This window comes from Onychomys torridus, chromosome 13 (assembly GCF_903995425.1).
Source record: "Onychomys torridus chromosome 13, mOncTor1.1, whole genome shotgun sequence".
Taxonomy (NCBI): domain Eukaryota; kingdom Metazoa; phylum Chordata; class Mammalia; order Rodentia; family Cricetidae; genus Onychomys; species Onychomys torridus.
The window spans coordinates 63290179-63362267 of NC_050455.1; the positions used below are offsets into that span (position 1 = coordinate 63290179).

General features: G+C 45.2%; 1 protein-coding gene across 1 annotated transcript; it reads right to left on the bottom strand.

Annotated features, from left to right (window-relative positions):
• Positions 1-26929: 26929 nt before the first annotated feature.
• Positions 26930-48529, bottom strand: Lipg (lipase G, endothelial type). The gene is made up of 10 exons (XM_036205080.1): positions 48177-48529; positions 44321-44499; positions 42543-42722; positions 41018-41129; positions 35580-35801; positions 34342-34584; positions 33605-33725; positions 32283-32501; positions 29551-29655; positions 26930-27796 (listed from the first exon to the last, which is right to left on the bottom strand). Exons 1-10 carry the CDS (start codon positions 48271-48273, stop codon positions 27775-27777), a joined length of 1500 nt encoding a protein of 499 aa, XP_036060973.1. The 5' UTR covers positions 48274-48529; the 3' UTR covers positions 26930-27774.
• Positions 48530-72089: the final 23560 nt, after the last annotated feature.

The following is a 72089-nucleotide window of genomic DNA, read 5'->3' on the forward strand; positions in this document are numbered from 1 at the left end:
TCGATGGGCAGTGTTTGCTGATTCCTGTTATTTTATTGTGGTGGTGTGGGTTTTCTCCTCTTCTTTTGATTTGTTGGTCTGATATTATTTGTTCCTTGTTTATTCCTTGGGTGTTGCTATCCTCTTCAGGCTCGAGTTTTCCTCCTAGTATCTTCTATGGGGCTGGATTTGTAGATAGATATTGCTTAAACTTGGTTTTATCACAGAATGTCTTTTTTTCTCCATCTTTTGTGTTTGAAAGTTTTTCTGGGTATAGTGGTTTGGTCTGGTATCTGTGGTCTCTTAGAGTTTATAGAATGTCTATCTAAGCCCTATGGCTTTTAAAGTCATCATTGAAAAGTCAGGTGTTATTCTAATAGGTCTGCCTTTATGTTTTTTGGTCCTTTTCTCTAGCAACTTTTAATATTCTTCCTTTGTTCTGTAGGTTTAGTGTTTTGATTATTATGTGCTGTGGGGAATTGCTTTTCTGGTCCAGTCTATTTGGTATTCAATATGCTTCTTATACTTTGATAGGCACCTCCTTCTTTAGGTTGGGAAAATTTTCTTCTATGATTTTTTTTGAAAATAGTTTCTGGGCTTTGACTTGGCTTTCTTCTCCTTCCTCTACTTCTATTTTTTGTAGATTTGATCTTTTCATAGTGTCCCAGGTTTCCTGGATGTTTTATGCCTGGATTTTTTTTTATATATATTTAACAGGGATTTTTTTTTTGACAGTTTCTTCTATCTTGTCTTCAATGCCTGAGATTCTCTCTTTCATCTCTTATATTTTGTTGGTGAAAATTGCCTCTAAGCTTCCTGTATGAATTCCTAAAATTTTCATTTCCAGATGCTGTTCTTAAAGTTAATATTTCTATTTGGGGACTAATACAGAATCTGCACCAGATACACTGAGCTCCTGGTCTAAAGATCTACCTACTTTCTGAAGTGCATACTTCAACTCTACCACATCCAAGTCCCATTTGAACACTGCAAATCCTTCAGCTGAAAGAAAATAACTAATAATAAAGATATGAAGCAACAAAATAGCCCCAAATGTATAAATTCCAAAGCAGTAACTTAAAAACAAAAACCAAGGCAACATAACTACTCCAAAATCTGTTAATCCTATGGTGAGGTTATGGAGAGAGTGAATTCCATGAAATCCCAGACAGAGAACTCAAAAGAATGGTTACAAGTGTGTGCAAAGAAGTGAAAGAGGGGGGCTAGAGAGATGGCTCAGAGGTTAAGAGCACTGGCTGTTCTTCCAGAGGTCCTGAGTTCAATTCCCAGCCACCATGTGGTGGCTCACAACCATCAATAATGAGATCTGGTGCCCTCTTCTGGCCTGCAGGCATACACGCAGGCAAAACATTGTATACATAATAAATAAATAAATCTTTAAAATAAAAGTGAAAGAGGATGGACTTCTGAATGAGAACAAAAACAAACAGCTGAATGGATAATGAAAACGTGGTGTATATACACAACAGAATTTTATCCAGCCATAAAGAACACCAAAGTCATGAGATTTTCAGGTCAATAAATGGAACTGAAAACATTATACTGACTGAGGTAACCAGACTCCGAAAGACAAGTGCCATGTGTTCTCTTGTATCTATGAACCCTAGTTCTGAATCCTTGGATTTGAGTACAAAACCTGGACTAACTGAAGAAGCTAGGAAAGTAGAAAGGAAAATGATGCTCTCTAGAGAGAAGGATAGTAGGACACAGGTGTGACAAGGGGTGGGGGAGGAGAAATGGGGCGTGGTTTAACTGCACATGAGAAAGGGAGGGTGGGACACAGGGAGGGGGAAGGAGAGATAAATAACACTAAGGATGTTTGGAAAGCTGTATGGAAATACAATGTTATGAGCTTCCTTTAAAACACATACATAGGGTTGGGGATTTAGCTCAGTGGTAGAGTGCTTGCCTAGCAAGCACAAGGCCCTGGGTTCGATCCTCAGCTCAAAAAAAAAACCATATATAATATATGTGCTTATATATGTGTAGATTTTAGATGTAATTATTCCATAAGGGGTGATAATGGTCCCCACATACACACTGAACACAGATGCCCACATACTACTATATATAAAGTCAAATTAACCCTATCACAATAATAATGGTTCACTGCTGTGGATATCGCTCTGTATAAATAAAATGCTGTTTGGCCAGTGGCCAGGCAGGAAGTATAGGTAGGACAAGAGAGAAGAGAACTCTGGGAGGTGGGAGGCTGGGTCAGGGAGACACTGCCAGCTGCCGCCATGACAAGCAATATGTAAGGTAATGGTAAGCCACAAGCCACGTGGCAAAGTATAGAACAGAAATGGGCTAAATATAAGAGTAAGAGCTAGACAATGGTAGGCCTGAGCTAATGGCCAAGCAGTTTAAATAATATAAATGTCCGTGTGTTCATTTTATAAGTGGGTTATTGGACTAACAGGGCTTGGTGGGGGCTGGAGAGAAGGTCTCCAGCTACAGTTCACTTCAATATCCCACTTGTGACAATATACAGTCATCCTGACAAAAATAAGTAATCAGAGTAACATCAGTGTTAAACAACAACATAGAACCAATGGGCTTAACAGACGCCTACAGTCCATTCCATTCAAACACTATAGAATACATATTCTCCTCGGTGACTTATAGGACTTTCTCCAAAGTAGATCCTATGTTAGGGTGCAAAGCAAGCCTCAAGAAACACAAGACATTTCGATAATTCCTTGTATTCTACTGACCATAATGGAATAAGACTATATGTCAACAGGAAGAGAAGCCCTAGAGTGCAGACAGACTCGTAGACATCAAACAGCACACTACTGCACCGTGAATGGGTCCTTGAAGAAAGTAAGAAGAAAACATTTTAAATTCCTAGAATCAAATAAAATGAAAACACAACATACCAAAACCTAAGGGATACAATGAAAGCAACCCTAAGAGAGATGTTTACAACTTAGGTGCCCACATTAAGATATTGGAGAGATCTCAAAAAAATGACTTAATGATAAACCTTAGGCCCTGGAAAATAACAACAATCAAAATCCCAGATCTGTAAACAAAAAGAAATCATTAGGATGGATTAAAAATCATGAAATGGGAACAGAAAGGAAAAGAAGGAAGGAAGATAGGAAGGAAGCAAGGAAGCAAGGAAGCAAGGAAAGAAGGAAGGAAGGAAGGAGGGAAGGAAGGAGGGAGGGAGGGAGGGAGGGAGGAAGGGAAGGAGGAAGGAGGAAACAGAGCTGGTTCTTTGAAAAGACAGGGAAGACTAACGAACTCTCAGCCAAATCAACCAAAAGGAAGAGAAAAAATACTCAATAAAATTAGAAATAAAAAGGGAAATACAAGAGACACCAGTATGTCAGATCACAGTCCAAGCATGGAGTCCTGTGAAAATCCTGAGTACTTGTGAGAAAACTCCAAGAAAACAAGAGAAGAGTATTGTAACCTCAGTTTCGTCAAGAACACAGGCTTGTTCTTGGAATGTTCTTACACACACACACACACACACACACACACCCCGGGGTAGTGGATAGGAGTGAGTCACTTCAGATTAATCATTACAGCCGGCTATTGCTATTTGTGTATATGCCTCTATAGAAAAACATGTTATTGCCACTTGCAGCTTCTCCTTGTGATTGTACATTTTATTCTTCTTAACTGTCGTAGTATAAATTGTCTGATGCTCTGAATAAAGCTGGCTATTGCATGAGACTTTAGTCTGCTTCATTTATCCACTCCATTCTCCCAGGTCCCACCATCTCCAGAGAGGTTAACACCAGCAAAATTTAATAGCTTTAAAACACTAAATTGGAAAACACAAGAGGAATAGATGAATTTCTATACACATATAAGCAGCCAAAATTAAACAGAGATTGGATATGCAATTTCCACTGGTCTATAAAAATCAGTAATATTGAAGCAGTAATTTAAAATCTCCAAACTAAAGTAAGTCCAGGCCCTGGAGGACACACAGGTGAATTCCACCAGGCCTATAAAGAAGACCTAAGCCCAATGTTTCTCAAACTATTCCATAAAATAGAACAGGAAGGAGCATTAGGTAACTCTCTTTACAAAGTTAATATCATTCAGATACCAAAAGCAAATGGAAATGGAATGAAAAAAGTTAAAAACCAATTCCTTGATGAACATACATGCAAAACCCTCAACAACAAAAACAAAACAAATTTTAAAATGCATCAAAATGAACATTAGTATATGATCAAACTGGCTTTATTCTAGAGATGCAAGAATAACCAGTAAGTGTAATTAATACACCACATAAATGGGCTTGTTTTTGTTAGGATTTTTACTGCTGTGAAGAGACACCATGACCACCGCAACTCTTATAAATGAAACATTCAATTGAGGTGGCTCACTCACATTTTCAGAGGTTCAGTCCATTATCATCATGACAGGGAGCATGGTGGCATGCAGGCAGATGTGGTGCTGAAGCAGTAGCTGGGAGTCCTACATCTTATAGGCAACAGGAAGTCAACTGAGACACTGAGCGGTATCCTGAGCATGGGAGACCTCAAAGCCCGCCCCCACAGTGACACACTTCCTCCAACAAGGCCATACCCACTCCAAAAAGGCCACAGCTCCTAATAGTAATGCTCTCTATGAGATTATGGGGCCCATTTACATTCAAACTACCACAGGCTCAAGGGCAGAAATCATATGATTGCCTTAATAGATACAGACAAGGCCTTTAACAAACATTCCACATTCCTCTGTGATTAAAGCTTCAAAGAAACTAGAGAGGAGGGGAACATACGTTAACTTAGTAAAGGCTATGTCTGACAAACCTATAGTAAATATCATGTTAAGTAGAGAAAAATTCCAAGTATTTCCCCCTATCAGAAACAAGACAAGATTGTCCACTTTCCCTATTCCTACTCGCTATAGTGCTTGAAGTCCTAGCTACAACAATAAGACAAGAAAAGTAAATAGAAAAAATACAATCAGGAAATCAAAACGTGAAAGTATGTATATTTGCAGATACTTTAATACAATTCTATACATAAAAGACCATCAAGACTCCACTAGAAAACTCTTAGTGGTGATGAATACTTTAAGGAAACAGCAAGATACATAATATACAAAATCAGTAGCCTTCCTGTATACCAATGACAAAAATACTGAGAAAGAACTCAGGGAAACAATTCCATTCATAATAGCCTAAACCAATATCTTGGAATAAGCCAAGGATGTGAAAGAACTCTCCAGTGAAAAATTTTGAAACAGTGAAGAAAGAAATTGAGGAAGACACCAGAAGATGGGAAGACCTTCCATGCTCATGGATTAGAAAAATTAGTATTATGAAAATGGACATTTTATAAGAAGAGAATCTACAAATGTAATGTAATCTCCATCAAAATCTGAGTAACATTCTTCATGGAAGTAGGAAAACAACTATTTTAAAGTTCATATGGAGACACAAAAGATCCCAGATAATCAAGAAATTTTGAACAAAAAGAATACTACTAGAGATATTTACACCCTTGATTTCAACTTACACTACAGAGACATAGCAATAAAAACAGACACATAGATCAACAGGATAGAGTATCATTATTCAAGGCCACACAAGTCACAGCCACGTGCTTTTGACGAAACACAAATTGGGGAAAAGACATCGCGTTTAACAAACGGTGCTGGGGAAACTGGTTCTCTACACATAAAAGAACAGAACCAAACTCTGATCTCTCACCCTGTGAAAAAAACCAGTGCCTAGTAGATCGAGAATCTCAACCTAAGACCAGAAACTCAGAAACTGTTAGAGACGAAAGCACAGGTGAGGATTTCTGAATAAGACCCTGATCACTCAGGAAATAAGACCAATAATCAACAAGTGGGATCTCATGGAATTAAAAGGTTTCTATATAGCAAAAGAAACTGTCATCAAAAGAAACTGCCGTCAAGTGAAGGGGCAGCCTATGTAATGACACAGATACCTTTGCTAGCAACACATCTGACAGAAGATCAGTATCTAGAATGCACAAAGAACTTAAGAAACTAAGCATTGAGAAAACAGACAACCCAGTCAAAACCTGGGCTGTAGAACTAAACATAGAATTCTTGGGATAAAAACAATATATAAATGCCTAATAAATGCTTTTTTTTTTAAAATGTTCGACATTGTTAGCCAAATTAAAACTACCTTGAGAATCTGTCTCACCCCCAGTTAGAATGGCTTTCCTCAAGATAACAAATTCTGGCAAGGATGTGGGGAAAAGAGCACCTTTATTAACTGCTGGTGGGAGTGTAAATTGATGTAGCCACTGTGAAAAGCAATATGGAAGTTCCTCAAAAAGCTTAAAAATAGAACTACCATATGGCCCAACCAGACCATCTCTGGAATGTTCCCTAAGACTCTATGTCCTACCAGAGACACCTTAAGAACATGTTCACTACTGCTCTATTCACAATAGTTGGAAAGTGAATGGATGATGAAAATGTGGTGCTGACACACAGTGGAATTTTATTCAGCAATAAGAAAAAGTACAGAATATGCGGAAAAATGAATGGAACCAGACACGTTATGTTGTCTCTCATGTGGATCCTTGTTCTGAATTTTTATATTTGTATGTTCTATTTAGAGAACCTATAGTTTCAGGAAGCTAGAAAATGTTCATGGAAGGGAGAAGAGAAGGGACCTTAGGTGGGGAAGTGAGAGTAGACCACATGTGGGATCAGAGTAGAGAGGAGAATACTGGAAGTGAGAGGGATTAGTAGTGATGGAGGAAGAAGTGGGCGGCAGGTGGCTTAATCAAAACCAAGTGTGTAATTTAAAGCCTTATAGAAACCCACTGCATAGTCATCTAATTTTGAAACTAGTCTTAAAGGAATCTCAGTGCCAGGCATGGGACACCCCATCACCACCACCAAACAACACAGAATATTGTCATGACCCTTGCTTGTCCATCATAGCTAAGTGGTAAGTCCCTATTGCTGAAAGCACAACACATTTTAGTTGCAAGGCATAGAGAAATCAAGCTATAACTGACCTGGAAACTTCATCTCTCTTAGCTAGTTTCCATACTGCTACAAGGAACCATGCAAGCCACTGGCAGAGAAAGATCATCAATGGATTTACCCAGTAGTGTACCCTGCATGCCACGATACCAACCTGCCAAGTGAGATGTGCCTACTGGTACAGTAGTGCCAAGACTGTTATGGGTGTAACCAACAACTTTCTGATTGAATCTGAGGCCTGCTCCTCAGAAGGAAACTCAAAGCTGATACTGTGGCTGATACTATGGCTGGAGAGATGATAGGCCCTAGAAGGGAAGCGGGGAAGCTACCACTGTTGTTTTGCTAAGGGCTTGCCTTGTCAAACCGTCTTCTAAATATTTACATCTATACTCATAGGTTAGTACCGCTCTCAGCTTTGGTCAGAGAAGCTTCTTTTTTGCAGTGGGTAATGATTAATACAGAAACTCATAACTAATCTAGCTACTAGCAATAAGTGATGATTGAGTGCTCGTCACTAAATTGAACAACTATATCAATGCCCTAAGCCTCAGGGAACACCACAGAAGTGAGGAAAGAAAGAATGTAAGAGCCAGAGGATGAGGAGACCCATGAAATACTATATTTTGGATATGACCTCTACTCTAGTTTGGTTTTCTGTTGCTATTTAAAAAAAAAAACAAAACAAAACAAAAACAAAAAAAAAAAAAACACTGACCAAAAGCAACCTGGAGAAGGAAAGAGTTTATTTGATGTACAGATTACAGTTCATCATTGAGGAAGCCAGGGCAGGAACCTGGAGGCAGAAACAGAAGCAAGGACCATGGAAGAAGGATACTTACCTACCATCTTGCTAAGCTTTACTTTCATATCATGCTCATGGATAGCACCATTCACCATGGGTTGGACTCTTCTATATCAACCATTAATCAAGAAAATGTTGCTGCAGCGCCCATGCTACCACCACCCATCACCATGTCTGAGCAAGGGGCTGTGGATTGAAAAACAGAGACAAGAGACAGCAGTCATTCGTGCCAGCAGGATGCCAAATGCCATTTATTGAAGGAGGGAAGAAACCTTAAATACAGGCTCACAGCACAATGGGAGAACCCCTGGAGGGCAGATGTTCGCTACTGATGTTTCTTATATCTAAGCTGTTAAAGCCCAAATGCAGGACACACAAACAAGGAACTTCCCTTAAGCATTCAGGAGGGTGGAGACTGGCAGGGAATCAGCATAGGGAGGACATCAAGGTCAAGGTCGACCAGCAGGGTGGCAGTTACCCAACTTGGGAGTTCCAGGGCCCTACAAGAAAATATCCCACAGGTGTGTCCACAGCCAATACGGTGGAGGCAATTCATCAGCTGAGGTTCCCTCCCCTCCTGCCAGGTGAATCAAGTTGACAACCAAGAACAACTATCAGAACATGGCTGTTGTACTCATGGACTCACATCAACTGTGGTTATCTCTGCAGGATCAAGCCAGTCATCATTCCATCATGGACTGAGGAAGGGCTCATGAGGCTCTACACCTAGGTGGGTAGCCATTGCCAACTGACGGCTTCTATAGAGAAGGTGATATTTTTCTCTTAAGATGTGGTCACTGGTAGGTTTCCCATGCTCTAGGAGACCACCCAACACTCTGTACCCATGCACATGTGGGCAGCACTCTGGTACTCGGTGGAGAAACAGAGATAGACATGATCAAGATACATTGTATACCTATATGAAACTGTCAAAGAATAAATATGTTCTTTTTAAAATAAAAATAAATTGGATAACCGGTTGAAGACTATGTCTTCCTCTCTCAGCATGCCTTCGTTGACGGTAGTTCTTTGTGTAGGGTTGGTTGCGGCCTCCTGGGTCTTCTCCATCCACTTTAGCATGTCTCTGGTTCTTGTTCAGCTCATGTTTAGGCAGTCATGTTGGTGAGACTTTAGGGGTGTAGCTGCTGACATTCCTAGGAGACACATTCTCACAGCAAACTCCCTGATCCTCTGGTGCTAACAATCTTCCACTTCCTCTTCCACAATGTTCCCTGAGCCTTAGGTGCCGGTGTTGTTTTGTAGATGTATCTATCCACTGGGACTGGGCTCCACAACTCTGCATCTTAATTGGCTGTGGTTTTGTATAATGGCTTACATCTGTTGCAACAAGGTGAGGGCTACACCTATCTGTAGGTATAAGAATAAATATTGCCAGGCGGTGGTGGCACAAGCCTTTAATCCCAGCACTCGGGAGGTAGAGGCAAATGGATCTCTGTGAGTTCGAGGCCAGCCTGGTCTACAGAACAAGATCCAGGAAAGGCGCAAAGATACACAGAGAAACCATGTCTTGAAAAACAAAAACAAAAACAAAAAAAAGAATAAATATTTAGAACATTGTTAGGGATTATCTTGGTTCAAGAAAGTGGAGATTATATATTCTCTTTCAAGATTCATGACTTCACTAACACTGAGTAGTTTGCTAGGTTTCCAGTGCCAGGTATAATTTCCCCCTTGTAAAGCAGGTAGGTCTCAAGCACAATTAGAGAATTGTTGGTTGCCACAAAGTAAGCGTAACACTATTGCACCTCTAGGGTTACTATGCCATGCTGATCATCGTTGTGGTTTATAGGCATTATACCTGGATAGGGCTCTTGCTTGCTTCTTTCCTTTGGAAGTTTGCATGGAGCCTTCTAGTACCCTGCAATCTAATCCTCAGGGAGAAGGCTTTCAGGTCAGTTCCAGCTTAGGGGCCTCTGGGCCCTGAGTCTGAAGTCTTTGATGTCATTATCAATAGGGACTTACCTCCATCTCTGAGGGACAACCAAGGTTAGTAACGAAGTCTGTAATATCTGGGGAATCTCTTGGACAAGCCTGACCAACAACTCAAAGGAGAGTTAAGCATTTATCAGATGGTCTTTGGCCTTTGGAATAAGCATTATCTCTTCACTTTTGTTATTTCAATTAATTATCCTTTACCTTTCCCTGACCATTTACCTGTTATAAGATTTATTCTAGGTGCTGGAGAGATGGCTCAGCAGTTAAGTGCACCCATTACTCTTCCAGAGGACTCCAGTTCCATTCCCAGCACCTACACGGCAGCTCACAAACATCTGTAAATCCACTCCTAAGGGATCCAACACCCTCTTCTGGCCTCTGCAGGCACTGCATGCAAGTGGTACAGAATAACATGCAGGCAAAACACCCACACACATGAGATAAAAATAAAGGTTAAAAAAGGAGAAAGATGCCGGGCAGTGGTGGTGCACGCCTTTAATCCCAGCACTCAGGAGTCAGAGGCAGGCAAATTTCTGTGAGTTTAAGGCCAGCCTGGTCTCCAAAGCAAGTTCCAGGAAAGGCACACAGAAAGACCAAAATAAACAAACTGGTATCACATGGAGAAGAGTATCATTCATATACCACCAGATGTTCACCTTTGCCCTGCTTCCTTGGAGTGGATAGACTCACTGCATCAACAACTTCCCTTGTATTGTCTCAACCAATTCTGTTTTGACAGAATTAGGGCCACGCCATCAAGCCACTGGAACAATATGTATATATACTTTAGGATTAGGATGATCGAGGCCTAGAACAGTCAACAAAAAATTCAAGCTCAATGTGGTGTCAATACTCTGTGTCAAATAAGGCTTGCCTGAGGATCAGAGGACAAAACAAGCCACTAGATTGAACACAGAGGCCAGGCAGTGGTGGCACACACCTTTAATCCTAGCATTGGGGAGGCAGAGATCCATCTGGACCTCTGTGAGTTCAAAGCCACCCTGGACTACATGAGACTGACTCAGTCTAGGAGAGAAACAGAATCAGGCAGTGATGGCACACACCTTTAGTCCCAGCACTTAGGAGTCACATGCATGTAATCCCAGCCCTTGAGATCTCATGCCTTTGCTACCAGTATTTGGGGAGCACACACACCATTAATCCCAGCACTAGGAAGGAAGTGATGGCTGGGCAGAGAAAGGCATATAAGGCGTGAGGAGACAGGAACTAAAGGCTTGCAGCTGAAGTGCCCTTTCGGCTGAGGACTCAGAGGTGTTCTCTCAGGATTCGTGGAGATAGTCTCACCTTCGATTCAGACTGAGGATTCAATAGTGGTGAGAAGTTCCTCTTGTGCCTTTGTCTCTCTGATCTTTCAACATTTACCCCAATATCTGGCCCTGGGGTAAATACCATTTAACATTCGAGCAACATCTCATTCTCCAAGCACCAGTGGGACATTCTTCCATAGTCTTTTACTTGTGAGTAATCTGCACATCTTTTGAGCTTAGAAAAATGTTGGGAATTCCAGGAGACAGCCCTTTCTTGTTCTACTGGTTAGGGCAGCTCCCTGGGGCCTCTAGGCTGCTTAGTCTCAGCTCAACGGGGCATCCATCTTTTATCTTTCTTCTCATAGTAATCAGGGTTCTCACTAGCACATTCCCAGAGGGACCAGCCTTTGAAAAGTGACAGTTCTTTGCCTGTTGCTTCTGCTCCTTGTTACTCATTTCTCTCCCTCCCCTCTGTGACCTGCCCCCCAACACTAATGTGTGCACAAGCTGTTAGCTTATCTTATCTCCTAAATGTTAAAGCCATTTTGTCATAATAAGATCTGTACCATGATGAATGTTTGTAGAGTATCAACTCCTTGATGGGGAAAACATCTGAATTACTGTTTAAAAATTATCATTTAAAATAGATTCTGTTAAAAGGCCTAAGGAGATGGCTCAGTCAGTAGAGCACTTGGTATGCAAGCATGAGGACCTGCATTCAGACCCCCAACAACTTTGTAAAACAAACAAACAAAAAACGAGGCTTGAGCACTGTGGAGGTTGAGATAGGACAATTCCTGGGCCTCACTGGCCAACCAGTCTAGCCAATGGTTCAGTGAGAGACCCTGCCTCAAAAATGATGTGGAAAGTGAGAGAAGAAGATACCCAACATTGACCTCTGGCCTTCACATGCAAGTACACACATGTGCATGGGTATGTGCACATACAAGAGGATGTTTACACATGAATATCTATATACACATACAAAAGAAAGAGAGAGAAAGGAAAGAAGGGAGGGAGAGAGGCCTGGTACTTCAAGTCTGTAATCCCAGATCAGAGGCTGAGGCCGGAGGATCACAGGTTTAAGGCCTGCCTGAACTACAGAACTAACTCAAGTCTAGTTTGGGTAACTTCATTAGATTCTGTCTCAAAATAAAAAGTAAAGAGAGAGCTAAGGATAAGGATAAAGCCAGGCATTATAACACACACACACACACACCCCACCCCACAACACACACACACACGCACACACACACACACACACACACACACACACACACACACACACACTGTAATCCCAACCCTTGGGAAATAAAAGCAAGAAGATCAGAAAGTCAAGACCAATCTTGGATAGCAAGTTTAAGACCAGCCTTGGCTACATACGACTTTATCTCCAAAAAGAAAGGAGAGAAGTTTAGGGTACAGCTCAGTAGTAGAGCACTTGTCTGGCATGCAGGAGGCCCAAGGTTCAATCCCAGTATGGTGGGAAAAATAACAATAATGCACACATACACATATACCTATGTATGTACATACATATACATATATTCACAATGACACACAGTAGAAAAAAGAAAGTCGGCAGCCTCTGGTTATCTTGATGTGATAAATAACCATGTTCTTAGATGTGTAGCTGTAAATACCATCTGATTTCCTGGGTTGCTGGCATTCTGTAGGAAAGCAGGGGCTATGGTCTGGAAGGAAGCCACACAGAGCAGGTAGCAATTAACTGAGGGAAAAGTTTGTGAATCCCTAACCACCTACTAACATCCACTGCAGAGAGAGGCTCTGGCAGATGGAGCCTTTTAACCAGAGGAGCTAACGTTTTCCAGCCAAGCTTCATTGCCCTGGGCAAAGCAGGTCGTAAATAAGAAGCCAGGAGGCTGGACGTGGGAGCTCCAGAGAACCTACTAGCCTTTCATAATACCCAAGGTCAAGGAAGAAAATGGCCGCAAGCAGAACAGCCAGCGCCGTTATCTATGAGGTAGCTCTCAGAGACTGAACCGCTGTACTGCGAGGAACTCTGGTGGGCTGGTTAAGATGGGGAGAAAGATGTCTCCCAAGAGCAAACTCAAGTGAGCACAGAGCAGCATCACCCAGACCCACACCTCCCAAGGAGGAAGCAGGAACCCCAACTGAAGTTTGTCTTTTGAGTGATCAAAAGTATCAAGCTAAGTGCTCCCGTCCCCTGCTCCTACTTAGCTCCTCACCACCAGCCTTTCCCCTAACTCGGTGTTGAAGAAATATTTTAAATACGGGTCCGAAGGAATGCAGCAGACACCATCCTGCCAAGCTGTCTGTTCAGTACAGCACACTGATAAAAATGAAAGATCAGCATTCTGAAAGACCTGACTGGACTCGGGGTTTCCACTTCTTAGGCAAATCAGCTGCCCCACCCCTGTTTCCACATTTGGAGCACAGACAGGGAAATGTCCTCATCTACCAGTATAGTGAGACCTATGTGGGACAGGCCTGTGAGGACCTAGTTTCATACTCATTCCTTCTAGAACCTTCTGGGCCTGTGTAACTGATAGCTGGAATGCATCCAGGCCTCACCTCACAGAGTCCTCCTCCCCACACCTCTCCTTGAGTAACACATCCTCCTGCAACATAAAGTGGTTCTGCTGGTAAACCCTCTCTAGGCTGTCATCAGGGATGTGTGTGATTCTGGGCATCCCACAGTAAGCCAGTCCGGCAAGTCTGGGAATCATAGTGACTGCCAATTTCCCACTCACTTGATGCAATGGGAAGATCACTTCTTCATTACACTTTATTAGAAAGTCTTGAGATGGGTGTTTCCCAGAGACAGTAGGTGGCCTGCACATCACAGGTAAACTTCCAGATTTACACAGAGGAGAGACTCTCTGCGTGAGGCCTCCGAAAAGTAAACCCGTTTGTGTTCATTGTACAAAATAGTGGGTTCCATACATTGATAGCTCGAGCAGGCCTGAGCTCACCAGGTAACCCAGGCTGGCTTCAAACTTGGAATGATCTGCCTCAGTGCTAGGATTACAGGCGTGAGCTACCACAGTCGGATGTATTTCTATATGGGTACATGAAAGGCAAGCTCTGCTCATGTTATAAGAATTGTAGTTATAGAAACACTACCAATGGGTGTGTGTGTGTGTGTGTGTGTGTGTGTGTGTGTGTATTTATATATTTGTGTGTCTATGTATGTATATACCTGCTTTAGTAGATAAACCCAAATTTAAATCCAAATTTATCTGTATACTAAAAGACTTATCCCAGTGTTACCTGTGAGACCAAGAGCTGTGAAGCCACTTGCTTCTCCGGACTTGGGTTTTCTCCTCTGCTAAATCCTTCTGCATAAATTAATAGAAAGGTCAAGTGAGAGTATTTAAACAGAAGGACTTCATATTATAATTACCATATTAATACTATTTTATAATTACATTTGTAACTTGTGTGAGTTTCTCTTTACCTGGTATAATAATTAATGATTAGTAAATAATCTTGCCAGTGATGTAGCCCTGCACCTGAAATCCTAACACCTGATAGGCAGAGACGGGAGAGCATACGTTGAGGCGGACCTGGTCTTCAGAGTGAGTTCCATGATCACCAGACAGAACTATACAATGAAATCCCGTTTCAATAGTAACAGTAATAATCTTGATAATAATAACAAATATTATTCTAAGTTAAAGAAATATTTGGGGGGGGGGGGATCCATGCAGCACATGTTTTACAGACATGATAGGTCAGGATCCATGTCAAGACTGAACCTGAACGTTAGCGAATGCTTTTGGGAAGAGCAGTTAGGAAATGCATTCCTGAGACCGAACTGGCCCATCTGTCCATTCCCACCACTCAGGTTTCCTCAGCATCAACAGATAACATACTTGATTACTTGGGTAGCTGTTTGGGTCCCATTTGTTCTTCCTTCCCAGATTGCATTCCACCACCCTGGAATTGAGGTTGGAATTGAGGGGTTGAGTGAGAGAAGGTAGCTTGCTAGTTTCTCCACCTCTCACCAGGGTTCCCCGGCAGCCCTGGAACACCCTGTTTCCATCCACCCTTTCCTTCTCTCCCCACTCTGCCACACAGAAGAGGTGGAAGGTCGCCAAGAACTTCCCGCTCCACCTGAGGTGAGGTGAGAGTACGTTCACGATTTCACATGCAGAAGGAACTCACCTCTATGAGGTCATCTCCTTTGACTGTGAGCAGCAGTCACGTGGCTGCTTTCCCCGCCTCTCATCCCTGAGCCTCCTGGGTTGACCTGGCACTATTTGCAGGCTGAGTAAGAATCAAGCATCTCTCTCAGGCTTGATTCCAAGCACATGGCCTAGGACTAACTCTCAGAACCACACCTGCAGGGGTGACCACAGCGGGACTGCGTGGGAGAGGGGTGAACTATACAACAGATACCCTGTCGATATCACCAGGAGCTCTACAAGCCGTTTGCTCCTGCAAAGGGCCAGGCCTCACCAACCAGCCTGTATATGTACATTGCTCCTATGGGGGGAATGTGAGCGTAAGCCGACTTGTAAAACAAGGGCAATCCTTGGAAAGAGACTCAGCAGAGAGCCCTCAACTGCCAACATCTGGTGCTTCAGACCTGAAGGGGTATCTGATAGTTCCCACTACATCAGCATACCAGCCGAAGTGCATCTTAACATTCGAGAATGTTCATAGTTTTTATTTTTAAAATGACACATTGCAAGTAAGTAATTGTGTATTTGCTTAAAAGTGTTTGTATTAGTCAGTAGCGCTGGCTGCTCTTCCAAAAGATCCAGGTTCACTTCCCAGCACCCCTATGGCAGCTCACAACTGTCTATAACTCCAGGGGATCTAATGTTCTCTTCTGGTGTCCATGGACACTGCATGAATAAGACTTACAGGCAAGCAAAACACCCAGACACATAAAATTAAAAAAGAAAGAAACTTAAATTAGTCTAAAGCCTTAAAAAAAACTTAAATAAATAAAAATAAACTAAATTTGGTGGACTACTGATCAATACAAGGTTCCAAATAGTATCATAATCAAGAGAGTTACCAACATTAGAATAGACACATATAACAACAAAGCATAGTCCACAGACATAACATATGCAGAAAACTGGATTTCAGAGAAGAGGAGGGGCTGGGGACTGAATCCATGCCCTCACACATCCCACAACTAACACCATCGACCACTTTTCGAATATTACCAAGAAAAGTATGTTGAGTGAAAGAAAGGAGAGAGAGAGAGAGAGAGAGAGAGAGAGAGAGAGAGAGAGAGAGAGAGAGATCACTCTGGCAAAATTATAGTTATAAAGTAACAATGAAACATTTTTATGGTTGGGCATCACCCCAACATGAGGAACTGTATTAAAGGGTCATAATTAGAAAGGTTGAGAACTACTGTACTATATACATATTTCCATTATATAAAACTTCACTGCTGAGTATGGTGACTCACATCTGTAATCTTGGCACTAGACGGGCTGAGGTAGGAGGAAGTTAGAAGCCAATCTGAGCTACATAGGAAGAAAGAGTCTGTCTCGAAACTACAAAAAAAAAAAATCCAGAAAATGTAAATTAATTATAGGGCTAGAAGCAGATTAGGGTTGTCTGGGAAGAAGGCATTAGGAAGAACTTAGGGATGTTCACAGACTCGATGGTTTTGTAGTTCATGATGGTGTCACATACCAAAGTGTCAAACTGCCAGCACGCCTCAATAAAACTGTTAGGCGAAGGAGCTGGGTGTGGTGGCTCAGACCTATAATCAGCACTCTGGAGCCAAAGGATCACAAACCTGAGGCTAGCCTGGGCTACAGAGCAAGTCCTTACTTCAAGAAAGAAAAAGCAGAGACTAGAGGAAGGCGAGGAGAAGAGAGAGAAGGGGAAGAGGAGGAAAGGATGGAGTTGAGGGCTTCATAGGTAAGAGTGCATGCTCTGACAGGCAGTAGTTGAGGCTAGACTTCAAAATAGCCCCAGTCAAGTTCTCTTGAGCTAGTCACAGAGCAAAGGAAAACTTTGCTTTGAAAATATCAGGAGGGCATGGTGCTACACACCTGTAACCGCAGCACTTGGCTGAACTAGAAAAATGGCCTCACGCATGAGAACAGCCTGGGCTCCATGATCTTTGTGAGTACAATGCAGTAAAGTGCAACGCATGTAACATAATGCCTTCTCAGCCTCCGTTTTGAAGAGAGAATCCCCACCTCTGCTTCTGGCCTCAACGTTTCCAAGGTGCACGTGTAACTAGCTGTCGCTCTGTCTGTTGCTTTCTGACGATTCTTACCAGTCCCATGTCACATATGTGCCTTTGACATCACTTGCTTGCCTTCAGTGAAAGTCCTAACTGAAGTAGAGTAAGATTTTGTTCTGGGGCTGGGGACATGGATCAGTGGTTAGGAGCACTGGCTGCTCTTCCAGAGGACCCCGGTTCAATTCCCAGTACCCACATGGCAGCTTACAGCTGTCTGTGACTCCAGTTTCAGGGGATCTGACACCCTCATACCAATGCACATAAAATAAAAGTTAAATAAATTATTTTTTAAAAAAAGATTTTGTTCTGGCTGAATGAATTAGCATTGATCTCATAATGCCTGTGTTCGCTGCTGCCCCAGACCTGTCCTGACTTCCAGACTCTCCCATCAGCCCCTTTGCACTGAACACATACGTGCAGGGCTATGGTCTAGGAAAGCCCAGGCTAAAGACATTGACAATCAAGGAGCTTCAGGAAAACACCCGGCTTGAGCCCTGCTTTGTGATTCTTTCTCTCTTACTCCTTTTGTTTTCTTGTTAAACTGTTTTGAGAAACCATCCCCAATTTAGAGACAACCTCTCCATGGCAACAGTAGCTGCCATGGCGACCACAGGGAAAGAAAAGGAAGAGACAAACAAATACCAACACTTGGTTCAAGAATCGCTCAGCTCCAGACTGGAGGAATAAAACCAACTGTGAAAATCAGGAATATTTTAGGGGACTCAGTGGGAGGAAAGAGCCCAGCAGAAGCAGCCTGTGGGGGGCCCTGCGCAAGACTTTCCTCTGCCTAACAGGAGATTCCTTTTAGTTTAGTTTTTTTTGTTTGTTTGGTTGGTTTGTTTTTTGTTTTGTCTGCTGTCTCATTGCAAATCAAAGACTATTTCGGACCACTCCATGTGCTGTTGGGGGGAGGGGCAGGGAGTGTTGTCATCTTGGATTTTTGTCATCATGACACAAGCTAGGGTCATCCGAGAAAAGGGAACCTCCGTTGAGATAACGGATTTGCCCGTAGGCAACCCTGTGGAGCATTTTCTTGACTGATGATGGATGTGGGAGGCCCTGCCCATGGTTGGCAGTGTCACCCCTGGGCAAGTGGTCCTGAGTGGTCTAATAAAGGTAGCTGAATAAGCCATGAGGAGCAAACCAGCTAGCAATGTTCCTCAAGAGACCCTGCGTCAGCTCCTGCCTCCAGGTTCCTGCCTTGAGTTCCTGCCCTGGCTCCTCTTAATGATGAACTGTAAGCTGTAAGCCGAAAGAAACCTTCTTTTCCCCAAGTTGCTTTTGGTAGTGCTTTTTATCACAGCAACAGAAATCTAACTAAAACACTAAACTAAGATGTTTCTTCTTTAAACATCAAAAACCCTTCTGGGGCTGGCGAAATGGCTCCATGGGGGAAAGAGATTGCAGTGTTAACCTGAGGACCTGAGTTCAAGCCCCAGAACCTCTGGAAAGGTGGAAGAAGAGAACGGACTCTATGAAGTTGTCCTCTTACCTTCACACATGTAGCAGGGTACACACACACACACACACACACACACACACACACACACACACATGCACACATATGCACACACACGCCATGCAATACACACAATAATATTAATTAGTTCTGCATCACTTATGCATATATAAGACATGGACACATGAAAATGATTTAGTTTATTTAAACAACTTCCAAAAAGTTCCTTGTGTAAACCATTCCAGTGAATAAGAGAGAGCTTGGATTAGCATGTTTGGAAAGTGGAATAACTGAGGATTCTAAGGGAACATTTCAGGATAAGGACAGAAAAGGAAGCAACAGAGGGGCAGAGTGACCAGAAACAGAATGCCGTCAGCGACAGAGGACCCCTGTGTAAAGGAGGACTGTGCATCTACTGTAGGAAGGTTCCGTGGCCACTCAAAACTCTGCGGCAGCCAATACTTACATTCAACGTTAAATACAGAAATAAGCAAGAGGCATTCAAAAAAAAAAAAAAAATGTCAGCTATTGACCAACATAAACTTCACCCAAATGAAAATAAATCTAAAATTTTCACACCGATGTGTGTCTGTGTGTCTGTGTGTCTGTGTGTGTGTGTGTGTGTGTGTGTGTGTGTGTGTGCACAGCATGCGTGTGCATGAAGTCAGAGGACAACTTTCACGAGTTGGTTCTCTCCCACCATGTGAGGTCTGGGGATGGCACCCCAGGTGTCAAGCTTGACATAAGAGCTTTTTCCTGCTCAGCCATCTCATCCCCCCACAATTAGATATTTTACCCGAAACTGCCTTTTTTCCTTCCCTTTCTCCTCCTGTCTTAGAATCTGATCCCCAACAGAGTTTAAGTGAGGTCCATCCCTACACTTCGTGGGGACAGACTGCTGAGCTCTAGCTGCTGATGATTACCCTGTTAAAAAGTGTTGTGTGACCACAAGTAGGGAGGAAGACAGGCTGGGGGCCTGGTGGGAGCTGAAGAGAGATTGGGCGCGGGTGGGAGCTGATAAAATCAGAATACATTGTATACACGTATGAAATTTTCAAAGAATAAATAAAAATATTATTTTTGAATTAATAAGAAAGGAATTTAAAACACTTAAAAATGTTTTGGTAACCAAGTGAGGTGGCACAACACCTCTAATCCAGCACTCGGGAGGCAGAGGCAGGTGGATCTCTGTGAGTTTGAGGCCACCCTGGTCTACATAGTGAGTTTCAGACTAGCCAGGGCTACATAGTGAGAACCTGCCTAAAAAAAAAATAAGAAATAAAAAGTTCTGTCCTTCTAACAGTATAAAGGAGCATCTTGTTGCTGAAAATTGTATTTCTCTGCGTTTGTACCTTTTGCATATACCTAGACCCATATACCCCTTCTCCAGGTACCTGCCTTGAGCTGCCTCCCACGTGGCTTCCTTTAATAATGAACCTGTAAGCTAAAATAACCCTTTCCTCCTCTAACCACTTTTGGTTATGGTATTTACCATAGCAACAGAAAGCTTTTAGGATAAGTCCATTTTATTTCTTAAGTTTTCTCTGTAGATGATTATATGAACTGCAAATAATCTGAGTTCTGTTGTTTTCCTTTCAAACCCGCCCTCCTTTTGATTTTGTAACTGTGTGAGTCAGGTTGTCCAGGGTGATGATAAACAGTGTAAATGACATCAAGAGGCCTTGTCCTCTCACTAGCTCTAAAAAACCGAAGTTTAGTACAGATATGTCATGACATTCCACAAGTTCTAAAATTGTTGGGAAATATTTTTCCTACATGTAGCAAAATAATTATGTGATATTTGCATTTCAGTAGATTAATTGAATGAATTACAGTGGTAGATTTTCTAAGGATAACTCACTCTTGTATTATTTGCATTAACAAAGCCATCATTCCTTGCTTTACTGTACTTGTTAGGCTTAGTAGCTGGATAAATTTACTAAGCCTGCCATAATAAAACACCACAGACTGGTCAATTTAAACAACATAAATTTGTTTTCTCCAGTTTTGGGAAGTATAATCCCAAGATCCAAGTATCTGCAAGATTGATCTGAGTCCTTTGCTCTGGTTTACAGATGGCCGCTGGGTCTTCACATGACCTTTTCTCTGTGCATACACATTCCCACTACCCCTCAAGTGTATCTGAATTTCCCCTTCTTATAAGGACACCAGTGATATTGGATTAGAACCTACCATACAACCTCACTTCCCTTCGGTCAGCTCTTTAAAAACCCCATTTCTAAATACAGCCACATCCTGAGATACTGGAACTTAAGGCTTCACTACACGGATTCGGAAGGATGCGATCCAGTCCCTAAGAGGTCATGATGTTCTGGACTTTCACACATACATTCACAAGTGAATCTAATCTACAAGTTTCTCCGCAAAGGAGTTGAGATTTGAAATGGCTTTTCTATTATTGGAGCTACCTATGTAAATCAGGGATTATATGGTATGTTTTGTTTTGTTTTATTTTGTTTTGTTTCGTTTTGTTTTTCGAGACAGGATTTCTCTGTGTAACAGTCCTAGCTGTCCTAGAACTCGCTTTATAGACCAGGCTGGCCTTGAACTCACAGAGATCCGCCTGCCTCTGCCTCCCAAGTGCTGGGATTAAAGGCCTGTGCCACCACCACCCAGCTCAGGTACTCGTAATTTTGATAGAATTTCCCTGTTAAACTTCCATGACTGAACTTTTCTTTTTCAATGTATGGGACAAAAGAGTTCTCACTTACATTTAGATTTCTTTAGTGTTTATTTATTTCTTATTTCTTTATTTATTTTGGATTTTTCAAGACAGCCTTTCTCTCTGTGTAGCCATGGCTGTCCTTGAACTTGCACTGTAGACCAAGCTGGACTCGAACTCACAGAGATCTGCCTGCCTCTGCCTCCCAAGTTCTGGGATTAAAGGCATTCACTACCACTGCCCAGCTTCCTTTTTTTTAAGCTTTAGAGATTGGACCCAGGGTCTCATATGTTAGGCAAGTTCTCTACCATTGAGCTACATCCTCAACCCTCAAATTCTCTGGTTCTTACCATCCTAACTGTGACATTTTATACTTTTTCAGATTTTATGCAGATTTCAACTGTCTTCACATTTATACTTTGTGTTGATATGGAATTCATCTGTGAATATGGTGTTAAGATTGGGATTTAATTTTATGTTCCCCCTTAATGAGACCTCTTTCCTACCATTATCTAAGTAACTTCCCATTTCTTTTAGTAATTAATAAAGTTCCTAATATATAAATTTCTAAATAGAAACCAAAAGATGCTTATTTTAATTTTGCCTAAATTTTATTGTCTTTTTCCCAAGTCAAACCTATAAAGAACTAAAAATTAATTTTACCGTATACATTTGCTATTCAAAACATCCCAAATGGTTTTCTTCATTTTGTGTTGGTTAGGTTGAGTTGGGTTGGTTAAGACAGGGTCTTGCTCTACAGCCCAAGCTGGCTTTGAACTCATGATCCCACCTCAGCCTTTTGTGTCTGTTTCTTAAGAGAACAAGCAGAGACTAGAAAAGGTTATTTGTAAACCAACAGTCGTATCATTCCGAACAGCACGCTGAGACTTCTGACACAATACTCTGTGCTTCCACTCAACCCCTCTACAGCCTAAGCAGCAGGAATCCTGGTACCTAATTTCATCTCATAGTGAGTGATCATGTAACACCCACTCTGTTCCAGACAGTATCATAGGCTCTGTGTTTGGAGAGCCCCTGAGAGGCCCATGAAATTCTCCAAACTCTACTGAGAGTGAATCAAAATGGCCAAGTCAAACAAGAAACCTGGCGTCATGGAGACTGTGCCTCCACCTTGGAGCAATTCCACCTTTTCCTCTACTCTGCCAGAAACACTACGTCTGCCCTCTTCTCTGACATGGGACACCTGTGCCTGACATGAGACACCTCTGTTGACCTTTGAACTAAGTTAACAACATCCCCAATACTGTCTAATCTAAATCCCGGCTGCGATAATAAGCCTGATTCAGGATGTCCTTTGTGAAATGGAGAGCAGGTGTTTCCCATCACTAAAGCGCTTTACAGAGAGCTTTATTCTGGTTCTCGTCTTAAATGTTTTAAGCATTTCTCCGCCCTGTTTCAGGGTGCAAACCCTGTGACGAGAGTGTTTCTGACCATCTGAATCACAATGACAATGACATTGTCAAATTTCCTAAGGATTAAAAGCACTCGGTTTGATATCCAAGATTTCAATGGTGGTTAAATAAGAAATGAAAGGGGCTTTTCTGGAACTGTGCCAACACCTGGACTTGACAGGTGGACTGTTTTCACGAACACTGGGAGGTGATTCCTTTCGCTGTTGGGACTCAACTGATATGGGACTGCCTTCTTCTAGGATAAAGTGGGATTGTTTCACTCCTCAAGGATGGGAGAACCTCTCAAAGTATTGTTGCTCATGTGCCAAGAGGCTCTCGTGAAGACCATTTAAAAAACAGTTTTGTGTCCAAATCAGACACAGACGAGCCTGTGACTTCTCCCACCATCCTGGCTGTTGGGCAGCAGTTCCCAGCTGACAGCCTTGGCTTTCTGAGCCAATGGCTGGTGCTGCAGTTGGCATGGGACTGGATCCTCCTGAAGCTGCTTCTGAAACTGCTTTGATGTTTCAGATCAAAGGTAGTAAGGTCAGCCTATTCTCTGAACCCGAGATTAGGATAAATATGGCATTGGACCAGATGAACACTCTGTACAAATAAGAGTGCCAATCTACAGCATGCACTGTGTGTACCACAGGAGCTCACGCTATGGGACGCTCAGATTTATGACCAAGATGATGCTGATATGGTGGTGGCTAGGGTTTTGGAATTTTGCGTTAGTCCTTCGTCTTTTGTGTGATTCTCCAGCCTGGGCACTAAGCATACTCAGATCATAATTGACTTGTCCATTTCCTCTAAAGATGGCTTTGTAACGGGGAGACATGCCACTGTGCTCTTGCTGAAAGAATGTGAATGTGCAGTTCAAGGAAAGGCCTGGATCAATGGAAGTTTGGGGCTATGTGTAGCATGAATCTTAAAAGCCTTATTAATAAAATCAAACCTGAGGCCAGTTATTGGGGTGAATGCTGGAAGATCAGAGAGACAGAACAAGCCACAGCTACCTCACCTTGCCAGTTCCTCAGGTGATCCTGTTTCCTCAGACTGGATGTCTCTGAGTCCTCATCCACATGAATCTCAGCTGAACTGTGTTGCTCCAAAGCCTGAACGCTTAACCAGTCAAATGCTGCTAGTTTCTGGTCTTCACGCCTTATATATCTTTCTACTTTCTGCCATCATTCCTTGGGATTAAAGCCTGGATTTCTGGGATTAAAGGCATGTGTCACCATGCCTGGCTGTTTCTAATGTGGCCTTGAACTCAGAGATCCAGAGATATTTCTGTCTCTAGAATGCTAGGATTAAAGGCGTGTGCTACCACTGTGTATCCTCATGTTATAATATTGTGGCCGTCCTGTTCTCTGACCCCAGATAAGTTTATTTCGGGGAACACACAATAGTTTAGGGAACACAATACCACCACAGCTATGTATGGACTGCCCCTGATCCTGAAGGGCAAGGTACCTTGACATGCCTCGATGCTACTGTGGAAGACACGGAAGTACAATGTGAAGAGCTGTCCTAAACCACCATATACACTATGTCCATTCCCCTGGGAGATGTTGCAGCAAGTAAGTCATCAAGCATCTTTTTAGAGACCACTCACACGTATCCTTGCTATTCCTTCAAAGAAAGAACCTCAAGGCATTGGCCAGCAGCTTATAGGGGTATTCATGGCTGCTTTTACTGCACAAATGGGTTTTTGAAAACTACTGCCAACTTCAAACCTGGATTGAACAGACTCAGGATTTGATATAAGTTATGGTTGTGCTTTTAAGTATGAAGATACATGCCTGTAATCGTAGCACTTGGAGACTGGGAGAGAGGATCTCTTGATCGAAGGCAATGTGTGTCACAGAATGAGTTCTAAGTCAGCCTGGGCTATACAGGCAGACAAACAACAAAAATCAAGCAACAGGAGTGTAAACTGAGGAATGATCTATTGGTCTCAACAATCACCTTGGGTTTTGGTGGTATTAATGCAGCACTGTATTGCTGGCATGTAAAGTAAGTCAACTGTAACTATCTTGTTAATGTTTTTAAAAAATGTTTTTAAAGTGTTTTAACATTTAAAACTAGAAATTAAGTCAAATTTATATAATCTACCTAAACTTAAAGTCCTGGGATACATACTGAGCAGTGAGTTCAAGACCAACTTAGGAGACACACCAAGACCCTATCTTTAACTTAAAAAAAAAGAAAAGAAAAGAAAGAAAATGACTAAACAATTTGTATACTAAAATTTGACTACAAGACTGAATAATTTAAATGGCACCTTGGTTTATCCCCGGCCTCCAGGGCAGAACAATTAATTTCTGGTAAACAGATGGCAATATGCAATTTCCTTTTTCTATCCAACCACTAGGCTTTCCGCTGGGCCCGAGGGAATCCTGAACAGCGGCAGGACCCCAGCCTCTCCTGTTGCTGTGTGACTCACATAACTGTCAGTCTGCCCCAGAGGAGGGCTCCTCCTTCTCTCCCTTCCCATTGCTGGACGGGGACCTGAAGGGGCACACCGTGGCCTGTGGGGACAAACAGGTCACACTGTGGGTAGCTCAGTGAAAAACCACCTGCCTGATCCTCTCTTGTCCCAGCAGAGACTTCAGTGCAATAGAGAAATCAGCTCCGCCCAGTTTATGACACTGTCATCTGAGCCAATACAACCAAATTTATGTGCTCACAACTGTCCTCTGATGTCCCACCGCCTCCCTGTTCTCAAAAACGTCCACCTTCAGCTGGGTGGTGCTGGCACTCGCCTTTAATCCCAGCACTCGGGAGGCGGAGCCAAGTGGATCTCTGTGAGTTCGAGGCCAGCCTGGGCTACAGAGTGAGTTCCAAGGTAGCCAAGGCTGTTATACCAAGAAACCCTGTTTTGAAAAGGAGAAGAAAAAAAAAAAAAAAAAAAGTCCACCCCAGGTCTTTTTGCTGCAATTTCAGATAACGTTTCTCCCCATCCATTCCTGAAAGAAGTTGTCCATTTCCTGCTAACAATGACTATCAAATTGAGAATATATCTTACACTAAAGTAATTATGTATCAAGTCCAAGATCTGGGCAGCCATATTGTTTCCAATTTTAAGAAATGAGTTACCAGACAATTAAGAGTTGTATAGTTTTTATTATTTTACTATTAAACTTCTTTTAAATCTTGAAATGGGTTAATCTTAAAGTAAAAACTAGTCATATATTTGTCTTTATACATTATATACACTTAAGAAATAAATAGTGGTCTAAGCATTTTTAAAAAGCATCAGATATACAAACAAGGCTTCAAGTCAAGTAGATAAATACACAACTCACAGAGGATTCAGTTCTCCACACTTCCATTACTAAACACAGAAGCTGGAAGCCACCAGGATACTTGGCCAGTAACAAGCTCCACTTTGGCAAGAAAGCAATTGCAGCTGGAGAGAGCACTCCGAGTTAAGGTTCTACTGGTTACGTCTTGTCTTCGGAGGTTTGGCATTAAACAGCGATACAAATTTGGTAGAGTACAGATACAAAGAATGTGCATTAAATACAGAGAGTGATTGCTGTCTCACCCCAACTGACAGCTCACCCATAAAAACTCAACCCTTTCCTCGGGTGTTCTGATTGTAGATCAATGAAAGGGTTTGAATTTTATGGATAGCTATTCACTGCTTATCACATCAGGAACAGACTGATAGGAAATAGTTGCAAACATCTTCACGGAGTTGCAGAAAGGATTTCCTGAACTTTGCCTCCAGGAAACCTCACTGGGTCCTCAGCATGGCTCCCCCACCACCTTGATACATCTATGTCTAAGCAGGTGGCTGAATTTCCCTAAGCTTTGATTTCATAAGACAAGAATAATAATAGCTGTCCTGCTCCTTGCACTCTGATTAGGTGCATGTGCAAGCTGTCTAGAAACTGCAGAAGGGTGTCTCGGGTGTCACATTTATTAGTTCACATTAAGATCTAGAACAGGAGGCTTCTTTCCAGGAGCTTAACGCAGAGACGGCACTGATATAGAAGCAAGCTATTTCATAGAAGACACATCAAACCTTAATGCCAGCTCTGTCTGTGGCGGCTGGTTTCTGGACAGCAGATAGGTAGAACACACACAAAACTGTCAAGCTCCCTAAACAGCAGAAACTGCTCCACCACTGAGGCCACCATGCATGATTTTCTGCTTACTGCTCTAATAGTGATCAAGCACGGCCCTTAGAGAAAATGACACATGAAAACCTCAGAGCCCCAGCCAGCTCTTTTAGCCTGTAGCTCTCCCCTCAGCCCTGCCTGTCTTTAAGCACACACATACTCATGAGCCAGTGAACCTGAGGGAGAGATCCTAATCCCATTGGCTCCAAATGCAAAGGCTGAGTCGTGTGTCTACTTCCCTGTGCTAAATAGTGGAAGTGCCCAATAAACGTTTGCTTCATCACAGCATGAATGATGTAAAAAGAGAAAGGCCAACAGTGTGAGCTTCAGAAGATGAGCTAGGAAGATGATGGAACACCCAAGATAGAACCAGGATCCATCAGTCTGGCATGGGAGAACAGTAGGACATTAGCATCGGCCTCATCTATTGTCCCTTCTCTAGGTAACAGGTCTGTCACTGTGGTATATGAGTCAGCTCTTAAGGGAAAGACTTGTCACTAAGGTTCCAGGAGGCCAAGCATCCGCCAACCTTCCACACAGAGCCACTTCAGAGCCTGTGTTCCCTGTGGTTGGTCAAAGCCAGGGCTCACCCAGCAACAGTGAGAGTGGCCCAGAGTGCACCGGGGCTCTGGACATTCCAGTGCTCACACAGCTTCCTGAGGGGTCAAGAAAAGTTTGGAGTTAGAATCATCAGCTGGAACTTCAGCAGGGCACAGCCTGTCTGGGAGAAGTCACAGTTGTCAGTGGAAACAAGCTGAGCCCAGCGAGTGAATCCTCCCGGGGCTCCAGCGTCAAGGCTGAGGTCTTCCATCGAGTGAGTCTTCACCGGTAACTTTCCTCCATGTGCATGGACAGTGGGGTGTGGGTGGATTCGGGCTTCGGGACTTCCTGGGCCCTCAGGCCAGCTCCACAAAAGGACTGGAAGGAACCATGTGAATATGGTGTTAGCTCACTCACCAGCCAATGGACAAAGTTGTACCAAGATATATCTATGGAGACGTGAAGTAAGACTGGGTGTTCTGCACATGGACAAGCCATGTTACTGATTTGCCTCTAGGAACAATGGAAAGATCCCCTGTGAGAAGCACTGGTGGGAGCCTGTCTGGGCTGCTAGGTGAAATTATCACACTCAGTGCCTTCGTGTGCTTCACCCAACATGATCACACAAGTGTGAGGAAGACTATCAAACTTCTTTGCCTTTATCTAGAAGCATACAAGATTCTCCTGTGGCAGGAAGGGGACAAGTGAGTCAAGAGACCTGAATCCTGTTCTCAACTACAGGAGCTCTCTAAACTCCAATGTCTTTATTGGTGAACTGGTTCATGCCAGAAGAGAGAAGCCTGATGGCACTGCCTGGAGCTAAGGATGCCATGACTTCCCAGTGTCCCTTTATTACTTAGAGTTCTATTCTTTTCTATGCCTTAGAGAGGAAATAAAGGGCTCACTCATTTCCCAAAAAGAAAAAGTATGAGCCAAGTTATATAATTAGAGCATCCTAGAACAGAAAAAGAAGCACCTCATCCCTTATGTAATTCCTTCCAGGGTATGCAATCTATCAATGAAATTAGTGTATACAGGAGCACTTTGGAAGAGGTAAACTTAAATACGAACAAAAAGAATTAAGAAAATGATAGAGGAAGATCAATGAGCCTGCACTTAATGAGGGGGGCAGCCTTCAGACCCCACAAGTCTGTGATTACTAAGCTTAGAGTCTGCTGATGTTCCTTAACAGAAGCCAGGTCAGCTGGGGGGTGCAGTCAGGCCCGCTGGGTGGGCAGACGGTTAATCACAGGGGATCCCTGCAAACGGCTCGCTCAATAATTAGTACCTAAACAGAGGCGGGGTGCTTCATCTGAGCAGGTGCAACGTCTCTACTGCAATGAGCAGGCTTTAATGCAAAATGACCCATCACCCACTAGGGATCACTGTCCCATGCCTCAATTTTCTCCGTGTCCACAGGGACAGTAATCTCTGCCTCCTGAGATTGTCGATAACGTTAAATGACTCTGTAAGCCACCGCGTGGGCGCATGCCACACACCCAGCATTCCCCAGCAGGATTATCAGCCAGTCCTCTGCTGAAGACAAGGGGCAGGAGGAGAGAGCGGCTAAAGAGACAGCCACCCTCATCCTTAGAAGGTACTTTGGCTTAGATGGCATAAGACGGACCCCACCAAGGATCCCATTGCCACACACCATGACCTGGGCCTTCCTCCACCTGAAACCATGTAGTTCCACACATAGCGATGTGATACTACACAAGACAGCCAGCCTCTCTGCCATCTCACTTGGCTCTACACACAAGCCATCCTGTACCTCACAGTGGGGACAATTAGGGGCACTAACCTTTGCTCACACCAACCTGGTTTCCAGAAAATCTAATAAAAATCTAGCCATCTTGCCTCCCACCCTACTGCCTACTGCAGCCTGGCAGAAGGAAGCTGGGAAAGGAGACTTCTCCCAGCCCTGCTCACTACAGAGGAAACACGAGTCTAAGATGAGGGGAAAGGGACAGCGATGCTGGGGGCTATGAACACACACAGTGAGCACCTCTAGGTGAGACAGAGCACGGGACAGAGGGAGATTCACATCTCCTATTATTTTCACATAGGTGCTTGTCTCCCACCCTCCACCAGGTGGGTTTTGCAAATGTCAGTGGCCATTTGTGAGTTACCTGGTTTCATTTTTCATTCTCCAGCCATCCCGACACTTGTGAAACCACAGCTCTTGGCCAGGAGAGATGCTAGTCTTCTTAGGGTCTTGGGCACAAAAAGTCATTCTAAGAGAAAAAGAAACCACTGTTGTATCCAAAACTCTAGACAGTGCTTTCTGGACTCAACATAAATGGGAAAGGGAAAGATAAATGTTCAGCATGTTGTATCCACTCCAGAGCCTTCAGGACTGCCCATCCCTGATGCAGGACTGCCCATCTCTGATGCAGGACTGCAGCATGTATCTTGCTTTATGATTCAATCTTATGCAGCCTCGATCACACATTTCCTGTTTTTCTTCTCTGTCTTCCCAAAAGGCTGTCTGCCATTTGGGGCCATGACCTCTTGGAAGCTCCCATCCCTGCCAAAGCCCCCATGAATCTGACCACCCTGGACCTTAGTACAAAGGCGTATCTTTACATGAATGTTGCTTCAGTAATTGTCGTTGCTTACAACATGAACTTTAAAATTAAGGTTTTGTTCTACTCTACAATAGGCTATGCTGCTGGAAACTGTTTTGGGGTTTTGAGATCAAGGGTCAGCCTCACCACCATGCTCAAGGTCCCTATAAGACACTGCTATGAACTATCCATTAACAACAGTTCTTGGAACTCAGCTACGTGTCAAAATCAAAGGTTTGGGTTGGAGAGGCATCTCAACAGTTAACAGCACAAACTGCACATGCAGAGGCCCAGAACTCTGTTCTCAGCACCCAGGTCAAATGGCTCACCACCACCTATAACTCCAGCTCCAGAGAACCAGATATCTCTTCTGTGGGTACCTGCACTCAGGTATACCTACCTACCTACCTACCTACCTACCTACCTACACACACACACACACACACACACACACACACACACACACACACTTACTTTAAAGTTTTTAAATTAAATCCTTAAAAAAAAAAAAAAAGGTTCAGTTCATGGACAACCAAAAGCATAGGAAGAATCAAAGGCCTACTAATCACCATTTCACAATAGTTTGTGGGAGACAATAGCTTGTGGCTGTACCACACAGCCTTGGTGATGTGATTGCCACACTGATGACCAACACTGTGGAGGACACTTCACCCCGGTGCTGAGGCAGGAAAAAAAAAGCCATATTCTAGACTTTTCCTGGGGAGTTTAAGCACCTTCGGACCTACATGTTTATAAACCTGCAAAAAGAAAGCTTACCTCACTCACAATCAGAAAACACAAATTCATACAATGCCAGAAGGCCTGCCACCACCTGAATGGCAACAGTGTCCCTCCGTGGGACAGGAAGCAAAAGGGGGAAGCCATGATGGTAGGGCCAAGAAGGAAAACTAGTCCAACCACTCCGGAGAGTTAACCCCCAACAGACTACATCTAAAGTTAGCGGATACATTTCACAGACATCTGGACGTTTAAAACCAACTGATAAAGCAGTGTGCCCAATCATGGGAAATCTAGATGCATCTAAAACAATCCTGCATACTGCTAATAGATATAAACAAAGGTGCCAATGGGCATAGAACATGAAGGAAGGAAGCACATTCCCATTAGTTAATTATTGCAAAGTTTTCGTTCTATCTGATTTGGAAGAGGGGAGCTATGGGCAGAGGAAGGGACACAGAATTGACTGCAAATGCTTCTGTGGTCTTCGGCTTTTGAAACCTTCCACGGGAAGACCATTTGGGAGACCGCGTACAGTTGTTAAGTCTTGATGGTGATGTAATGAGTGTTCACTACATCTGAAATATTTTATAATGAGGATTGTGTTTCTGCTATCACACCTCTCGGCTCAGGCTGCAGTTAGGAGAGCAGGGGAATAACACAGGTACAATTACGGAGATCACAGGCTAGGTTCTAACAGCTCCTAGCTTTAAAAAAAAAAAAAAAATCCCCAAGTCACAGGGTCCTAGACTAGACTCTCCGGAAGGTTCCAAAGTGCCAGTTCGCTCCCTCTGCTGCCAGCCTGGCCAAGGGCAGTAGACACAAACAAGCCACAGGAAGAATTATCTTGGGATCAAATGTCAGAGGAAAAGACAAAAGGGATGCAGGCTGCTTCCTCCAGCCTGAGGCTGATGGTGGTCACTGCAGAGGTCCGGGAGGAAATCACTCCCCTCCTGAGGAAGGCCTCCAGAGCCTCACTGGCTTTGAGCCCTCCCTGGCAGAGTTAGGGCACAGTGACAAGAGCTGATCTATAAAGGTCTGGATCTCCCAGTTTGGGGTTCAAAGAAATGAAAGGCTGCCAGCTGGCACACCATGGGGAGCTCTTGGCTAGTGGAAGCCAAAACTCCAACTGAACAGCGTGATTCAGAGCCGCTGGAGGAGACAGTGCTCTGAGAAGTGGGCTCTGGAAGGGTAGTCTCGTGGAAGGCTTCACCTGTGCGTCCAGATGCTCCAATTTGCCCCTCAATCCAGCACACACAGAGAGCCCCGTCCAGGGGAAGACCTCTTCCTCAGCACCAGCACAAGTCCCGGCAAACAGAACAAACACTGAACTCCACACAGTCCCTTCCCCCCCCCTCCCCAGAGGGCTGTGGTCAGGACGTAAGATGGACATACCACAGTTTCCAGAAGTCTGGGGGTATTCCAGAAGTCATTGCAAAAACAGTGGAAGCTTAGCTGGTGGCAGAGGGCCTTGGATAGTACTCGTACAAAGGAAGAAACGCAGAAGGACCTTGTGCCTGCCTCTCACAAAGACCAAGAAGGAAAGGAAAACTTACTTTCTCTGGGTTTCCCCAGACTTGACACGAATTCTTCGGATGTGCAGCTCCCTCGAGGGGTTGCTGGGTTGAGACAGGTAGCTGCGAAACTCATTCCACAGGTTGTACCAGGAATGAGATATCCCCTCCCAGGCAAGTCTGATCTTCAAGAGATCGCCCAAGTCCTCCTCAGTGTAGACCAGGAAGGTGTTGGTGGCATTCAGCTCAATCTTCTCCACCCTGCAAGGTGAGAGAGAAGAAGCTCGTCCCATTCCCCTCCCACCTCGGGAAACTGGCATGATCCGCCCACCTCATGCCCTCCATATCCCCACTTCAAAGGCCCACCCAGGAAGCTGAGTTGTGCTCCACGCTGACAGATAACTTTGCCTAAAGCACCTAACCTCTTATCAAAGTCATTCCTGAGCAGCTAGCCCTTTGTGCCACTAATTCCTAAGTGACAGTGCCAAGGAAGAGCAGAAAAGAGAAAGCACAAATTCACCTTGCCGGTCCTCAGCCCGGAGGTGGCAGTCTCCTTTTCTCCCTCCCTCTTCCTTGCCCCTCTTCCTGCCTCCTCTCCCATCCCTGCCTTGCCACATCATGCTAGCAACTGTGGATGTTCAATCCTTGTCTTCCAGACCTTGAGCCCATACAAGTATGACTCCAGTGGCCGCCGCCGCCTTCTTCTTCTTCTTCTTCTTCTTCTTCTTCTTCTTCTTCTTCTTCTTCTTCTTCTTCTTCTTCTTTCTCCTTCCCTTCCTATTTTATTCCTTATGTTTGTTGACAAGATCTCACTGCATTCCTCAGGCTGTCCCAGAACTCACAATTCTCCTCCCACAGCCTCCCCAAGTGCTGGGATCCAGGCTGCACTGCCAATACCTGGCTCTGATATTTCTGCCATTTCACAATGACAACATCGATTGGCAGGATGCTTTGTGCCTGGTGGGAACTCAACAAATCTCTCCAGACCTCCATGCACCCCTCCCACAGATGATCACTACAGAAGGTCCTGGGATGGTGTTCATAGAGTTCCCGAGTCCCTAAAGCCTCGGGTGTCAGGCGTTGCCTGAGATGAAACAGCGGTTTCTGTGCGGCTGATCTAGCAGTTTCATATGCAGCTGATTCATCTTGGGAGCTTCCCTCCCTGAAATCCTCTGAGTCAAGGACTTGAAGGAGAACACACAGTAGAAGAAAGGAAAGAGGAGATACAGATGCCAGCTAGAACCACCCAGCTCTTCTCCTGGGCAAGCCGACCTGACTCTCCCATACTTCTTCCTCACTCTGTCCTTCTCAGACTAACTAGTTCTCCATCCTGAACCAGAGATGCAAAGAATGTTCACCCTTACACTTCCAAAGACAGATTCGGGGAGTCTGCGTTACTGCCATACAGGGTAATGTAGAAGGTGGGCTGGATGTTTCCACTGCTCTTGTAGCTGAAGATGTGGACTTTCATCTGATAATGGTAAACTGTATGAACAACAGAACAAAGACCTTTGTGAGCCTCGATTGTCATCTCAAAAGTCACACAGCACACTGGATTTTAGAAACAAATATCCTGTTGGTCCCATCTAGCCTTAGCTGGGCTCTGGTCTTATTCTACCTGATAGCATAGGAAATCAATGAAGAAGTACCCTGAACTTGGGGGCTGGGGTCAAATGTTTGGGGACTTGAGACTATTTATTTTCTACTGTGTGACACTAAATTAAGGACCAAGGTATAGACCTCTCTGGGTCTCAAGGTTTTCATACATAAAAAACTGTCTCACAAAATATCATAAACAGGTTATAGAAGTAAAAACTACTGTTTCCATCTTCTTTGCACTTTGCTTCCCATCTGTTGAACATGAACAGAGTATGTTGAGATATTGATACTGATATTTATGGGGTAGTATTTGCATCACAAAAGGGGTCCTTACCCTGGATTTCTAAAGGAACCACTTTACTAGGGCATGCACAATGTGATCTGATTTTTAATAACTTGCTACATAGACCACAGCTCCTAGGCTGCTACACGGCCTATTCTACAAGAAAGTATAAAGGAAGAAAAAGACCAAGGGGCACCTGGGAGCCTGAAGGTCAGTTACCTCTGAAAGGCATGCCAGCCCGGGTTTTTAAGTACATTTTGCTATTCCTCTTCTTCCTCATCTTCTTTGCATTGTAGCCAATGTTATTGCAACGGTTCTTCCGGCAGCTCAGACAGATCCCCTTTTTGAAGCGGTTAGGGTCTGTGCATTGGAAGGCAAAGCTCGGCTTGTCCTGATTCACCAGAGAATCAACAAAGAGGTGTACGGCTCGCTCATGCTCACATTTCGCCGCCTCTGTGATTGCTGGGGAAACAGGGAGACAGAGAACACACGGGAATGAACCACTTCTGGATGATCCCACCGCTCACTCGTCAGTAGTCATTGTATCCCTCATCCGGGATAGGTTTATTGAGGCTGGTGGTGTGTGATTATTAACATAGGCTCCGTGGCATCCCAAACTCTTACTAACACACCGAGAAGTTGAAGACCATTCCAGCCGTCTCACTGTCTACTCTGTAAGGGAAGGCGATGCTAACATACTCAGAGAAATGGAGAGAAGAGAGTTCATACACTAAGAGTAAAATAGATGACCAGGAGTAGTGGCACACACCTTTATCGCCAGCATTCCCAGGCAGAAATAAAAGGACCTCTGTGAGTTCGAGGCCAGCCTATTCTACATAGCAAACTCCAGTACAGCAGAGACTATAGAGAGAGACCCTGCCTCAAAAAAAAAAAAATGAAAAAAGAAAAGAAGTAAAATAGAGTGTGAAAGGGCAGCTGTGTGGTAGAATCACTAAGTCCTAACATTTATCTGAGTAGAAACAGCAGAAATTAAAGCTGGGCATGGTGGCACATGCATGTCTTTAATCCCAGCACTCAGGAGGCAGTGGGAGGCAGAGCTCTGTAAGTTCAAGTCCAGCCTGGTTTACATATCAAGTTCCAGGCCAGCAGGAGCTACATAGTGAGATCTTGTCTCAAAAAAATTGGGCCGGGTGGCAGTGGCGCACCCTTTTAGTCCCAGCACTTGGGAGGCAGAATTCAAGGCCAGCCTGGTCTACAGAGTGAGATCCAGGACAGGCACCAAAAACTACACAGAGAAACCCTGTCTAGAAAAAAAAAATCAATAACAACTGTGACTTGAAAGCATGAGCAAGCAGGTGAATGTTAACAGGCAAGTTGTATGACTCAGCACTGTGGGAAGAGATGAGGATGACGAATTGAACTGTGTTGGCTGTACTCACAGCTCTGGAAGATGGATAGAGTGAGTCAGACGCAAGGCAGATCAAGTGCAAACTCACTTCCATATGCAATAGATCCCAAGACATCACTGAATCCACAGCCCGGCTGGAAGTCACCACCATTGGGATAGATGTCAATGTGACCCACAGGCATCCGAATCCCAATGCTCAAGCCGAAAGACGGAGTGTAGGTGTGCAGGACATCCACAAAGTCTGCGTCATCAGGAGAGAGCCTCCTGTGGAAATCTGCCCCTTCAAACATGGGTCCTGCAGGATCCAGACCTGCAGCGAAGAAAGGCAAGGTAGACTTAGTCAGAAACATCAAGGTATTGAGTCTTGACTTAGGGTCCAAGTATGCAGAATGAAGATGCTCTCTGAGCCCAGCAGCCAAATCTAGATACTGAAAAAAATAAAATAAAATAAGGAATCCCTATGTGGTTGACCCAAGATGTCATCACTGAAATTACGTCCTATAATCATAGAACCAGCATGTTTTTTTTTTTTTTTTTTTTGCTGAAGCCCCTGTGCCTCAGCCAGCCCAGTATACTGACCACAAGATTTCTAGGGAACTACAGGAGTAAAGACTAAAAACTAGCCTCCTGACCTAAGCCATGCATCCCAGTCATCACCCCTAGGCACCTTCCACAGCAGAACTCTATCTGCCCCAAACAGGATGGTTTGTTGGACTTACTCTTCCCCTGCCTTTTGTTATGACTCAGGCCAGGGCCCAGGCCCAGGTACAGATGAGAAAGGCATCTCCGATCTCAACACGGTGTGAACCCAAACACCAGACTTCACTATGCCTTCTGTTTTGCAGCCACGGTGAGAAAGACTTTCTGCCTCCCCACCTTCCGTGCTGAACCTGAAAGCTGTTCTCCATGGGCCACTGGTTCTCCTGCGCTGGACTGCTCAGATCACATGAAGGAGCTTGCTATAAACTTGGATTCTACCATGTAGCTCAAAAACACACTGAAAGGACTCCCAAGCCATTAATCATCCTTGTGCTGATGCATCAGGAGAGCAGGTGGGCAGGGAACTGGTCAAGTATACACAGCAGTGTGAGACTTAACACTGTCTTTTCATTCTGGACTATACAAATATGAAAACATTGTTTTAAAGAAAGAAATCATGAACAGACCCTCAAAGCGTAAGTATAGATTTCTGAGTCCCTGGCCCCCTGGGGCTGGCACACACACAGAAATGTAGATTGGTACTCCAGGGGATTCTATAAGTCTGCTTGTGGACCAGACATTGACATTTTTTTCCTATTCTTCAGGATCATATATGAAGTGTAACCTCAGGCCTCAATTCATTTGTGTGAAAAATTAAGAGAGTAAGAATTTGTCTATGTTTATTATCAAGCTTTAATTATACAAACTGGATTTATCCCAACCAGGAAGGCTCTTTGCTCTACCGACACACAAAAAGAATGTGGAAAGAGTTAAAAAATAAGATGTAGGGGCTGCAGAGATGGCTCAGAGGTTAAGAACACTGGCTGCTCTTCCAGAGGACCTAGGTTCAATTCCCAGCACCCATATGGCAGCTCACAACTATCTGTAACTCCAGTTCCAGGGGATCCAACACCCTCACAAAGACATACATGCAGTTAAAACACCAATGCCCAGAAAAGTTAAAAATAAATAAATTATTTTTAAAAAGAAAAGAAATAAGATGTACACAGGATGGGCCCTGTTTTGTCCAAGAAAAATGTTGGGCGCTGAGAGTGTTTTTGTGCTCAAGACACATTTGGTGATTTTGGGAGAAATTTTTGTTTATGGCACTTATGGGTAAGAGAGCTAACAACATCTACTGAGGACAGGCCAGAGATACAGCTAAACATCCTAAAATGTGCCACATGGCCCTGACACACACACACATACACACCTCAAATCCCCACAGACCCACATAATGTTACTTCCCAGACGGAGAGACCCCAGTCTAGAGACACCAAGGCCTGGAGGTAATATGGCCAAGAACTATGTCGTTTTGTTGTGTTTTGTTTATTTTGTTTTGAATTGTTGAGACAAGGGCCTGGGGAGCTGGCTGAAGGCTAATCGGTGCCACATGCAGCAGCCCTCATGTCTCAAAAGCAGGCCCTTCCCTCCCTCCAACCTCTCTGTGGAGCAGGGGCCTGGCCTCTGTCCAGTTGTGTGTCTCTGTTCTAGAACTCACTATGTAAACCATGCTGGTCTTGAACTCTTAGAGATCTACCTGTTTCTGCTAGGATTAAAGCAAAGGTCACAATACCCAGCAAGTTTGTGTCTTAGAAGGAGGCAATAGTTAACAGAACCATGTTCCCCAAATGCAGCACCAAGAAACAGTGAGTTTGCAGGCATGCACATGAGAGAGTGACTTTAGGACAAAGGCAGCTGCTTTAGTGTGGAGTGAATAACCCAGGATGTATTACTCATGGAAACAGGTGGAGGCTAAAACCAGAAAGTTACAGAAGTTTGGGTGACTTTATGGGTGACCATAGCAGAAAGGGATCCCAGGCTGCTTAGGGCTCAACCCTAACCAGGACTAAAAGAAAGATGGCATGATAGTGTGCCCTTCCAGAATAGTCCACAGTGACCTACTGGATAGACTGCAAGAGCCAAAGTATGACATAGAATCATCCCTCTGCCTCTCACCATGTGCACCGAAGAGGAAAAGAGAGAAGAAGAAGAAGGGAACACTATGCTTTGCAACCAATACAAGAGAGGGGCTCTTTGCTGGGTACAAACAAAGGTCCCCACCAGACGGGCAGCTCCATGGAAACGGAGCTGTTCTGGAGGAATGCCGCCAGCTGAGGGGGCCTCCCAGGCCAGTGTGGGGCCTTCACCTACCCAGCTCCCTGCTTGGACTGTGTGCCACACATCCCTGGCCCACAAGCTCAGGAGAAAAGTAGCATAATCGAGTTTTTAATTATATATTTTATCTGTACTGCTAGATAGTAGCTAAGGTCAGGCCCTGCAACCTAGTAACCTGGACTGAATCCCAGACCTGCTACTTATAGTGTGCAAGATATTGGGTTCATTGTTTAATCATCCAGGCCTCCTTCCCCCAACTGTGAAAGCTGCAAGGTTACTGTGTGGCTTAGAGATAGCACGGAGGAAGCGCCATGTGCATGAGAGTTGAATTAAATGGCATCTATCCTATAGCCTGCACAGAATGTACCTCACTCATATTTCTTAAAGGAATCCACCCACTTGCTTATTGCTCATAACTATCTAGACACAAATTCAGTCTAAGGAATGCAGGACCTCTTCCCTACTGCACCACAGATTGCCTTCCTAAGCTATCTGCCACAAGCAAACCCCACACCCTCCAGCCAAGCAAGACTGGCACTCAGATCTCTAGTAGGCCCCAAGCTAAGGACCCCTGTGGCCTCTGCACTGTGGCATCACTCCCTAAGGACCACACCAAAGCTGCGGGCTCCAAGCTCTTATCATTCAGGTTCTCATGAGAATAAAGCATAAAGAAGACATAGAGACAGCCTACCTGCATCAGACACCCACAACCGTGTGGAGCAAGCAACTGGCCAGGCCTCTGCTCCACAGAGAGCTGGGAGGGAAGGTCCTGCTGTCAGGACCTGAGGGCTGCTGCATGTGACATTGATTAGCGTTCCTCCAGATCCTCAGCTGGCCACAGACCAGAGGGTCTCTCCTCAGCAGCTACCACCTAAACAAGCCAAAAGAACTGGAAAGCTCCCTAGCTAGCCCTATCTCACTTCAGACTGGAAACAAGGAAAAGCAAAATCTTTGATTTGTCCTTGTTACCAGGGACATATTGGACCTTGGCCCTGGTAGAGACCACATGAGTGCTGCAATCTGCACCCAGCTGGCCTGGCTCTGGAACACTAGAGAATGGCCACACAATCACCACCTCCTTTGGACAATTCAAGGCCCAGCACACTACAATTCAGGAAGAAGGGCTCTCAAGCTATGCTGGATGGACTTGTTGGCACTAAAAGAGTTTGAATGCATGTCTGTGTGTGTACCTATTAGAATCTATGTGTATACCTATTAATCTCTGTGTGTGCACACCTATTAGACTCTCTGTGTGTGCCTATTAATTCTGTGTGGGCACACCTATTAATCTGCGTGTGCACACCTATTAGACTCTGTGTGTGTACCTATTAATCTCTGTGTATGTACCTATTAACTCTGTGTGTGCACACCTATTAGACTCTGTGTGTGTGCCTATTAACTCTATGTGGGCACACCTATTAGACTCCTTTCCACCTGAGTCCTATTTTAAAATAAAAGCACTACAGGGAAAGACAGTGGTCATACCTTTTCTTCTAGATACTCTCTGACTGTGGCTTAAATGTATCCTCCCTGAAAAATTCATAGACAGGAAAAACAATCCCAAATCCAAATGTGAATGGTATTTGGAGGTGAGATGTTTAAGAGATAATTAACATTAGATAAAGTCATCAAGTTGGTGTTCCCAACATGATGCGTTTTATAAGAGAAATAATGACCTAAGTGAGCATACCTGTTCTATCTGATCATGTGACACCCCCCTATAATATTATCATGCAGCAAAAAGATGCAGGAAGCAAAAAAAAAAGCCTCCTATGCATCATAACTTATCCAATCTGTGCCATTCAGTGATAGCAACAGAAAGCAATATAAGCCATCTTTCTTAGCATATTAGGGATTGGAGGGAGCTGGGGTGAATGCCTTTAAAAATGCTGGAAGGAGAAAAAAAGTCAGGCCAACAAATTTATCAACAATTTTGTGTAGAGGACACTCTCTTGTATACCTAAAGATCCCAAAAATGGATAAAGGATCTTTGACATTTTTTATAATCATTAAATAATTTAGTCCAAAAACAAGCATTAAAAATTCACTATGGGACTGGAGAGATGGCTCAGAGGTTAAGAGCACTGACCTCTTCCAGAGGTACTGACTTCAGTTCCCAGCAACCACATGGTGGCTCACAACCATCTGTAATGAGATCTGATGCCCTCTTCTGGCCTGCAGTCATACATGCTGTATACATAATAAATAAATAAATTTTTTAAAAAATCACTATGATGCAATTTCCAATATAGAAAAAAAAGTTTTTCTGTTGAGTTCCTGGATAGCAATATTAGAAAAGTCTTTAATTACAAAATCCAACCACTCATTTAAACACTAACTGTCACGATAAAGATGCAACCTTAACACTGGAAAGAAGCTATTGGTTAATGAAGTACAAACCAGAGGCAGGATTCAAACCAAACTCTACCATTCACCTCTGGAATCTCATGGGTGAACCAAAAGCGAATACTCTCAGAAGCGTGGAAGCCAAGGCCTCTGCTCTTTCATTCTTAGCTATTTACCCTTGAGCAAACTGACTCACCTTTGCCTGTGTCTTCACCTCTTGAACTAGACCCGTGGTTTCCAAGCTGTGTTCCCTACTGCTCGGCGGCCTTAAGATTTCCCCACCTTGAATTTCTCCCAGGAAGGATAAAACCTGAAAGGCCTGGCTAACATGACTCATAAACATACAGCGGAAGCAGACCTTACCAGTTATTCTGCCCACTGTTCCTTTCACAAAGTTGCCAGCGTATCCAGCCACATGTGCTCCAAGGCTGTAGCCAATCAAGTGAACGTTCCCAAGAGAAAACTCTTCCTTCTCCTGCAACATGTCATCAAAGAATGTGAGTAGAAGAGTGTAGTGCTGAGTCTCCAGGGCCACCAACAATTCAACTTGTCCATCATAATAGAAGAAGGGTCACAGGGGTCACAGTCATAGACTCCTTGTAACATCCCCAGTGTTACTGACATGCAATATGGATGGTCCACCAGGGAGGGAGTTTCTCCAGGACTTGGTGGCACTTGAATGCCATGAGGGTTGTGGGGAAGACAGGACTGCAGGAGGCATGCCTAAGCTTTCCTCTGTAAGCTCTCCTACAAGGTTTCCTTTCTTTGGGGCAGTATTCAGAGGACGCAGATGGATCCATGTAGAGGTCAAAAGACACCATACCCTCAGCAGACCAAAGTGCCAGTCATGACCGCAGTGACCTGCTCCCTGCCGGTCTTTGACCTCTACTGTACCCCCAGAAGCTTCTGACTCCTCACCTTAAGCTACCTGTGCTCCCACAGTTGGAGCAGTGTCCCCTTCCAGAGTACTCAGCTGAGGCGGGGAGGTGGGTGCTGAGGTGGGGCTTTGACCCTTAGCTCAGTCAACACAGTTTACAGCACCCCAGAGCAAAGACGTACCACTGGAAAATCTTGCCCAGGATTCTCCCAGGAGTCAGAAGAATCCCCAGTGGAAGGAAAGTCAGGCTGGAAATGCTCAACATTTAGGGTCACTTTGCCAGGAGACCCCATGTCCCTCCTGCCCGTTAAGTCTATTCGGCTCAGGAAAATGGTTAACTTATAAAAAGTAAATCAAGACCTCAAGGTCTGCTTTACACACACTGTTTTAAACAACGCAGTGGATGGTCTATCTGAAGTAGCCTCCTTGCATGCCTTCCCACAGCCACCCTCCAAAGGCAAGAGCGGCAGTCTGTGACTCCTTCAGATGGAAAACAGGCCCTGGCTCCTGGCCATTCTCAACTACCCTAAAGGCATCAGCTTCTAAGGTCAGGAACTAATCTCCCACAAGACAATTTTCTTTTACAGCAAATAAAGTAACAGAAAAATCCAGAGATCTATCAATCATTAAAAGGCTCTGAAACAGGCTTTGAAGTAGTTCATGCACTACTTAAATTTAGCAAAAATTGTAATGCTGGAGATTCTGATCATACTTGAAGTTCACAGTAACAACATGTGCTCTACATTTCCTTAGAAAATGCAAGCAGCCGGGCGGTGGTGGCGCACGCCTTTAATCCCAGCACTCGGGAGGCAGAGCCAGGCGGATTTCTGTGAGTTTGAGGCCAGCCTGGGCTACCAAGTGAGTTCCAGGAAAGGCACAAAGCTACACAGAGAAACCCTGTCTCAAAAAAAAAAAAAAAAAAAAAAAGGAAAGAAAAGGCAAGCTTACCTTCAGAAATGAAATGGGGAAAGAAAGCCTAATGAAAGATGGCTCCTTTTCATCTCTGCTTACCTGCAACCAGTTCAGCATCCCAGCCACTCTTTGTCCCACCATCCTGATATTATTGACTGCATCTATGTACAGCAGGTGAGCCAGGGGCAGCCAGTTAACCACCACTACGTTAGCATCTTTCTCTCTTGTCTGCAGGGCTGACACAAGATTATACAGCCACTTTTCCAACATACCACTCATCTGCAAAGAAAACAGGAAGATTATTTTTCTTTGAATGCTCCTTCTGGACTTCAGAAATCCCATGACCTTCTCTTCATCTGACTGGTCCTTCACAGTAGCTGCTGAGGAAATGTAGACTCTCCCGTGTGCAAGTCAGCCAAAGGCAGAAAGGCTTGATGCTTTCTTTCCCTGTGACTCTTCACATCTCCAGTGTCCCATCAAATTTTTCACAGCTCGTGTGCTATGCTACATTACCCTACTCTATTACATGGGTATTGGTGGTGATAATGGCATGAGGTTAGTCTGAATCCCTGTCACAGTCAGGCAAGTGGCCTGGTCCATCCTTCAAGGAGTTCGAGAAGGTTGCCTTGGAGAATTAGCCCCTCCCTTAGAAACACACTGTCACTTAAGCAGACACCAAGTTAACAAATGACCCCTTCCCACAACCCATCCCTGCCATCCTCTTGACCCCAGCATAAGAAAAATCCACCCCTGGAATCCCAAATTAGAACTCAGAACACATTTTCCCACAGAAACAACATTATACATGGTGACTAGAAGCAGTTGTAAACCTATCCACACGTACATTATCAAATAAATAGATTTCTGTGCTTAGCCTGGGAACCCAAACACTATTTGCAGCTTGCTTCTATGGGAAACTACCATTCCAAGTTCCAAACACATTACAAAAGAACTTTCTGGAATGCTCCCCATTTGTAAGCTTACAAGCAGTTAGTATTTGCATTTTGACAGGAGGGCCCTGGAGAAATTCAAATGTGCAATCCTGCTTGTGTCCTGAGGGATGAAGACAGAGAAGACAGACCCTCAGTCATCCCTTCATTCACAATAGGAAGGTAGACTCCTACCTTCCCAACCTCCAAGCCCGACCCCAGCTGTGGATGGTCGACCTAAAGACCCAGCAAGAATGTAACGGATATGAATTTCTCATCATTAAGAGGAAGAACGTCCCCTCCCAATTAGTCAGCCAGAAACCTGCTCACTTAATAGTACCATTTTCCTACAGACTGTCATTCTATGAATGAACAAATCCCTTGCTGGCCAAGAGTTTCTGAAGCTGAGTGTTAAAGCCCTTTTTTGTTTAAGTTTGTCATGGGCCTTTCAATGGAAATTGCTCAGCTAGGGCACATAAAGAGCCCCAGTGCCTTTAAACGGGGGCCATCTCTATGCAAACAGGAGGGCAGCATGCCAATAGAAGCCAGCCAGCCAGGCCAGCTGGCCCCTCAGATTCTCCCAGCCAGTTAAGTTCAGCTCAGCTCTGCTCTTAGAGCAGGATGGGCCCCCTCCAGGCAGTGGTTGGCCAATGTAATTAAGTATAATTAGAGCTCCTTCAGAGCTAAGGGAGTTGGGCTGCAGGCCTCAGGAGAACCACTTTCTGAAAGCCCATTGCGAGCCAGCACTAAATGCCACCCTGCTGAGTCCGGATTGCCCCCTCTGAGAAGCGCCCATTACATTCTTCACAGCTGTCTGAAATACAAGCAGCCCACAAGGACAGGGGGGAGAGAGGGTTGGAGTCTGGAAGCACCACTATTCTTTTTAATTGACCAAAACAAAAGGAATCAAATGTTATAAAAAGCTGCAGAGCCCCCTCCTGGGCTCACCGTCCATCCATGAATGATGAAAAAGGTTTTGGCTGTCATGTTGAAGCCACAGTCTTCCAAGGGTTGGTTGTCACCGAGGGAGAGATTGCACCCTTCATGTTCTGGGTCCTTAGAAGTGCGGAAGTTAAAAGCCACAGGGGGGTTGACAGTAGCTGGTCCTCCAGTGGGTTTATGTTCATCTGGGGAGGAAGAAGAGGGTAAACACTCCCGGTGGCTGGGGAAGTGACTTCTAGTTCAGTCTTGAGCAAATTACTTATCATTTGGGTTTTAGTTTTTACAACTACTGAGTTGCCTTCTTAGACAGCAGTTCTCAATCTGTGGGTTAGACATTTACATTACGATTCATAACAGTAGCAAAATTACGGTATGAAGTAGCCATGAACATAACTGAAGTTACTGTAAATCCGATGTCTCAACTATCCTCAGTGAGTACTAATCAGTCATTTGAACTAAATTCTGTTGCTCAGAAATAAGTAGCTATCTTTCTTACTTTATTTTTCCCTGCCAAACTGATTTTTCCCTTCCTTTCTTCCCTCCCTCAAATCCTTACCTTTGGAGCGTGGGTTCTCTTTTCCTGAAACACTTAAGACTGTTAAGCCAAGAATTTAGAAATTTTCATATTTAAAAAAAAAAAAAAACTTTATGGCCAGGCACAATAGTGTATGCCTGTAATAGCAGCACTCTTGAGGCAGAGCTAGATAGAGGGAAGATGACGTAAATTCTAGGCTAGCATGGGCTAGAGAGAGAGTTCCAGGTAAACCTGAGTTCATGCTCTCTCTTTCTCTCTCTCTCTCTCATAGGCCTGGTGGCTCACTCGCACCTATACCCTGTAATCTCAGCAGTTGGGAGGCTGAAGCAAGAGGACCAGCATGGGTGACAGTGAATCCCAGGCCAACCTGGGCTTTATAGCAAGGCTGGGGGATGGGCAGGCGCTGGCAGAGGGAGTGACTGTGACATCAGAGGAAGATGGCCAGCATTGTGGAACAAAACCACATAGTACATGACAGCCCCAGTAGAGTCTGGGGTATCCCCCCTGGGTCAAAGGCACTAATATCTCTGCAGAGAAACATAGGGTAACTCACGTTCTACAGCAGACAAAAATGCAGGGATTACAAATAGCTTTCTACCAGGGTTTGCCACCAGAGGTGTGGAGAGCATGTGAGGTCAGGTTCCCTCCATAGAGCTTCCCAGAATTCCTCCAAGGTTTGAGAGGTTGGGGATTTTGCAATTGGAGGTAAAAGGGTATTGACCCATGGTACAAGCAGTTTTCTCTGGCATTCCCAATTTGATCCAACGCTTACTTCAAAGACCTTAGACATCCCCAGGGCTCTTTGCAACAGGCACCAAGTTTGTTAGTCGAATAGCTGAAGCCATGGGAAAATTCCTCACGACAGCAAAGCTGCCCCTTCCAGCGCTCTGTTACATACACTTGCTCCTGGGACATAGCACTAAGGGCACTATGGCCATGTGACACTAGGTAGGCCCTGTCATTTAAGATAATCTCTAGCTGATCCCCACTGTCTCTCATTCAGTCATCCTAGTAAGCCTCTCTTGATAACGGATTAGGGGGAAAGAGTGTACTCTCCTGTTACCCAGAAGGCACAGGGAGATAGATACCAAATGAACATCCAGGAGCTTTGTTTACCCAAGAGTTTAGAACAGAAGGACAAGCCAGTTCTGGTGGCACAAGGCTGTAATCCCAGCTACTGTGAAGACCGGGGGCAGAAAGATTGAAGATGGAAACTACATCTGCCTGAACTACAGAATGAACTGAAGGCAAGTCTCAGTAACTGAGTCCTGGTTTTAAATTTTCAAATACTAGTACATAATAATAGTTGTAAAGGGCTAGGGACGTCACTCTATAGTAGAGTGCTTTGAGTACACACTTAAGGCCATAGATTTAATCTCCAGTTTTGAAAAGACACCCAAGGGAGCTAGGAAGTAGCTCCGTTGGTTGAGTGCTTGCCTAGCATGCACGAAACACGGAGTTTGATCCCCAGCACCTCGTAAACCAGCTGTGGTGGCCCATGCTTATTCATGGTCAACCTCAGCTGCAGAGTGAGTTTGAACCCAGTCAGGGCTACATGAGACACTACCCCCCCCCGAAAAAAAGGAGGAAAAGGAAGAATTAGACAAAAAAAAAAAAAGAAAGAAAGAAAGAAAAAAAAAAAGGAAACCCACAGCTATGGGGAGATGGTGATGAGATGGGACAAGCAGATACAGGGGGCTGGAGACATACGCCAGATATAAGAGGGATAAAATCCAGAAAAAGGCCCCCAAAGACACATGATCAGAACACGGATTAGCTGTCGTGAAATTAAATCCCCAGCTGGCAGAAATTTGAGGTACAGACGTTAGCAGTTCAGTTCTCCAACCTGGACAGCCGTTCTCACAGAGAGCAGATGGGGTGGGTTAGAAGAAAAGGGAGCTCTTAGCCTCCTAAGAGGGAGCCGAGGCTAAATTCACGCACAGACAAGGAGAACCACCCTGGCATCTGGCTTGCTCTGATCCCACACCTTGGTTCCTACTGTTTAAGGCCAGGATCACTTTGGCTTCTGAGCCTTTGTGATTGTTTTCGCCCAGATGTCTTTGTGGTTCATTCTCTCAGCTCCTTGCTGAGGGGTCAAGTTCTAGAATAAGGTTCTCCCAGACCACAAATTAAAAGGTACCGCCCTCAGCAGCGCTCCAAGACTCCCTCCTCGGCTTCACTTTCCTGCCTCATTCTGAGTACCATTTACATACTTTTATTAGTTCCCACTGCTGAGATTAGGTCCCGCAAGGTTAGAGACTGCCATCTAGTCTTTTCTTCGCTGTCTTTCCCCCCTATCAAGAGTCCCTGGTACTAGAACGCAGCAATACATTTCAAATGAATGGCACCACCGCCTGAATAATACGAACCACAGAAACTTCAGCATTCTTCAGGAAAAGAACTAGAGATGCCACCATACCCCAGGTCACGCTTCTAGCTAGCTAACACTCAAGTTGGAAACAAACTAGGAGAAAGTAGGTGTCCCGTCCCGTTTCCCCGTCCCCCGTCCACCCCCACCCCCCACTCCCCGCGCCCGCCAGGTTCCTTCCAACTTAAGCTCCCACGTGCGGATAAACTAACATGGACTCGTAGCTTCTGGCGCGCGATTCTGCAGACTACATGAAATGATAGGCCTTGGTTTAAGAGCTCTGGGGCCCTCCACTGCTTAACCAGCCCATGCTGGCTCTGGATGACCCCACCCTCACTCCACCAGGGCAGGTTGCCTCCAGTGAAAGTGTCAGAACCACACAAGAGGAAAAAGGATGCTAGAAGGAAGGGGAAGAAAGGAGGAATGGGCAGAGGAGGGAAGATTATTTGGGGAGAAAGTTACAAACCAGATGTCCCCTACGAGCACTTATCAATCTGAAGCCCGCCACGCCGCAGCCACCTTAATGTCCAAAACACCTAAGTGTTAATGAAGGGGCGGGGGGGGGGGAGAACCACCGGAAGTTAGAGCTCTAAGAATTTTCTGGCCTCTCCAGCCTCCAAAGATAAGACAAGGTTTAAAACGTGGTATAATTTAAGTGAGGCTGGAAAGCAGCTAGCTCAGCTCACCGGACAGCGCTGATTAATGGGAGTGGGAGGAAGCTAGAGAAAGGATTCTAGCCCACGTACCCTCCCTGCTGGCAGGCGGCCTCCGGGATGGCTTGCTAGCGGGTGCTCTCATCCGAAGCGCCAAGACAAGTGGCTTCCGACTCGGAGGAGAACACAGCGCAGTGGGAAAGGATTTCGTTGGGACCTGGAAGCGCCGAAGAAGGGTCCGCAGGACTTATGAGGGCGCAGCGCAGGAAAGTGGGGAGAAGGGTAATAAAAATAAATGCACATTACCTCGCAGCGACCCCTGGGGACGTAAGTTTGCGAGACTTCCCGCCGCGAAGCAACAATAGACGCTCCAGAAGTAGAGCAGGAGAACCCGGTTTCGCATCCTTCCCTGCCACGCCCCCTCCTCTCAAACAGGTTCTTTTGTATTTCTTTTTAAGCCACAAAACCTCCCGAGCCTAGAAGTGGGCAGCCTGGTCTCGGCTAGAAAGTGATGGGCTGGACGGCTGGAGGAGAACCTGGTAGGTCAGTAGCGCTGCGCGCGGCGAGGGGGAAAAGAAGCCGGTGGAAGGACAGGCTGCCCAGCCCGACCGGTCCTCTCCCGGAGCCTCGGTGAAGCAGGGGCTCGCCGCTGTCACACCGCGAGCTCCGGGAGAGGTACTTTTTTAAAGTATTCGAGTCATCTGACCCATCGCCAGATGGTTATTTGCATAATTTATTCCCGTCTCGGGACGCTGATTGGTTATACCTCTGACGCCAAACCGAGAACTCCCCAAAGTTTGAATGAAGTGCCACACACCCACCACGTGGACGCCCGCAGGGATGGACTAGTACGTCGCTGGCCCGGTCCACCGGCTGCTGCGACTCTAGCCACCCCTGCTTCCTCCTTTATTCCTGGACTCCCAGATCCTCCGCTCGCCCGCAGTATCCCACAAAGGGACATTCCTCCCCCCCAAAAAAAATGATGTTCCCCCTGGGGAAGAGATCTCTGGAGACAGGAGGTCAATCCTCTTCAAGGTGGGAAGCCAGCCAGCGCTGGGATGGTCTCTCCGCACCCGGGGCGGAGGGTCGGGATGGGGAAAGCCACATGTTCGTTTCTTCCGTCTTTCTGTCCCCTGCAGCTTTGCCCCAGGTGCAAGCAGCGTGATGGACAAAAGCTGGTCAGGTCCCGGAGCTGCGCCCTGGGGCCTGCTCTTTAGGGTTACACAAACCCCGCTTCCAAAACCTCATTTCATTATTAGCTGCGGCAACCAGACAAGTCACCCAACTTCTCCAAGGCCGTTTCCTCACCCGAAAGTAAGGGGATAGCAGTTCCTAGGGCTTGGGGACCGTGGGGACATTAACTGGCTCTCAGAGAAAAGCGCTTAGTTCGGTTAGGCGCTCTCCTGTCACTGGAGCGCTACCAGCCACCTTTCCGGAAGGGAAAGTGAGCCCAGGGAAGATCTAAAACATGTGGCCCAACCTCTGCCCCGCGCCCAACTTCCTGGTGAGTGGAATTAAACATCCCCCTCCCTTTTCTCCATCCTTTTCTCCCTCTTTAATCTGATCTCCTGGCTGTGAGCTGCACGCAGATGAAAGTGTGGTCCACCAGAGTCTGCAGTTCCAGAGGACCGGAGTTCCTGAGTCCCCGGAGGTGGCAGAGCACATCCAGCCAGGGGAGACCCTGAGCGCAAAGCCGCCTGGAACCCGCCGACTCGGAGCTGAGCGTCACCATCCAGCCTCCTTCAGCTAGGGAAAACTGCTCTGCTGTCCGCACCTGGAACCCCAGCAGCAGCCCCCCGCCCCTTCTCCCCTAGATAAGCGCTCCAGCTGCAGGGGCCGGTGTGAGGAAATCGAGCCCTAGCGAGTAGGTCCTGTTCTGTGACTCTGGCTGCCAGACAAGCACATTTTCTCCCTCATGTATGCTGTCACCAATGAACAACAGGTAGATTGGCTTTATCTTTTGAGTATAAAACCCGGTGCAATCTAAGGGATGGTTAATGTCGCCCTCCTGGCCCCTCCCACCAGCCTTTTCCCTTGGCAAACTGCAAGGGCATGCCAGGTGCCCACCTGCACTTAACAGACGGAAACAGGCACGGGACTAGCTGCGTCTGTGTAGGTCGCCTCAGTCTCTCTCCTGCCTTGGGTTGGCCTTGGCATATTGTCTTCTAGATATGAGTCTTGGCAAGCTCTACAAGCTGATTTTTTTATAGCTAAAATCAGCGGCTAGCCTATGATAAGTAAATACTTAAAAAAAAAAAAAAAAAAGCCTCCCCTAGCTGAGAACAATCAAGAGTGCATAAGTGCTGGAGTTCACGAAGCCTTCTCCCAAGGCTCCGGTTCTCTTCCGTTTTTTTTTAAATTGCCCTTGTCCCAATAACATTAACTGAACAATATGCAGGGTGTGTCTTGGGGACCTTTGTCACAAGTGAGACAACCTAAGGTAAGTAAGTATCCCTGCTTATCCTGCCTGGTGAAACAAATAAACAAACAAACAAAAAAAGGCTCAACAAAATCAACATCGATTTTTTTTTAACGGACAAGGAATTGAAGTTTCGTTGCTAGTTGGTTAGAGCGCCCTCCTGTGTCTCCATATTAAAACACAATGTGAGAAGTTTCAGTGCACCTTAAAAGGTTACGATGTTAGCATTACAATGCAGAGTATCAGTTGCGGTTCTCCGTACATTCCCGGGGAGTTTTCAGCTGAAAGGTTTTCGGTGGAAACTTCTGTTGGGCTGCAGCCAAGATTGCAAAGGCTACCAGGGTAAAGGACTCTACCCATTCACTAGGGGCAGCCAGCATCTGTGTTAGAGGGGGTGGATCCCCTCATGCTAAGAGCCCGGTTTCCAAAGCAAGCATTTAACCTCGCTTGCATGGGTCCCCAACTCAGCGTCAATGAACAGACTAAACTGGAAGCTAATGAGCCTGAAAGGGGCAGCTCTACTTATCTGGTGCGGCCTTGGAGTGTCCACTAGTGTACACAGCGGCTTGGGTGTGCCACCTTCTTCAGAGTCCTTCTGCTTGGGTGGATCTGCTCAGCTGCTACTCAATGCCCCAGTAATGAGTTCTCTCACATAAATTATCCAGGGCTGTTTATATTACTTACAACTAAGAAAATGACTTACTCATCTGGTGTTTATGGAGCAGCTACTAAAAGAAAACACAGGACTGAGGGACTCAGAATGTTCCAGGGGCCATCCTTGCCTCCCAGAGCCACAATGCAGATATGTAGGTATTCCCAGAAACCTAGATTACAGCTGTATTAGTGAGCTCAGGCACAGACACAGTGCTTTAAACAGCTGTTTATGTTTGCAGTTCTGGAAACTGCAAGTCCAGGATCAGTGTAGAAACATTGTCCAGTTCTAGTGAAAGTCCTTTAGAGCTTCTAGGTGACTGCCCTCACTGTAGTCTCACATGGCATAGAGAGAGTGTTAGTGTCTCGTCCAACAATGGTTCCAATCCCATGGTGGGTCCTACCCTCAAGACGTCACCAAAACGTAACTACCTCCCAAAGGCCCTATCCTCTAAAGCCATCATGCTGGGGACATGACTTAGGCCAAAGTGCCATGTATATAAGCTTACATTCATTTTCTAGCAGCCATACTATAAAGATTAAAAAAAAGAAAATAAACACCATAACATTTATTTCAGCAATGTATTTTTTGCCAATACACTCAAGATACTATTTCAAAATTGTTTCAAGGGCTAAAGAGATAGCTCAGTCAGCAAATGCCTGCCATGCCAGTATGAGAACACAAGTTCAATCCCCAACATCTACTTAAAAGTTAGATCCTGCAGTAAACCATGAGATCCCAGTACTGGGGAGGCAGAGACAGGAGACTCTCTGGGACTCACTATCCAGTCAAATCAGCAAGCTGTGAGTTCAGTGAGAAACTCTTGTCTCACAATATTTGTTTTTTGTTTTGTTTTGGTTTGGTTTGGTTTTTGGTTTTTGGTTTTGAGACAGGGTTTCTCTGTGTAGCTTTGAGCCTTTCCTGGACCTCGCTTTGTAGACCAGGCTGGCCTCGAACTCACAGAGACCCACCTGCCTCTGCCTCCTGAGTGCTGGGATTAAAGGCGTGTGCCACCACCACCTGGCTTTGTCTCACAATATTAAGTGGAGAACAGAGGAAAAAACCAGATGTTGGCTTCTGATCACACATGCACACAAATTATTTCAACATGGTGCTGATATGAAAATCATTAAGTTCTTGGAAAGCTGAGGCAGGAGGAGCCTTGGCTCAGGGCCAGCCTAGAATACACAGTGAATGGCAAAGCAGCCTGAGCTCTGTGGGGCCGAACCTGTCTTACAAAAGTGAAAAGGAAAAGAGAGAAAGGGTAATAGTGGGCTAGGACAACCAGACTTTGTCGAAAACCTGGAATAAAGCTGCACCATTGCCTCATAAAAAGAAGAAAGCTCAAAAATATGGCTCCATGAAATATCAAACACTTGACGTTGTGCTAGATGCTAATGGAGGCTCAAAAGAGGTGAAAATATACTCCACGGCTTCGAAGTTCAGAGAAGAGAAAAAACACATGTAAATGGGGCTGCTAGGAAAGCCTGTGGGTAAAGCTAAGACTCAGAGAGACCTTGAGAGATGGGCTGTGGGCCCCAACCCCAGGCTCTGAGATCTCCCTGCATTATTCATTGCCTGCAGAATTAGGAGTGCCAGTGCCAGAGCTAGGTCAAGAGAGTGGCATCTGAGTAATAAACAGCTTGACACTCCCCTCCACAGAGGAAAAGGCTAGAAGCTTCCAACTCCTGAAGTTTCCACCAGCAACAACACTGCATACATGCGGTGTGAACCGGTTCAAGGTGGTCCCGTGCGTGGCCCCGGGTGTTTACATGGAATGAATGTGGAAAAACTGAGTCAAGCAAGCTGACTCTGGCTTTTTTTTATACTACAGTATTTCTCAGGGGCGTTAACATGCTTACAGTCATCCTACGATTTGAGCTTTGAGATCAGGATTCTTAATGCGGCCCACAATACGGTGGCCTGCAACCCCTGTATGAAAGGCCGCAGGGGTGGCATCATCTCATCTCGTATCACACCCCTCTTTTCTCTGCTTCTCGACACTTGGTCTCCCCAGTTCCTCTGGGTCTATCCAGGTCAAGGCTAGCACTCTGGTCCACGGGACTTACCTCAGTTTTTAACTATGCATCATTTGTTTGGCTATTTGGGGGATGTCCACCCCCTCCTAGGAGAAGTTCCATGAGAGCAGCAGTTGGGCTTGGTTCTGCTGATTACTTCCACAGACCCCAACACAAAGCCTGACACACAAAAAGAGCTCATTTAACATGCGCTGAATGACTCTGCAAATGAAATATATTGTGAGTCTCTGAAACAGAGAGAGATCATTCGGCCCTTGCTAAATTGTTCTGAGCACTGGCCCCATGAAGGGTTTATGGAGGGCCGGGAGTTGTCCAGGAACACAGTTTGGAAAGCACAAAGTTAGGAGCTGATGGGAAATGAACCTAGTCGCTGTATGATCCCAGAGGGTTATGCTGAAGCATCTTGGATGGGTCTGCTGTGATTTCTTTCTTGTCTTGTGTCCCCTCTTTTACACATAATGACCCGAATTCTCCCTCCCTCTCTCTCTCTCTCTCTCTCTCTCTCTCTCTCTCTCTCTCTCCCTCTCTCTCTCTTTTGGTTTTTCAAGACAGGGTTTCTCTGTGTAGCTTTGCGCCTTTTCTGGAACTCGCTTTGGAGACCAGGCTGGCCTTGAACTCACAGAGATCTGCCTGCCTCTGCCTCCTGAGTGCTGGGATTAAAGGTGTGCGCCACCACCGCCCGGCTCCAAATTCTCTTATTCAGGTCTTATTTCAGACACGGAAACCGTTGTGTGGTGGCGTGTGCTTGCAATCCCAGTGTTTAGGGGGTTGAGGTAGTAGAATCAAGACTTCAGGCCTGCCGGGCTACCTAGGAACATCAAGGCTAGCCTGAACTATATAAGCAGACCCTATTTCTAACAAATCGAAACAAGACATCAAAAGCAGTAAGTAATTCTCCTTGTAAAGATAATTTAATGAGACTTCATTTGTGCAGTTTGTACATGGTTTAGTTTTCCTTTTGAATGTGTATCCAAAAAGCACATAGACTCAGTTTTAACTAGGGTCTTGAGTAATACAAAGGAATCATTTTCTAGAAACCAATTCATGCTATCACATTTCTCTGAGGAGAAGACACATACCATGGTCCTGTTACAGATCATCTGAGGAGGACATGAGAAATAGGTAAAAAAAAAAAAAAAAAACTCTACACACATTTAACCTCCCAAAAAACACAAACCAGAGAAGTTTCTTGGTTTTGTTTGGTTTGGTTTGGTTTTGGTTTTGATTTTGGTTTTTCAAGACAGGTTTCTCTGTGTAACCTTAGCTGTTCTTGGCTATCCTGGAACTTGCTCTGTAAGCCAGGCTGGCCTCTAACTCACAGAGATCCACCTGCCTCTGCCTCCTGGGTGCTGAGATTAAAGACGTGCATTACCACCATCCAGCCAGGGTGGTTATTTTAGTCTACTAGATTGACAGCCTTCTCTAACTAACCCCTAAACAAATGTTGAATGAGCCCTAATGAGATCATCAGAGACCTTCAGGATCCCAAAGAAGTTGGCATCACCAAGGCAAAGACTGTTGCCAGAGCTGTTCCTGTTGGAGGAAGTCCAGCAGAGTAAGTAGATCATGCTAGACAGCCGCCCTACACTCTCCCTCTGCACTCTGCTTCCCAGGGAGTGGAGACAGGCAAAAGATGGGCAATGCACAAGGGATGGAGGCCAGAGGACAAATGGGAGGGCCACACAACCAAGCAAAGTTCATCGTTATGGGGTGTGGGTACTTCCAAAACTATAGGGGAAAAATAATTAAGCTTGAACCAAAATGCACCATTTTCTCACAATGACTGGCCCCAGCAAGTTCAGAAGAGCTAAATGAATAGACCCTGTCTTAGTTAGGGTTGCTATTGCTGGGATGAAACACCATGACCAAAGCAACTTGGGGAGGAAAGGGTTTATTCAACTTACACCTCCACATCACTGTTCATCATCAAAGGAAGTCAGGACAGAAACTCCAACAGTAGGAACGTGGAGGCAGGAGCTGATGCAGAGGCCATGGAGGGGTGCCACTTACTGGCTTGCTTCCATGGCTTACTCAGCCTGCTTTGTTATAGAACCCAGGACCACCAGCCCAGGGATAGCACCACCCACAATGGGCTGGACCATTCCCCATCGATCGCTAATTAAAAAGATGCCCTATGGTCGGATCTTAATGGAGGATCTCAATTGAGGTTCCCTCCTCTCTGATGACCATAGGGTGTGTCAAAATGACATAATACCATCCAGCACTGGCCAGGCAAGGTGGCGCATGTCTTGAATCCCAGCACTGGGGAGGCAGAGCCAGGTGGATCTCTGTGAGTTCAAGACCAGCCTGGTCTACAGAGTGAGCTCCAGGACAGGCACCAAAACTACGCAGAGAAACCCTGTCTCGAAAAAACAAAAACAACAACAACAACAAAAAAGCCTATCCAGCACTGACCCATAACCACAAGAAAAGATGAAAAGGTAGCCAACTATCTACCCACCCACTAACCCATTAACACCAAATATATATGGCTCCTCGAATAAAATTATTTATTTATTTATTTTACATCCCAACTGATAAATTTCCCTATCTATACTCTTGGCTAATTTCAGTTTTTCATCCCTTCTGGTACTCACCCTGACATAGCAGAACACAGCTGAGAAAAGCACCAGAGTCTTCCCCTAAATTAAATCCATGCCCACTGACGTCAACTGACTTTTTAGTTCTGCCTAGCGATGAAACAGTATTTCCCTAGACCGTTTAACCATCTTCTCCTGCTCCTAGGCCGTTCTTAATTGCCTCTCCTCAAACTTCCAACACCTTGCCATCCCCATTCTCAGCTGATAGCCTCACATTCATTTGATTGAGAAAATAAAAGGCAGATCCACGGGTTACATTCCAGATCTGTACCTACGTCTTCAGCCTGCTTTCTTGTTCCTGAGGAACAGCTGTCTGTATGTCTGTCTAACACACACACACACACACACACACACACACACACACACACACACACACACACACACATACACACACACACATACACACACACACACATACACACACATACACACACACATACAATTACACACACACATACACACACATACACACACATACAATTACACACACACACACACACACACACACACACACACACACACACACACACACACACACACACACACACACACCAGATTCCATTCCTTCTCACTACACAAGGACATGACTGTAACTGGTTTTCCCTCTCTGTTGGATCATTTCTGTCAACATACAAATTATGATCTCTCTGTTACAGATAATAAAAGATAATACAGGTTAGTAGAGAGGAGGCTGAGACGAGTTATGCTTCAGAAGACTATGGAGTTGCAGCTGCGGTCAGGCCAGGAACGGAGAAAGCAAGATGCAAAAAGAGCGTCAGTAGGGATCCTGGAGAGATGGCTCAGCAGTTAAGAACAGTGGCTGCTCTTCCAGAGGTCCTGAGTTCAATTCCCAGCACCCACATGGTGACTCGCAACCATCTGTAATGAGATCTGGCGCCCCCTTCTGACCTGCAGGCGTACATGCAGACAGAACACTGTGTACATAATAAAATAAATCGTAAAAGAGCCTCAGTAGGAGAGACAGAGGTCGAGGACAGCACAGCAGTGGTTGTGAAAGGAAAGAGCTCCACCCTTCACCTCCAAAGAACAAAGGGAATTTCTCACCCTTACAAGTTCTTTTTATGCGGAGGGCGGGGTGTCCACATCATGTGACCTAAAGCAGGCCTCACAAGGCAGGAAGGCACTAGATGAAAGTAGGGTAATAACTCAAGGTCGTCTTGGGCCCGGGCGTCAGAGCTGTGTGGCTTGCTCACAACTGCAAAGGGGAAGGAGACAGCAAGGTCAGCAGGCTTTGCTTATCAACTCTGACTGTACGGAGCGGCCTGGCTTCTGGGAGAGGGGGTGGGAGTCTGTGGTCTAACACTCTCCATTTTGAGAAAAAGAATGCTTATTGACTCCACTTCCCATTCCAGACTCACTCACTCTATTTCTCTGCTGCCCTTTATTGATCTCCCTAGACACGCCCATCGTCTAGAGACTGAGACGGGAAGATTGTGAGTTCCAAGCCGGCCTATGCTATCTATTGAAATCCTGACCAAAAAAAAAAGAGAGAAAGAACAAGAGTTACATATGTTACACACGCTCCCTCCATTCCAGCTCCTCCCTTTCCCATCACCCCTTGAGCTCCAGCCTGGCTTGCCTCCCACCACCTCAATACAACTGCTATCACCAGGTCACCAGGTCACCAACGGCCTCCAGCGAGCAGCTCCACTCAGCACCAGCCGCTCCCCTCTCCAATACTTCTAGGTTTCCTCCCCTCACCCAGGTGCTCTGGGTTCCCTAGGTGGGGTGTCCCAGAGGCCAATCCTCCCACCGCTGGTGATCTGTCTACTCCCGCAGACATTTGGGAATCCGTTGATAATGTCCTTCCCAGAGCCCAGCTCCAGCCTAAACACCCTCCCTGGACTCTTTTATTTGTAGATATTTCCTCCTCATAACCGAAACATTTCCTCTGGCAAGGATGAGGGAGGCAGAAGACTCAGGAAGTTGATGGAAGGCTCAGGAAGTTCATGAAACTTAAGAAGGTTCAGAAAGTTACAGGATGCATAAGGTACCTCCCAAGGTTGTAAAGTCAGCCCACAGTTGCAGGGGAGAGGAGGCTCTCCCACGCAGCCGTACCAGCTTAGTTACCCAGAAGACACCTGAAATTGAAACTCTGATTGTCTCCCCAAATCCACTCCTGACTCATTCTCCTCAAACTTAGTAAGAGGCAAACTAGTCCTTCCAATTGTTCTGACCAGCAATTAGAATCGGTTTTTGACTGTTTTTCTTATCCCACATCTAATAAATTCCAGAAGCTCTATGTGATGGCTACTTCCAATTGTCCACTTGACCAAAACTGGAATCACTGGGAAGAGAGTCTCAATGAGGGACTGTCTAGAGATGAAGTTTGCCTATAAGCTTGTCTGGAAAGATTGTCTTGATCATGATAATTGATATGGTGAGACTCAGCCCACTATGGGTGACACCATCCCCTTGGGTTTGGGTCCTGGAATGTTTGAATGGAGAGATGAGATGAGCATTAAGCATGCGTGCATTTATCCTCTCTCTGCTCTTGACTGTGAGTGTGATTAGCTGCCTCTGTTTCACCACAGTGACGGACAATGACATGGAACCTTAGGCTAAAATAAAGCCTTTGTCACCTTCAGTGCCCAGCACCTATAAGGGCAGCTCACCACCATCTATTAACCACAGTTCCAGGGGGGATCTGTCGCCCTCTACTGGCCTCCACAGGCACTGCATGCATGTGGTTTATGGCTATACTACAGGCAAACAGACATACATATAAAATAAAAGCTTTTCTTTTTTATTTACTAATAAGAATGATTGCTCATCTCTGCAGTTGGGAGGCATAGAGGCAGATAGAGCTCTGTGAGATCGAGATCCTCTTGATCTACATGGTGAGTTCCAGGACAGCCAGGGCTACATGTAGAGACCTATTCTGAAAAAACAAACAAACAAACAACAAACAAATGATTGTACATTTAATATACAAAAGTCTACCATTTAATATACAAAAGTCTACCACAGTCTCTCTAGCAACTCATTGGGAAAGCCTGGACTAGAAATCCCAGCACTGGCCAGTCAGTGGTGGTGCACACTTTTAATGCCCCACACTCAGGAGCCAGAGGCAGGTGGATCTGAGTCTGGTCAACAGCTAGGGCTGTCTAGAGAAAATTGTTTCTAGAAAAACCCTGTCTTTAAAGAGAAAGAAAGGAGAGAGAGAGAGAGAGAGAGAGAAATAGGAAGGAAGGAAGGAAGGAAGGAAGGAAGGAAGGAAGGAAGAAAGGAAGAAAGGAAGGAGAAAGAAATCCCAGTGCTGGCTTCTGGGGGGGACTTCCATCTCTACAAAGCTGCTGTCTTGGATGGGAGAGCTCCTGAAGGCCATGGCACTTTTTGCTGAAGGGCACTCACTGTTCAAATATTTCATTGTGTCGTATAAACTATGATCTCACACAAAAGCACTTGTTTAGATAAAGCGTCACTTTAACTAAATTTACACACTATAAAACACAACGTAAAAAAAGATGATTACAAACGCTGAGGATAAGCCAGTTGTCCAGGCGTGACTGGCCGGGTTTCAAAGTTTCCATTACTGCTTCTTTGTTATTTATTTATGTGTCTTTTTTTATCTTCTGAGAGCAGGCAAATGGTAGAAAGCTCAAAAGCTTCAAGAAAAAGTAAAGGCTTTTCTATGAGCTCAAATTCAGTTCAAGTAAGTTTTTTAAAGTGATTTTTTAAAAAATCCAGTCCGTGGTTCAGGGATTGGAGAGCGGCAGTGTTGAGCCTCTGGGTCTGAGCACTCACTGAAACTGTTGGGTCGGCTTTCCACTGTCGGAGGGGCTGCTGAGGGATATACAGAGCTCACTTCATAAACAGAGAAGAGGAACAGTTTTTGCAACTTTGCTATAAGGCAAAAATGAGGAGCCTGGATGGTGGAGCACACTAATCTCGTCTCTCTGGAGGCCAAAACCAGAGGACTGAAGTTCAAAGTCAGCTTTTCGCACAGACATCCTCTCAAAAACTAGAAGTTCGCGGAGGACTGGGCACGTACCTTGGTCAGTAGAACACTTGCCTAGAAAGTGCGAAGCCTGAGTTTAGTCCCCGGCACCACTAACAAAAGAAAGAAGAGAGGTTTCGATCAGGCTTAAATCTCACCAAAAGCAACATTATGAAGTCAGCAGCAACCTGAGATGAGCAGTATGAGACCCTAAAACCAAGTGAGGTCTTTCCTCTGGAACCTGGCCTGTGGGTGTTATGAAAGCACCTGAGAGATTTTAGTCTGTCCCTTGGGGAGAAACTCCATGGAAGGTGCTTTCTTGTCTTGGCTGTGCAGCAAAATCCTATTCATCCAAGTCCTGTTGCCTCCCTCTTGAAGAGGGAATCCGTTATGAAGCAGGACAGTCAGACAGGGGAGGCTAACAGGGCACAGAAAGAGAAAAGCATCCCCCACCCTCGGATCTAATTTGTGTGTGTAGCTGATTCAAAGTCAAAAAATTTTAGCCCAATGGATAAAGCCACAACAGCCCACAGAGATAACGCTTGCTCCAAAAGAAATGAGGGCCGGGCATGATGGTACATGCCTTTGATCTAGTGTAGAGACAAGGGGAAGACAGGAGGAGCTCTGTGGTCTGTGGTTTACATAGCCAGTTCCAGGCCAGCCATGGCTGCATAGTGAGGCTCCAACTCTTCAGAAAAAAAAAAAAAAAAATGAAATGAAATGGAAATAAAAAAATAACAAATTACTTACTTAGTCCTAAGAATGTTGGTGGCCTGGAGTTTTGCTGACTTAGCATTCCTCTCTCATCCCTAAATCTAAACAATGCACCTCATAAAATCATGTACAGGGCTGGAGAGATGGCCTAGTGGTTAACTGCACCGGCTGCTCTTCCAAAAGTTTGATTCCCAGCACCCACATGGTGCTCACAAACATCTGTAACTCCAGATCCAGGGTATGTGATATCCTGCTTCCCTAGGCACCAGGCAAGTGATGTATGGACATGTATGCAGGCAAAACACTCATACACATAGAATTTTTAAAATATAAGAATCCTTTTAATTTAAAAAAAAAAAACACCTTTTAATTTCATTTACAAAATGAAATCCTTTAGGATCAGAGAAATAAGTAAAGCAGTGCGTGGGCTCCTTTTACTCTTCTTTATTTATTTATTTGCTGTTGCAGACAGCCTAAGTAATCCTGGCTGGCCCAGAACTCTCGATATAGACAGGACTAGCATAGAATCCTCAGAGGTCTTCGTGTCTACCTCTTGAGTGCTGAGATTAAAGGTGTGCAACCCCACACCTGTCTTTTCACTCAATTTTTAAACCTTATTTAATGTTTTTTAATTTACCTAATCTTTAAACCTTGGTTAAAAATTACATACAAATGTAACTTAGACAAAAAAAATCATTATAAAGACATCTAAGGGGGCTGGAGGGATGGTTCAGTAGTTAAGAGCACTGGCTGCTCTTCCAGAGAACCCAGATTCAATTCTCAGCAGCCACATGGCAGCTTACACCTGTCTGTAACACCAGTTCCAGAGCTTCTGACACCCTCACACAGACATGCATGCAGGCAAAACACCAATGAACATAAAATGAAAATAAATTTTATTTTAAAAAGACATCTAAGTACAATTGCCCCCTCCCCTTGAGATCCCTGCACCCATGCACTGTGAAGGTGGAGGAGGCAGAGGTGTGGAGGTGGTGGAGGTGGAGGAGGTGGAGGTGTGGAGGTGGTGGAGGTCAGGTGGAGGAGGCAGAGGTGTGGAGGTGGTGGAGGTCAGGTGGAGGAGACAGAGGGGTGGAGGTGGAGGAGGTGGAGGTCAGGGTAAAGAAGGCAGAGGGGTGGAGGTGGGGGAGGTGGAGGTCAGGTGGAGGAGGCAGAGGTGTGGAGGTGATGGAGGTGGTGGAGGTGGAGGTCAGATGGAGGTGGAGGTCAGGTGGAGGAGGCAGAGGTGTGGAGGTGGTGGAGGTCAGGGTGGAGGAGGCAGAAGTGTGGAGGTGGTGGAGGTCAGGTGGAGGAGACAGAGGGGTGGAGGTGGTGGAGGTGGAGGTCAGGGTGGAGGAGGCAGAGGGGTGGAGGTGGGGGAGGTGGAGGTCAGGTGGAGGAGGCAGAGGTGTGGAGGTGATGGAGGTGGTGGAGGTGGAGGTCAGATGGAGGTGGAGGTCAGGTGGAGGAGGCAGAGGTGTGGAGGTGGTGGAGGTCAGGTGGAGGAGGCAGAGGTGTGGAGGTGGTAGTGGCGATGGAGGAGGTGGTGTTGGTGGAGGTAGATGTAAATGGTAGTGGAGGGGGAGGTAGAGATGGGGGAGGTAAAGACTGATGGAAATGGTGGTGGATGTGATGTTGGTGATCGCCATCATCTTTGCTGCTGCTGCTAATTCTCTCCTTCCCCCTCCCTTTCTTCCTCTTTAGAATGGGTTTCAGATAGCCTGTGTTAGCTTAGAACTCACTGTGTAAATGAAGCTGGACTCCATCTTGAACTTCTTTTCATCTCTGGTCTCTACTTCCCCAGTGCTGGGATCCCAGGTTTGTACCACGTCAGGCTAGCACTGTCCTTTCTCAGAGCATGTCGCTTTCTCTCCAAACAGCCATGCTTAAAACCTACAGAATATCTGCGCCTTTATCTGTATCCAATAGGCTTGCTGATCTGGCTTCTCTGACACAGTCAAAGATCTGCTTCACCAGAGTGGAGGTCCCTAACTTGAGAAAATCTCCAAGTGACCATGCTACGCTGGTCTTCCTGGGCCACTGACAATCCCACGTAGTGAAGTTACATGATAAATCAAGTAAGCCTTCTGACTCAGAGGTGGGCTGTGAGTATCAGAGAGCATGGCCTAAAGGGTCCCTGCAAGGCCGGTGTGCTAACTTTTCCAGCTGAAGAAAGCATTACTCCTAAAGGTTCAGAGCCAAGGCCCGGACTGGAGTTACTCTTGGCTTGGAAGGATGAAAGCACTCACCTACACATATGTACGTGCATATGCTTATGAATAGGATCTACCACAGAATTTCTGTAACAACAAATATAAATCACCCAGCAGCTGGCAGCTGGCAATCACAGTATTCCAGACATAAAAAGGGATGTATTGAATAATATAAGGGAATACTAAGGAGCAGCTTCAAGACTGAGGAGGTGAGCCACGGAGGCGAACTCCTGTTAATTGTCCCAGCATTTGAGCTGCAGAGGTTGGAAGACTGTAGCATTTTTTTTTCTTTTTCTTTTTTTGGTTTTTCGAGACAGGGTTTCTCTGTGTAGCTTTGCGCCTTTCCTGGAACTTGCTTTGCAGACCAGGCTGGCCTTGAACTCACAGAGATCTGCCTGCCTCTGCCTCCCGAGTGCTGGGATTAAAGGCGTGCGCCACCACCACCATCCGGCAACTGTAGCATCTTGAAGGCCCTCCTGGTCTATATAGTGTGTCCCAGGATGGCCAGCATGCATAACATAGATCTTATCTCTAAATACAAATAAATAAAGAAGATACATTTTCAATTTGCAAATTTAGGTGAAAAAGCAAGCTACAGAGGAGTGTATATAAAGTACACATCTTTGTCCAGGTAACAAAGAGAGGGGCTGGAGAGATGGGTCAGCAGTGAAGAGCACCAATTGCTCTCCCACAGGACCCCCAGTTTGGCTCCCAGCACCCACACGGTGGCTAACAACCTCTGTAACTCCAACTTCCAGGCAAAACACCTATATACATAAAATAAAAAAGTAAATAATCTTAGAGAAAAAAGAGAATGCATGTATTACACATTTATGGGATATTTTTCACAGACTTAGAGGGGACTACAAACATGGGCTACTTCTAAGGAAAGACATTTGGGTGACTAGGAAAACAGAAAGGTTTTTTTTTAATGATTTCTTTATTTCCATGTGAATCAGGGTGCCTGCATGTGTGTCCATGTGAGGAACCCCTGGAACTAGAGTTACAGACAGTTATGAGCTGTCATATGGGTGCTGGGAACTGAACTTGGGTCCTCTGGAAGAACCACCAGTGCTCCCAACCTCTGAGCCATCTCTCTAACCCCAGATATTTCTTTATTATTATTATCATTATTATTATCATTATCATTATTATTTTATAGGTTTCAGAAAGCTTTTGACTTTCAAACCATGAGAGTGTGTTCTCATTCAAAACTAGATGAAAGAAAAGTGCAATCTAGTCAATGTTGAGAAAGCTTTGGGTTTGGAGAACAGTGGTGGATGGTTCTCACAACAGCACTTTGCACAGTGATAATGAGAGAATGTTCTAGGAGGGACGGAAAGTGGAGAACAGGAGGAAAGGAAGAAAGGGTCAGCTTAGTGGGGAAGGCGTCGCTGTCCTGACCTGGGCCTCACAGGCAGATGTCTCATCCAAGCCCAGTGCTGACAGATGCCTGTGGGAAGCCTAGAACCCCCAGCTCTGCCCTCGGGAATGAACCTGGCTGATGAGACTATTCAGCCTTGACCTGATGCAGAGACCTTGTAATCAGCAATGAGATGCGAGGGAGAAGATATCAGGTAAAGGGATTTAGACCATGAGTCAAAACCACCAGTGAGTCAAAGCAAGCTGTGTGGCTAACAAGAAAAGAAAGAAGAGGGCTGGGGATGCCGGGGCACTTGTAGCCAAGCAGGAGGCAAGGTTCACCTGTTGGAGAATCAAATCATCAGAGAAAGTAGCGGTCACAACAATGATGATTATTCAAGGTGATGGCCAAGATCCAGGACTTCTCTTGCTGAAGTTCCCATGCCTGACTTAAACCCAGGCCCTGTGAGGCCCAACTGTAGTAGAGTTTCTCATGTGGTCCCTGGCTATGTCTCTAAAACAACCCTGTCCTTTAGCATGGCTTTCAGCAAGCCAGCCTTCTTGGAGGTTACTTCCTTTAGCCATCCACCCAACTGGATGAACTCATTCAAGACAGAGTTGTTTGAGATGAGGTCTCACTATGGAGCCTTGCCTGTTCTGAAATGCAAACCAGCTGGACAGGAATTCACAGAGATTGCCTCTGCCTCTGCCTCTGCCTCTGCCTCTGCCTCTGCCTCTGCCTCTGCCTCTGCCTCTGCCTCTGCCTCTGCCTCTGCCAGGATCGAATGTGTGTGCCACCATGCCTTGTTCAACTGGATTAACTCTTAATGGAAGAGACAATGGTGTCCACTCAGAGGTGGACTCCATTCTTTCGACCTGAAGGAAATAGCTCTCCCTTAACGGAAATCCAATACAACTATAACATTAATATCAATCAGCCTGATCTCTCTAGCATGAGACCCAGTTTCCTGCCCCAGATGAATCCAACAGCCTCCCTCTACTGATCCAGGTGCCTCACCCTCACTTCCAGCCTCTCCTCAAGGGCTGCCTCTTCCATGAAGCCCTCGCTGCAGATTACTTCCAATTTGAGACACATTCCTCTGTATTCCTGCAGTCACCCTTCTTACCTCTGACACAACACTTATCATCCTGTCCTGCTATCAGCATCCATCAGTCCACCTCCCACGGAATAGGAGGATGACTTACCTGTATCATCCCTGCTACCCATTTAATATCACCTATTGAAGCTGCTTTGGTAGGTATTGCATTTAGAGGGAGGAGGGGGAGTGATTGCTTATTGTTTTACATGAATCACAGCAACTTCATTAAACAACGTCTACCTCCTCCTTGTTCCCAGCAAGGTCAGCTTGCTGAGTCAATTGTGACTGGTAATCAGTGAGCACTCCCGAGTTAAAGCAAGCCTTTGTTTCTGTGACCAGCAGATGTTCCTTCGTAGACAGATAATGGTCAGGGAAGGCCAGGCTCAGTGCTACATTCCTGTAATTGCAGCACTTGGGAAGTTGAGGCAGGAGGTGCATAAGTTCTTTTGTAGACCCTTTCTACAAAAGCAATAGATAGGAGGACCCTGGCAAGGTAGCTCAGAGGATGAAGGTACTTGCTGCCAAGGCTGATGAGCTGAGTTCAAACCCCAGGACCCTCACTGTAGAGAGAATAAACTTATTTATAAGAGAATAAACTTATCCTTTGACATCCACATGTGTGCTGTGGCATGCATCCCCACAGTAAATAAATGTAATGAATTCAAATAAATTTTAAAAAGAAAAACTACAAAGGAGGAAGAAGAGCAGAAAATGAGAGTAAGAAAGAGAGAATGAGGGCTGGAGAGATGGCTCAGAGGTTAAGAGCACTGGCTACTCTTCCAGAGGTCCTGAGTTCAATTCCCAGCAACCACATGATGGCTCACAACCACCAAGTGGCCTCTTCTGGCCTGCAGACAGAGCACTGGAGGAAGGGAGGGAGAGGGAGAGGGAGAGGGAGAGAGGGAGAGAGGGAGAGGGAGAGAGGGAGAGGGAGAGAGGGAGAGGGAGAGAGAGAGAGAATGACTAGGTTCCAAGTATAGCCTTCCTTGTCCACATCATTTGTCAGCAACCAATTTTTTTTTTCCTGTGGTTGAATCAACCATGCCAGCCACAGTTCGTAGCCAAATGGCAGTCTCATCCTCCAAGCCAATGGAAATCTTATGATGCCTCCCATAGAATTCTTTTCTTGGAAACCAAGACTTCCAAGCCAACAGAACCCAAAGTTGCAAGAATGGCCAAAATTCTGTGAATGACTTAAGTGTAGTAATTCATAGAGACTCTTTCACATCCACCCCTTGATTCTGAGATGTGTGTTCTGTCTTGGGAAGAGCAGCATCATACTTTGATCACTGACTCAAAGCACACTCCACATCCTGTAAACTGAAACCTTGGCATTTCAGGATGCTGTTCTCAGTTGGCACCACAACTGAGTCTTTATTTCCACCCACCAAGCCCAATGGGGTTCATGATAGGAACAGTGAGTTACGTGGATTTGTCCCTGTTGTCACTTTTGCCCACTGTGAGATGATTCCTTGGGCAGCAATAATGTTATACAGATTACATTACAGTGTAAAAGGCATTCCCTGAGTCCTTGGGTGGTGGTGGCACTATGTGTCCACGTGGAAAAGGAAAAATCCACATTCATGGTGATACACACCTGTGATCCCAGCACTCAGGAAGCTGAGACAGTTGGATCACAAGGTCATCCTTGGCTATGTAGTGAGACCCTGCCCCCACCAAAAATAAGAAAGGGAAAGGAAAAGATGGAGGAAAGAAGAAAGCAAGGTAAGAAGGAAGGAAGAAAAGGAGGAAAGAAGGAAAGAAGAAGGAAGGAGGGAGGGAAGGGAAGAAGGAAAAGAGGAAGGAAGGAAGTTAACATTAAGAATAGGAAGTCGGGGGGGGGGGGGGGGGGCTGGAGAGATGGCTCAGTGGATAAGAGTACTTGATGCTCTTGCATAGGACCTGGGTTCAGTTCCAGCACCCCCATGGCAGCTCACAACTGTCTGTAACTCCAGTTCCATGGCGTGCACATGGTACACATACACCCATGCAAGATAAACACTCTATGTATAACATCTAAGAATAAAAGATTATAAAAAAGAAAAAGAATAGGAAGTCAGTCCACATTCAGAATACCGTCTATTACTATGGAAACAAACATGCTCCCTTCATAATGAAGGAATCCAATGTAATCAACCTCCACCATCTGGCTAGTTTAACCCTTACTCCACACTAGAACTGCTAAGAGGGACTCTGCACTGGTCTCTGCAACTGCCATAGTGGGTTCTCAATAAAGCAGTGCTCATGTTGGTGAACAAAAGACTTCTGTGATGGTTTGAAAAAAAATGGTCCCCAAAGGAAATGGCACCATTAGGAGGTGTGGTCTTGTTGGACTAGGTGTGGTCATGTTGAAGGAAGTGTGTCACGGTGGAGGCGGGCTTTGAGGTCTCCTATCCTCAAGATACTACCCAGTGTCTCAGACCACTTCCTGTTGCCTGCAAGATGCAGAACTCTCAGCTACCTCTCCATGTCTGCCTACATGCTGCTATGTCCCACTGCGATGATAATGGACTAAACCTCTGAACTGTAAGCCAGCTCCAATTAAATGTTTTCCTTATAAGAGTTGTCATGGTCATGGTGTCTCTTCACGGCAATAGAAACCATAACTAAAACAACTTCCTAGACACTCATGGAAGCCTGAGTACTGACTTGGAAGGGCTGGACCTACCTCTGCGGACACACCACAATGATGCCCCTAATGTCTTCTTGTCCCTCTGCTCCCAGCTGGTAAACACCCACTGTGGTTAGCATCTCCATTATTCCAATGGTCTGCTGTTGTTCTTTTGGCCAGTTGAAATCGAGAAGTGGCAGGAAGAGGGTGACCACCTGTGGGATGCCTTCAGTTCTCATCCAGGCAGCTTCTCCATGGAGGCGGTGACTCCACCATAGGGTCCTCTGCTATCATCTCCTCTCACTTACCTCTGACCTAAGGATGTTAGGGGCTCCCTTCAGTTGCTAGTCCCTAGGTTGTAGCATCAGCTCCTGCATCCACTCCTGGGTACCTTGCCTCATCCATTTCCTGGTTAGCCAATCCCTCTGCTAAATTCCCTCTACCTCTCACGCATAGGCCTGGTTCGTCCTGGACTGCTGCACATACATTTATTGATGTTTAGTTTCTGAAGGCATCTCTGCAAATCTGCACCCCACTGCTATGGTGACCTGGAAAAAAAATCCTATTTCATATTACTTATACTTCAAGTTTCAGCTGAAAAGTCATTTCCTTTCTGAGGGGTGGGGATGGATGTAGCTTAGCATTTGCCTGGTGTGACAAGGCCCCAGGTTCAGTCTCCAGCAAAGGAAAATAATCTCTTCCTTTTGATGACTCATTGAAACAAGAGGTAGCTCCCGTTGGGTAGTTAAGGGCTGGGCACATAGGAACACAGAAGCTATGCATATACTAAGTGTGACACCTCCCCAAAATGTGTCAATAACCTCCTATGCACACCGAGGGAGCTTGCATAAAGACAGTATACTCTTTACTGGCTCCACCCAAGGTGCACTCAAAAACAACTAATCCTGATAAAGACTACCTCAGTCTCTATTCAGTTTCCAGCCTTAGATCCATAAAAATCCATTGGGCAGGACAAAGCTGTAGGAATCTTCCCTAGACGCCCCTCCCACTCCTCCGGAGATTTTCCCTTATCAAATCTACCTTCGCTCTGCTCACTTTCTATCCTCATTTCCTTCTGGTGGGTAAGACAAGGAATACAGAGGCCAGGGGCTGACGATGCCTTTAATGGCCATTGGTTGTCTCGTACCCTAGCACCCCAATTAAGCTCATCAAGAGCCAAGGAAGGCTCTGCTGCTTGCAGAGAACCTACATCATTATCTCCGGCCTCTCATCTCACCTCCTCCCTTCAGTCCACAGCACTGCCCCCGGGCCTCCTTAACCTTTCAGTCTGTCATCTGTTCGTCATACTTTTTCCTGTGCCTTTCTCTGGTCGGAGCTTGTGGATAGCAAGAGCTAAATTTGGAGCCAGAGGAAATGGCTCATCAAGCAAAACCTCTTGTCACACAAGCCTGATGACCTGAGGTCAACCCTAAAACACTCACATTCACACCTGACATCGTGGCCTGAATATTTAACCCCAGCATTCCTATGGAGAGATGGAAAGGCAGAGCAGGAGAATCAGTGAAAAGTGTGTGGCCAGCTATCCTGGAGTATGCAGTGGGGAGAGAGAGAGAGAAAGAAAGAGAGAGAGAGAGACCCTGCTTGAGAAACAAGGTAGAAGGAGAGAATCAAATTGCCCTCTGACCTTCACACTCACATACACTGTGGCACAAGTGCCAGGGGACATATACACACACACAACTAATTTTGTTTAAAGAACTGAACTGCTGAGTGTGCCAGTGCACATCTTTTTTTTTTTTTTTTTCTTTTCAAGACAGGGTTTCTCTGTAGCTTTGGAGCTTGTCCTGGAACTCACAGAGATCCGCCTGCCTCTGCCTCCCAAGTGCTGGGATTACAGGCGTGTGCCACCACCGCCCGGCACCAGTGCACATCTTTAATCTCAGCACTCAGGAGGCAGAAACTGCTAGATCTCTGTGAGTTCCAGGCCAGCCAGAGCTATATAGTGATACCCTCTCCCAAAATTAATTAATTGAATAAAAGAACTAAACTTTATGCGTGCATTTTCTTGTTTATGCATTTGACACATGATAGATACTCAGTGAATGTAGAATGGATTGCATAATACTGATCCTCTCTACTTAAAAGAAAAACAAGAGAAATTTATGTGGAGCCTTACAGTTTAATGGATAGAGTTTCACTTGGGGAAGATGGATGGTGGTGAGGGCCACACAATAATGCGAGCCTGTTTAGTAGCACTGAACTGAACTCTTAACAGTGTGAAGGCCAGACGTAACAGCTCACGACTGTAATCTCAACACTAAAGAGGCTGAAGGTCACTGGGAGTTGGAGACTAGCCTGGACTACATGATGAGCTCCAGGTTATCCTGGGCTACAGAGTGAGATCCTGTCTTAAAGATGGCTCTCAAGCAAAAGTGCCCACTGCTTAAGACTGAAGTCCTGAGTTCCATCCCTAGAATGCCCCCAGTGGAGAGAACCAACTCCCAAAAGCTGTTCTCTATGTAGCCAAGGATGACCTTGAACTTCTGATCCTCCTGCCTCTCCTGCTCAAGTGCTGAGGTTATGGGTGTGTTCCCCCATACCCAGTTTAGGTGTTGCTGGAGACTGAACCCAAGATTTTATGCATACTAAGCAAGCAGTCTACTAACTGAGCTACATCCTAGACATACTTTTCTGTCTTCTTGAAAAACTTCATATTGTAAAACCTAACAACTGAATTGATGAAATAAGCATGCATACTGTGATAAACCATAGTCTCTCTGCCTCACCATCTACAGACCCATGTCTTTGTCCATTTCCTAAAGCATCAGACAGTAAGGGAAGATTTTAATAAAGAAATTATTCTAGCAGAATGATTTGGACAACTGACATGCTGATACCACACACATGGACACACCCACAGCAACCAGCTAGCTATAGAATGATAAATTTGAAAATCCAAAGTGCCTGCAGAAGGAATGCCTGAGGTTAGAAATAGGATATATATACAAAAAACAAGTAGGTCATTACTCAAAAGGAAGATGGCGCTGGGCAGTGGTGGCGCACACCTTTAATCCCAGCACTCAGGAGGCAAAGACAGGTGGATCTCTGTGAGTTCAAGGCCAGACTGGTTTACAGAGTGAGTTCCAGAACAGCCAGAGCTACACACAAAAACTCCGTCTCTAAAAACAAAAACAAACAAACAACAACAACAAAATGGCCCCACTAATGACAGCCATCAAAAGCAGGATGGTTGCCCCAAGCCGTAGCATTGCTGACCACAGAGTGGAGATCCCAGCACTTACTTGGGAGGGTAGAGACAGGCAGATCTCAGTGAGTTCAAGGCCAGGTCTGCAAAGTGAGTTCCAGGACAGCCAGGACTGTTTACACAAAGAAACCCTGTCTTATTAAAACCAGAGGGAGCCGGGAGGTGGTGGTGCATGCCTATAATCCCGGTACTGGGGAGGCAGACGCAGGCGGATCTTTGTGAGTTTGAGGCAAGTCTGGTCTACAGAGTGAGATCCAGGAAAGGTGCAAAGCTACACAGAGAAACCCTGTCTCAAAAAACCAGAAAAAAAAAAAAAAGAGTGGGGGAAAAAAAAAGAGAGTGGACCCTGAATGCTGATTTCTCTTAGTCTGCCCCGGGAGGGTTTGAAGGAGAGGCAGGCGAAGGTGCCCTGCAGTTGAGAGGCCAGGAGGAAACAAAAGCAGAGAAGGAAGCAGGGAGGCACCTGCCCAAAAGTGTCTGCAACACAGTCTTGAGACTCTGCCATGGCCTCCAGCGTGTGGAATTCTCACCAGCTAGAGCCTCACAACTTCTCCTCTGCAGAATTCTTCCACAGCCACCCCACCCCCACTCCACCAAGCCTCACTCAAAAGCTTGCAGAGCAGGGGACCCCCCACCCCCAATTGACTTTGTGGCAGCCAGCTGTATTACAAAACCACTGTAGTTAAGAGAAGATCCTGGTCTCTTAAGAGAAGTTATCAGATGTAAAGCTTGAAGAATAATAAACAATCATGTAAAAAGTGAGCTCTGTATTGTGTGTATGATGTATGTGTGTGTGATGTACATATGTGACCTGTGTGTGTTTGTTGGAAGTCATATGCCAAAAATATTAACATTCTGAAGGTTGGAATTCTTTGTATTTTTTATTTGCTTTTACTTGTTTATGTTTATTTGTTTGTTTATTGGTAGTCTTGAGGTCTCACCATGCAACTCTGACCTGAAACTTGCTGGGTGGACCAGGCTGGCCTCAACCTTGCATCAACCCTCCTGCCTCTGCCTCTTCAAATGCTAAGATAACAGATGCTAGCCACCAGGTCAGACTTACTTTCCTCTTGTCTCTCTGTATTTTCTAGACGGAAGAGGCTTTGGTGTAGCAAATAGGGAGGAGATAGAATTACACGCGGCTGGAACAGCGGGGAGGGAGGGGCTTAGCGGGTAGCTCAATGGCAGGGCATGTTTGCCACATTGCAAAACCCTAAGCTCAACTCCAGAAACATGTAGAAGATAAAGTTCTTTGTCATGGTGGTAAAATGGTCCCTTTCATAATTTTTTGGGACTTTTGTTTTGTTTTGATTTTTGGTTTTTGA

Bases quoted from the DNA above. Each gene is read 5' to 3' on its own strand.
- Lipg (XM_036205080.1), bottom strand. From the start codon at position 48,273: ATGCGAAACCGGGTTCTCCTGCTCTACTTCTGGAGCGTCTATTGTTGC. The intron at 44,500-48,176 runs GTAATGTGCATT...CTTCCTCCCCAG, and splicing joins TCCCCAGGGGTCGCTGCGAG to ATGAACATAAACCCACTGGA. The intron at 35,802-41,017 runs GTAAGGTCTGCT...TCTTCGCTGCAG, and splicing joins AACAGTGGGCAGAATAACTG to GTCTGGATCCTGCAGGACCC.